Raw genomic sequence first — 72,089 nt, 5'->3', positions numbered from 1 at the left:
GAGGTGAGCTGTGAATCAATATTTTAACCAGGTGTAACAATAAGTGCTTTGAGATCTGTTGCCACAAACTCAGTAACTATTGCATTATAGTACTGCAGATTTTCTTTTCTTCTTTTTACATTTGTAAGAGTATAGATTTGTTCTTGTGCTATTTGAAGTAGCTTGTATGAAGATGAAGAAAACATTTTACGGGGAGCATTAGCAGCTGTTGAACAGCACCCCGAACATTTGCTTTGTAAAAGCTTCGTTGCCTATCAATTTCGGCTGGTAAGAAATAAGCCAACAAAGACTGTGATGTAAACCACAGCATTGTGAATAACCCTTTTCAGCGCTTTTCCTCGCCCTTGATTTCAGTAAGATTCTAACACGGCGCTTGCAGCCAAGTATTGTGAATGGCCAAGTCCTGTAATTGTGGATTGTTTTAGTCCCCCACATAAGACTGCTGACTTTCCCTTAAAAGTGTCTGAAACCATTTTAAGCAGGTCATGGTCTGTGCCTGCCTCCCGTACTTGTCAAAGCAGCTTGGATAACAGCCCTCTATAAAGAGCTCCCTGAACCTACATCTGCTGGTACTTCCAAAAAGTCGTTTGAAATTGTCTGGGGCTTTCAGTTGCTGTCCCCTCACTGGTGGAACAAAGCTCTTGCCAACTTTAGGAATGCCAACACAATTGGCTCTTTAATGTTTACACTCAAGACCTTGTACTTGTTTGAATTTGCTTTTATGTATTTTGACCTATATCACTGTGGAATGTGAAGGGCACTACAGTGTATACATAAAAACTGTATTTCATTCGATTTTTTTAACTTTGAAGTTGCAAAAGAAAGTGTCTGCCCCATTATCCCATAGGGCTTTTATTTAGTTTGTTTTTCTTTTGTAATGACATTTAGCAGAAAGTAGGGCTTTCGGGTTTGTGGTGTGATATATACCAATACCTGCCTACGGGGTCAGGTTTGCATCTCAATCTAGGCTTCACAAACTAAAATGTGTAGCTATAGTCTGCAAAGCTTTAATATGTGTCCGATAAGGGGCTTTCAAACATATTACATAAAAAATGTTTACTATTAAAATCAAAGTCCAACAGCGCTATTCTTTGAAGTCAAAAGTCGGAAATATTTCAAACTACAGAATGGACTAATCATGGCTTGCCATGGAAAACTATAGGTCCTGAGTCCATGCTGTAAGCAGTGAATCAAATGTCTCATGACCTGATGATGTGAGGTCCAAGTTCAGTCAGGCCAGTACCAGAATAGACATAACCTGGGTTTGGAGTTCTGAAGGTTTTATGGGATGCTAAAACTGGGCTAATAAATCATTGAGTCAGGACAACTCGTACAACAAAACCTTCAAGTATTCAGATTGTGAAGCTATCTGATCTTGTGCTATGGCCTGATTTAGGGTCTTTCAAGAGACACGTTATTAAAACTAAGTAGCAGCCCAGGAGCTGCTTGTGCCTTTAATATTTTGCTATCAAAGAAAAAAAAAATCAGATTAGAAAGCTTTGTAAAAGAAGGTGATGTGCTGACATATATCTATGGCCAATCAATGGAAAAGTGATCGACGAGAGAGACAGCTGTGGTCACAAGCAGTTAGTGATGGACAGAGGGAAAATATGGGTAGAGAAGCTTATTAAGTCTGAATGCCTGAATGGATGAACATCCCTCGAGACACCATCCAGCACCATGTGTACTGCATACCATGTTGTGTCAAGGCTGTGATTAGGGCAAACAGTGGCCCAACCAGATATCAGGTAAAGATCCTAATATAGTGAAAAGGACAAAGATTTTTTTTTTTTTAATAATGCACAGCTATTATTTACCATGGAAACATGCACTAACACACAGACTAAGTTTGCATCACAGTTACGCACATTCATGACTGTAAAGGCAGGGCCTTCAGATCATGTGCCACACCGGATCAAGCGTTCTCTCCTTGCCACAGCTCCTGACAGAACCGACCACCTTATCACCTCCTTCTGAATTGAAGCATTGACTACACACTTGACCTTGTCATTGTTCAGTACCTGGGGTTTTTTTTCCCAACATGCTGTTTTAACAGAGATAAGCTTGACTTCTTTCCAACAACATGCAGTTTCTGTATCTGGGTTTGTTTTCTGTTTTAATAATAAGGTTCATTGTGCTTCGTATCATGGGCCCTTGGGTAGTTAATGACTTCTTGGTCTGTTTAAGTTCTTCAGGAAATCAAACAGTCCTCAACTGTTAAGCTCTGTATAAGTTTACTGTTCGACAGATAATGACCAAGTAAGTATTTAGTAAGATTAAAGTGCAGCAATTTCTTTTTTATGATTCCATTTAAAAGGATCTACTACAAATAGAAAGCACACAAGGTCGAGCCAACATCTCTTTTGGATATACAGGGTTTATTTAAGTGTATGGTGACCAGCAATGGCAGCTCTGATTACTGAAGAGTCTGCTGGAGGATTTAATCACCCTGGAGGGATACAGTTATGCAGTGTTGGATACTAAAAGACACAGTGCATGTTGGTGGCGTCATTATTTTAAGCATTTCTGCAACATAAAATGATATTTCTGACAGGTGCATTTAAAAAGTGATTAAAGTTGTTAAACAGGAAAATGTATTCTTTGACGTTCAGTTTTATTTGCTTCAACAGGTGTCCATTGTTCAAACGAATGCAAACACAATGCAAATAACTGGTATTCTAGCTGTCTCCCCTTAAACAGTCAGTCAGTGTTACCTGAGATACAAAACTTCACTCAGTAAGCCTGCTTTCTGTTTGCTGTGAAACGCCCTGGCTTCCAGTAACACTATTTCCCTTTCAGTCACTTGCCAGAATTTCAGACGCTAGTTTCTGATATCTGGCTTACTAACAGCTTTTGTCTAAATTTCTTTCTAGAAACAGGCTTTAGTTGAAAGAACCATTTGAGATTTTTCGGGTCCTCATTCAAAAAATCTGTCCGTCCATCCGTCTGTCTGTCTACCTGCTTTTTATCATTCACTCCAAGCCTCTTACTGACATTTCGGATTGCATTAGGCTGTATTCCGATAAACTCTCGATTTATATAAAGATGTTTTTATCCTTTCTGGTACTGTGCAGTTATTACATTAGGAGGGCCCTCTGTACAGTATGTGCTTGCACCATGACCAGTTTGGTGATTCTTTTACAAATATATATATTTTTTTTTTTGCAGTGAATTAAATGCTTAGACAGTCCAGCCTGTGAATTAAATCATTATGCAGATAAGCATACAAAAGGATAATTAGGCCACACTTCAGCCCAGTATTCTATATAACAAATCTCTAATGCAAGCCTTTTTCTCTTCAAAGACAGAAAATAACATCTTTCTAATTGATTATTTTCACTTTGATGCAATCCTTTAGAAAGTAAAAAGCATAACTTCAAGGGAAAAAGTAATACCTGCTACTAACTTCAAAATCTCAATTTGACTAGTATTGACTTTGACATTATGCGTATTTACATTACGACCTTTTTCACGAACGTAACATGACTGATAGAAATTTGTGAGATGCTATTTGAGCTCTTTACTTTACTTAGTTTTACCTTATATTTTCCTAATCAGAATATGAGACTGTCGTAAAATAAGATTTTTAAAAAATCATATGACCAGCATGGAAACGAAATCTAACAAAGATCTTTTGTGACTTGCTGATCATTGAGTGCAATCTTCACCACACTAGACGTGCACGGTCTAGTCATTTCCCAGCTTTAAGTGAATCAGAAAGTCAGCAATAAATATGTTATAAATATAACTTGTGTGCAGTAGTGCAGCTCACCACTTCCAGTTTAAATTGGGTGTTTAAATTCAGTTTCTACATCTTCTGCCAGCATGCAGTTTGTTATCATAGTGTGGTTCGGACTATAGATGACTTTGCACTACTGCTCAATAGAAGCATCGTTAAAATTTGAAGCCTCCTTCTAAATTCGCTCAAAAATAAAACCTGAATAAAATTATTTTAAACTTTTTTTTTTTTTACCCGCAGAATATGGCAAATGAAAACACTTATTTCATCCTTCTTGGTATGGGAGAGTGACATAAGCTGTTATTTTAGACCAGATGAACAAGGGCTCCCTGCAGACCTTGGTGTGGTTTAAGAAGTTGATGATTGTTTAGGTGAACAAGCTATAAATTATCTCCTTGAATGGGGGGAGGGTCTGGAAAATGCCAGTGGCAGAAGCCATGCATTACCAGACAGAGGCTGTCAAAGTAGAGTCTGCACTCCTGGTGTGTGGGTCTTTGGGCACCCGCCACAGGGGAGAGAGCTTTAGTAAATCAATACAATGTGTGTCATAAAACAGCAGCAAGGTCTGCTGGCCAGCTGGTGCAGTCGCCTCAACTGACTGTTGCCAAGACGACATTTTTCTGTCCCAGCATTTGCCATAGATGCCATGTTTTTTTTGTTTTGTTTTGTTTTGTTTTTTTACCGTACTTGCTTACCGTATAGAGCAGTGGTACTCACTTGTTGCTCTTTCATTCTTATTCTCATCCAGGACTTTGTTCCAGCCCACGTCCTTGATTATTGAATTGAGAAGTTCAGCGCCTTGCTCCCACCAGTTCTCAGGTTGTTTAATCAAAGCTCATGGTTTGGAGTGGACTGACTGCACTAATCCTATTGTTTAGTTAAAACGCAGTTAATTTTCGCTCAATACCATTAGAACTGGTTTCACTGCTCTCCATAACTGGAATCGATCTTTAATGTCATTTATTCAGGTCAAGCCATTTGCTAAAGCCTTAATTTCTGTGGGGAAACTCCCCAGCACAATGGAAACTTCAACCCACACTGATCAGGGAGTAGTAAAGGTACAAAAAAAAGTATTTAAATAAATATAAAGTCAACTCTAGCACAGATAATCATCCTCTAGACATCTAGCAAAACCTACATATTGCAAAACCACTACCTAACCCGTTTCTTACCAATTTATAGGGACGCTGTTCAAAAAAAGAAGTGTGTCCCTGTGAAAATTCAACATGTTGTTTCCTGTTACCTTGATGCTGGAACCCCTGTTCGACTCATAATAATTTTCGACTCAATAGTCCACTTAGAACTGGTTTCACTGCTCTCCATAACTGGAATCGATCTTTAATGTCATTTATTCAGGTCAAGCCATTTGCTAAAGCCTTAATTTCTGTGGGGAAACTCCCCAGCACAATGGAAACTTCAACCCACACTGATCAGGGAGTAGTAAAGGTACAAAAAAAAGTATTTAAATAAATATAAAGTCAACTCTAGCACAGATAATCATCCTCTAGACATCTAGCAAAACCTACATATTGCAAAACCACTACCTAACCCGTTTCTTACCAATTTATAGGGACGCTGTTCAAAAAAAGAAGTGTGTCCCTGTGAAAATTCAACATGTTGTTTCCTGTTACCTTGATGCTGGAACCCCTGTTCGAGACAAATGGACTCATAATAGTCAACTAACACCTGAACATTTAAAGCATCAGCTACATGGCCCTATGTAACCTGTAATCCTTGTTTACCAACACAGTGAGCTTCTGCCAGCCACCTTGTACTGTTCTATAAGCGGGCTGCTTTATAGTATATAGTTTAAAGTCACTTGTGAAAGAAATAAACAGAGACAAGCCTATATTCAGAAACATTTCTTTAACCCACATTTGCTTGTATTAGGTTCCCAGGCATGCAAATATGTATTTGTATATTGGTGAGCATTTTTTTAGTTTAAGTTTAAGCGTTATTGTCTGCTAATACTACTGGGTGCTACAGTAAACTTTATATACAGAGCAGTTCCTAGTTGGAAGAACTTTCTCTATTAAGTCAATCTCTCTATTAAGTAATTTTATTCATTCCCTGATTGGTCATGACTGTGGGAGTCTACAGTGCTGTGCACTGTTTTACTTACCTAGGTATTCTGTCTTTTATAGAGGGTGTCTATGCAGCTCAATGTCTTAGGCTTGAGCCCCCTCTAGTGGTTTTCCTTTTACACTGCAGTGAGATAAAACAAAAAAGTCCTACTAGTCCTTACTGGTTTTGTAATTATTTTCAGCATTTTTAATGGAGCAAAAGCAGAGTAAACTTGCCCCAGCCCTTTTATCGGCTGGTTTCACAGGCCTGCTGATCTTGGTCTACCTCGCCTTTCCTTTGGTAGGATAGTTTTATGATTAGTGCTGGGGGGGGGGGGGGGGGGGGGGGGGGGGTGGGGACCCAGACACCTTGGTCGGCACCTGTGTGATGCCTGTTGTCTTGGTTAGGTTATTTAATCCCTTCACCTTTTCGATGCTTACATTGTGGTGATGTCATCCACCAGCACCCAACTTCTATTGTTGATCAGGCTGTGCACTGGCAGTGGTACCCCAGGGGCAACATTGCTCACTGCAGTGTTCTTAAGAATTAGACAAAGTAAAGCATCCTTTCCATGTCCAATCATATTTTTTTCAAAGAATAAACAAATATTGTGTTAAACACAATATCATTATACAAGAGGTATATTATTATTATTATTATTATTATTATTATTATTATTATTATTATTATTATTATTATTATTATTATTATTATTATTATTATTAATAAACATTGCATCAAGATTTAGATCAATGCTGCCTACATCTGATGCTAAAACATACAGAATTTGGAACAAGAGGGAATTTTCAACTGGTCTAAATGGTGGCGAATCTAAAAACTGCTTACTTTTATTACAAACAGATACAATCTGCAATATTTCTTACTTTTTAAAACATAAATGCATACATAAGGTTGTGTTTCGTAGCCAGAAAACAGTTTTGCTAAAGAGGGGGTATCTTTTTTCTTTTCATGGTTCAAGTACCATCTATTTGGTGTAGTGATTTGGATGTGCTGTTCATAGGGGTGCCCAGTAGCTCACCCTGTAAAAAGCACTACTGCATGGAGTGCAAGGTGATCAACGAGGGCATGGTTCGAATCCTTGTTTGGGATGTGTTCCAGATCTTGGCTGGGTGCCCACGCCTGCATTGGCATTCAGTCTTTGGGTTTGGGTTATTGTGCTACAGACCTCTGCAGCCATCATCTTCCCTGTCAATACACTACTTTCTTCTGTCAGGCTGATTAGTACTAGTTTAAAGACGCATCGCTGTCCTGTCCCTTTTCAGACTCTAACTAACTGCTTATATACTGCACAGTACTAAAGTTACATTGAAATACCTGTCTATTTCCATCACAACTGCAATGGTGACAGACACACCTAACATGTGAGAACAGCAGTACTCTTCAAGGGGGGGGGGGGGTTTGCAATTGAGTGCTCAATGCACACCATACTGGTTGCCTTTTCTAACAGGATCTTACTTGATCAAATGGTCTTCAATCCCTTTGTACTTTGGTTCTGTAGGGACAATGGTAGGTCAAGACCAGCTACAACAGTATGTACCATTGGTAGTAACCATATAAATTTTTAGACATACCTATGGTACCCAAATGGTATTAACCAATTAGTTGTCTGGGCTAAGAACTGGTGATCTTGCGCACCACATGCAACCACAATGCACAAGAGCTGAGTTTGTGTATTCGTGGTTATAGATCTTCTAACCTTATCTCATTGCCAGGGGTCAGACCTGTAATTGCAGTGCAGTAAACCTGTCCATTACACTAGGTCTGAAGGAACCCTAATACAGAAGTATAATGGTGCCCCAGTTACCTCTTTTATCACAGATTTGGATTAAGTGCGTAGACAGTTTCAAACCAGCAACAATTATTCAGAGTCAGGGTTATGTTCTGCAGCTACCTGCCCTCCAATTAATACACAGCATAAGCGGAACAAAGCAAACAGATACTACACCACTAACTCATTTCCCTCTTCCATGGAAAGGAAAATGAAGGGTGTGTTATGGCAGTGATGGAATGAGCTTGGCGCATACTTAATCACTAAAGAAAAGCACCATTAATCAGTGGAGGGGCTTTGCAAGAAAACTGATCTGTTGTTAAAAGTTCTGGAGAGATTCTAAAGAAATGGACAGGAACGATAACTACTTAGCCCCACAGCTCCTTTCAATGAGAGAAAGTGTCTTTCCTGTACGGTACGTTCTGTGCCCTCACGGCTCACTGTTTCCTAAGAAATGTAAGCCGCATGCACAAACCTTCATTTTAATTAATACTGAATGTTTCTTAATTTCCATGTTTCAAACACAGTACCTTCTCTGATACAGATCAGCTAGGGGTCTACAGATGCAGTTATTGCCTCTTAAGGGCTGGTCCCATAAGCACTTTCACGGCTCCCCTTATCATTGTGGAGTTTTACTTTCTGATATATTTTATATTCACTTCTGAAAGGTAGAAACCACTGCAGTAGCCCTGTTCTTCCAGCCCGTGCTTTCTTCTCTAGAGAAAAGCAAGGTTTTGTGAGGTAAAACTGCAGTAAGTTTTGAATCTTCATTAGTGTTAGGCGTTCCTTTCCAAATACAGAGCGTAACACATGCTGTGTAACCATGTTTAGTGTAACTGTGGGACAGGGTAACAGCTAATTAGGATCATTAAACACTAGTGTAAACCTTAGTTACCACATACCAAACCAAAGACTAATTTACACTACTGCCAGACTTGTTAAATGCTGATTGAACTAGAAAGCATCTAGTGTCTGTCTGTTGAGTTTTTTTTCTCATAACAAAACGTTTAAACGTCTGTCTGCTTCGAAGCTGATAGTCAGCTACGTTATATAAACTTAATTCAGGTACTGTATAAGATATATTTTAAAAATTGATCTGTCTGCATTCTCGATTCATATTCACATCACCGATTTAAAGCTGTAAGACATCATTGCATTTAAGGAAAGATGAACTCAGCATCTCATAATCTCCACTGCCTCTTGGTCTTCGTTTGTTTTGGTTAACAAGAAAAATTGATGCAGGAAGCAGACCAGTAAAAGGACATGCTGCATGATTAATTTTCCTTCAATTAAACTACCATTGTAAATGCAAGTCTGGCTGAAAACAAACCAACAAAAAAAACAACACATTATTCTGTGTGATGGCCTGTGCAGTCTTCATAACTCAGTGCAATGACCCATGCCACTGTGCCAACTGTTCGTTCGACTTTTCAAGCATCTTTTTTGCATTGTGTCTGCAAGGGATATTAATGGACGCATTCAAAGACAGTCGTTTGCTATGTAGAGGCCAGTCACTCTCTGTGACGTAGTGGGGGGCAAAGTCACAAGAAGATGAAATAAATACTGAGCTCAGTCGCTGTTTGTAATCCCATATGAATGTGCATGAGGACAAATTCACTAACCTTCAAACCCTTGTGTTTCTATTGTTATCCACCGATGAGCCTGACACAAAAACTGATCACTGCAGCTGCAACTTGCAGGAACCACTGGCTGACATCATCAAGCCAAATGGCTCCCTCTAGTGGAAACATGGTAAACAGATATTATTTTTGAACTGTATTAAACCCTGTATTAATTAAGAGTTTGTGTTCTCTTCATTATACCCAAGCATACAACGATTTTAACACAACGTTTTTGCCCCTGCCAAATAAACTATTGTTGGAGGTTTCCTATCCAGTAACAGTCAAGCATCAAAAGGAGAGGTTCTAGTTACTCTAGCTTGTAAGCTCACTTAAAATGTAAATTTAAAAAATAAATCTGTAGGCTACTTACAAGCCTGTTAATTAAATGTCTGAGTAGTTGATTTCTAGTTTTGTATTTTTATTGAAAAAACATGCTGAAGATTATCTGCAGTAAAGTGCTTTGAGAAACTAGCCCATTGATTTTATTGGTATTAGTCATCCACTTTATATACTGGTTCTGTTAATAATACATGTTTATGTTACAGTCAAACTGTCAAGCCAGGCATTTCATTAAACAGCTATAAATTGTTCAGTATATAGTCATTTGGCCAACTGCCTAAAAGTTGTCTGCATTTGGTCAAATGCCTGGCCCTATAGTAAAACACACATACAGACATATATAAAGTAAATATTATGTATTAACAGCAGTTGGAATTGAGCAATACAACAATGTCATCCATATTTTATCCAGGCCTAACATTATGTCACCTCTCCCAGCTGACTGACATCCTTTTTACAAATCTGAAGAGTGCGCCCAATTGTTACCCCACTTTGCCGTGACACGTTTCGTATGTCATGATTAGTGCACAAAGCCCTGCCCATTTCATCTCACTGAATTACAGTGCATCCGATTGTCATGGCGACATGCTATCTGATAAAGGCTGTATATTTCTCACAAGGTGAGCACAGTCATGACAGCTGATGGGGGCCGACTGGAGCACTGCTTTGCATCCTCTGCCCTTTCCTCTCCGGGAGAGAAGTGACCATGAACACACTGCAAAGGTTAAAGGTGTCTCTCCTACTGGTGGTGGGGTGGGCTCTATCACTCATGTTATTTCCCTATTCAGTGGCGCTATTCAATCCAAACATCCAGACCACATCGTTTGCTAAAATGGAAAAAAAAAAAATTCCATAAGACCTTAACTTAAATCACATATATGTGATGCGCTGCAGTTCTTATAAATAACAAACAGAGCAGTTGCTGCTTCTTTTAGTTCAATCCATTGGGTATATTCAATCATTAAAAGCATCAGCGCAAAACAACCCATGTTATTGCTCTGTTCTATAGCGCTATACAATCAGACAGAAGGACAGTGCATGAACACACCACTGTGGTAGAAAAAGAGTCAAAAACGTACTATTCTATAAAGCCAAGACTATATACTGGGCCTCGGGGAAGTTTGAATAGAGGTCGTTATAGAACAGACACTATTGTTTTTTTTGTATCCTATCCTGATGATTTTTGCAGTACAGTATGTTGATTGTTTAATAAGTGCTTCTAATACAGAATCATGGGAAAACGTGCTACTCATCCCCTGCTCAAAATCAACACGGGAAACCAGTCTTACTGAACATTCTGTAACAATGATGGTCTCACGGTCTAAGAGCAGGAAGGAGTTAGCAAAGCAATTTCAGTGCATGGAGGGTCTGAACACAGAGCCTAAAAGAGGAAAGAACGTCACAGCATCAACTATTGCTTTGCAGGATTCAGATTTAAAAGTAATAAAAAGAAAAACGAAAAGCTTCTCATTCCAGGTTTGCTACTGGTAGAGGCACCTACAGTAGATACTTCAGCTCTGTTCATGTAATGCAGTTATTACAAGTTTTAAAAAGTAGCTTGTTTAGTCTTTTTTTGTTTACTAAATTCAGTACATTAGTGTTTAATTGGGTTATTTTATATTTTAAAGCTTCTCAGTTTATTGCCTATTAGATGTGTTGAGATCTGCAGCTCCTGCCATCTACAGCACTGCTACTGGTGCAGTGTCCATTGGTTAATTACTGTCTGATCACATCTCCCGCTCCGCGCAATTAACTGGAGGGGAAGACAGCCATAATTGCATATTGAACCAGGAGAAAGGGCTTTATGAGACACATCAGTCCAGATGGAAAAGGCCAAAAAGACAGTCGGTTTTATTTTTTCTGAATTAATGAGGCCATGCCTTACATCTTAATGTTGATTAATAATTCTTACTTGCTTTATTTCGAAGCAGAGTTCTGCCTATTAGTTCAACACCCTATTGTTTGCTGTGACAACTGCTGGAATTGACAGGTCTTTCATTTCGCGCCTTAATCAGAGCTCTTCCCTCTGGATAAATATTCCCTCCACTTCCATTGTAGTCTGATGGAGATGAGTAGTGTTCCTGTGTTCTTCCACAGAATGCAGCTGCATTTTAAAGAGCAAATGTTTTTTTGTTGTATTTTCGCTTCTCATTTCATGACGACTGCAATCAATCTGAGTCATTCTGGGTTCTGTTGTTACAATATTAAGTTAATATCATTTTTCTCTGTAACTGCAGTGACATGATTTTAAATTTGCCTTCACCTTGTCTGGAGAACCCTATGCGCTGGGACTAAACAAACATTTCATTGTTTATTTAGAATAGGTGGGGCTGGCCGGGTTGAAAGGTCGCATGGCTGGAGAGGAATGGGGTTTAATAAGTGGGGATTCTCAATTACCAGCACAATTAGTAACACAAGGTATCATACAAAAATATGGGTTTTAAATCTTTCTGATTTAATTTAATTTTTTCTGGGCAATTACAGGGCAGAGTCTTCAGAACATGCAATTCCAGCTGCCAATACTTTATTATTACATTTTAGGATAAATATAAATACTGTGTTATGAATGTCTATAGCCACAAGGGGGCAATAGTGGGTTGGATCAAGATTTATGTTTTCTTTGCATTCATGTAATTTATGAAATTCACATTGCCTAGTGCTAAGAGAGAGTACTCGCAATTACAAACATATAGTATGCTGAAAATTGAATAGAGATGTATTCTTGAACATAAAATGAATTATTAACAGAATACCTGGAACACTGGTTTGAAAGCTTTTAATCAGTTTATTTCTTCTTTCTGCAATTGCCTTTACACTGCTTTCTGATTCCTACAATCAGCTTAATGTAGGTTAATTTCTCATTGTCCATATGATTGGCCCATACTCTTTTTGAAAATGGCAAAAAACACAACAGCATCTTATCGTAGTGTTTGTGTGTGATCCAGCTTCTTTCACTATGGCATGTGCCTAGCGTTGCTGAAGGGATTGCCGATGTACCTGGAGTGCAGAGTAGCTGGCATCTCTATAGCCAGATTGAAAGAAAACTCGGGCAGCTTGGGTTATAACAGGGCCTGTGTGCTTTGACATCTTTGTGAGGGTCCCAGGAAACTTGCATATAAAGTTTATAGCTTTTAAAACAGGATTGAAAGTGTTAAGATTCAAAGTCAATTTTTACCTTGTATTCAGAGCTACAAAAAAAAAAAAAAAAAAAAGCTTTTTAAACTATATGTAAATGTTGTTTATAAATAACACCACGGGATTGAGTATACTGGTGAAACTGTGCTAGTTTGTAAATTCCATTATTAGCATATTTCCTTTTTGTGATAATGTACATATGTTACCTTTAAGTTTACACACGGCAAAGGTATACTAATATTGTACTTTGTATCTGCTGTATGTTTGCAAAACATAAAGAATCCACCTCCTTAATAAAATGCAACAGTGCTAACCAATAGACCATGGTTTTGATTGAACTCAGGCCTCCGTGTCTTGGTATCAGATGACTCTAATTCACGGGCATTGCCCTGACTGCAGAGGTTCGGCACATCAATATATTTTAGGTGAGTGCAATTTAGTCATAGCCATTGTTTCCAATCTATTTCACAACAAACTGCCACAAAAAGTCTGTTAACACATCGCTTGTGTAAAGATTACACCATAGGTCACAGTCTTTAAATCATACAATCGATCCAGGAAAAAAAACTGAGCAGAATGTAATCTGTCTTAAGCTTTTTTACAGTTCAAAACATTTTCTATTGATTTTCTTTTTTTTTTTTTTTTTCTTTTTTTTTTGCATTGAAGTCCTATTCTGTAAACACTCTGATTATTTAAGAAAGAAAAGCTTGTGTAACTTAATTGGGCTGAACACTGCTATTGTCCAACAAGCACAGGAACCGTTCCCCAAATACTGGATTATATAAAATTGCATTCGGTAATGCCTTAAAAGTATTTCATTGATATGCAGTCGTTCATTTATTATTGCATGCTAATAAATAGTTGGTAGAAATGCAATGGGGAAAGCCAATTTGAAAAGGGCAACATACAGTGCCTATAGAAAGTCTACACCCCCTTTCAAAATTTTCACCTTTTGTTGCCTTATAGCCTGGAATTAAAATGCATTATTTTTTATGTTACCTCACAACTTCCAAGTGAAAAAAAAAAATTCTAGAAATTTGTAGAAAATGAATTAAAAATAAAAACTGAAATAGCTTGGTTGGATAAGTGTCGTCTCCCCCCTCCCCTTGGAATAGCAATCCTAAATTAGCTGAGGTGTAACCAATCGCCTTCAAAATCACACATCAAGTTAAGTGGCCTCCACCTGTGTTAAATTGTAATGATTCACATGATTTCAAGATAAATTCAACAGTTACTCTGCTGGGTAGTGCATTTCAAAGCAAAGACTCAACCATGAGCACCAAGTAGCTTTCAAAAGAACTCTGGGACAAAGTTGTTGAAAGGTACAGATCAGGGGACGGGTATAAAAAAATATCAAAGGCCTTGAATATCCCTTGGAGCATGGTCAAGACAATTATTAAGAAGTGCAAGGTGTGTGGTACCACCAAGACCCTGCCTAGATCAGGCCGTCCCTCCAAACTGGATGACTGAGCAAGAAGGAGACTGATCAGAGGCTACCAAGAGGCCAATGGCAACTTTACAAGAGCTACAGGCTTTTATGGCCAAGACTGGTCAAAGTGTGTAGGTGGCAACAATATCCCAAGCACTCCACAAATATGGCCTGTATGATAAAGTGGCAAGAAGGAAGTTATTACTCAAGAAAGCCCACCTTGAATCCCATTTGAAGTATGCAAAAAAACACTCAGGACAATCTGTAGCCATGTGGCAAAAAGTTTTGTGGTCTGACGAAACTAAAATGAAACTTTTTGACCTAAATGCTGCCAAAGGTGCTTCCACCAAATATTAACTCAGGGGGGTGGAGACTTATCCAGTTCTGATCTTTCAGTTTTGTATTTTTTAATATATAATTTTTTTCTCAATAAAAACTTTTTTCCTGTGCGGAGTATGGTGCGTAGAGAAGTGGAAAAAAATCCTCATTTAAATGCATGAAACTCTGAGGCACTGACAGAAATAAATGTGAAGAAAATTCAAGGGGGTGTAAACTTTTCTATAGGCACTGTATAGATGGAAACTCCCCCGTTGCATATATATATAGACTATAAATATAGTATGGGGCAAGTTGTCAGGTCGTCTAAATAGCATATCTGGAATAAAGTTATGCTGAAATAAAAAAAAACATCAATTTGTATGTGAAGAGTTAGCTCGCAGCATGTCACCAGATTGAGGAAAATAATACAGACTAAAAAGTGTGACAACCAACCCCTGTCTCCCCTACTGTATACAGATCCTTTAAAGATTAGACCATTTAAAGTATGGAAGGTATTGTTTTAACGGCGCTTGTTACAGAACTACCAGGACACACCTGTCGCCGCCCCCATCTGTATATCGATATAAACTAGAATTATACTACTATTAACTATATACTGTGATCGGTATCTGTAGTCGTCAGGCGCACATCCCTTTCTTTAAGCAACGCTTGTGACGTTCGCATGTATTTTGACACTCGCTCCTCTGCCTGCCAAACACAAGAATAATACGCATCGGAAAACACACTCCCACAGTAGGGCATCTCCATTTATCATCCCGTTTGGGATAGGAATGGGATTGCAAAAAGCTGTATTCCGGTTTTTTTTAACATCTATCAACGTCATCATTATTTTAACCTATAACGATATAACCTCCTCAAGAACAGAGTGGTAACATTATTTCCAGTGGTTATTAGTTACTGAGAAAGTAGCAGCCACAGCACAGACACGTAGAAAACTAGTATGCTGCTCAAAACCTAATGTAATTATGTCCAATACGTTGCCTTATATGAACACGAGGGGGGCCAAGGAGAAGGGATGTAGATCCCACATCGCTTGAAGAATAAATAATGCCTTTAATGTTCAGCAACATTTAGCACACCTGTATCCAAGGCAGATACTCATGAACACATTGGCCCAACAATAGCCATACCGAGCAATCTCTGATCAGCCATTTAGGTAATTTTACATTGTTTCAGGGATAATATTAGAGAATCAAAATTCTCCAGTAATGTTTATTATTATTATTATTATTATTATTATTATTATTATTAATAATAATATAATATATAATTATAATTAAATTAGTATGGTGACCACCGACTTAAGGGTACCACTGCATAAAAATACCATGACGTACTTTTTATGTTATGTCATGAAAAGTTAATGACCAGATCGTTTTCTGCAAAGCAAAAGTGTTTCCTACTGCTCACCCCCCCCCCCCCCCCCCCCCCCACCCCCCCCCCCCCCCCAAAAAAAAAAAAAAAAAAAAGAGTCACTCCTGGATTGATTTGCTAGACAGCAGCTAAGAGAAACATGTAGGTGACATAATATAAAACCCCTTTTAATTCTTCACTACACACAGTCCACATGGGGCTCCGCTGACTGTCAGACGATGATGGTAATTCTTCATTTGAATGCAAAAACATCTTTACAAATTGGACTAGAAAACTGTGCGCATCATTTGTGACATTTTCCTCAATTATCTAAACTAAAAAGTAAGGAGCCAAGCATAAAGAAATGGGCAGGAATTCACTCACTAGGATGAAGGAATGGTCTGATGGGGTTGCTCTAGGAATGTTGCTGTTAACTTTATCAATATGTATATACACACAAACCGTGGTATGAACCAACAAACACTGCAGCACCACGGTAACACATCACTGCCAGTGTGGTACCGTATCAGAACACTGTCCTGCTTTCAAATGCATAAAGTGCAGAAATGCTGGAATTTCCATAAAACATGTCATATATATATATATATATATATATATATATATATATATATATATATATATATATATATATATATAATATATAATTGGGATCAACATTTGGTATTATATTATAACCCTAGTTGTAAACCATAATGTTTGCAGTCAGATTTATTTTATACAAACATCCTTGGAAAAGAATTGTGCTCATGGACTGGAACAATAAATAAAAATGTAACAGCAGTATTGGAAATAGATGAATTATGAGCGTTTGGCTGAGTCCACACAAACCTGCTCCCCACCTCATTATTCATTAGACAGGTCTCGTGCAAGGCCAAACATACAATTAGCCCAACAGGAGGCAACTGATTTGCACTTGGCTGTTAATCACAGCTAAGTGTAGAACAAAGCCCATCCAATAGCATCTATATTTAATTGCACTTCAATTACCTTCTGGCATTGGAGAAGCTGGGGATGCTTGCAAAGCAGGAATCTTGGCATAAAATTAAATTAAATGAAAATAGTTTGAGAGCTATAAATAATGAATCAGCTCTAGCTGAAGCCAACTAAAGTCTATTTGAAGGAATATGGTGGACTAAATTATATTAGAATAGCTGCTAATGCCTAAGCTTTAGTGAAGGACAGTAGAACCTCAAACTTACAGTTCAAACTCAATAAATCCTGTAAAGCGTTGAAGACATTTGTTTTCAGGAGGGCACTGGGCATAAATGAGCTATTTATTACAATGTAATAAACATACTGTAAACATACACCATACAATTAAACCAAGGACCTGACAGTATACAGATGTTTTGATGAGTTCTGTACTGACGAGGTAAAAACAAGTTTAAACCAATTTCTGTATTATAAGCTCTGATCTAAGCAGAACCTCTAGCCATTACTGAAACAAGGGCATCAACTTATAAGTTGGTTGCTGTAAAATTGTCACAAACATGCAGTGGTTGTCCAATGTAAGGCTGCTCGAAGCTGGCATAAACAATCAGTAATTCACTGAGCCTAAAGCCACAGCTCGCTCGCTTCTTTTACCCTTATCACAAGGCTGCAGCATTTAGGTATTCCCAAACTTAGCTTATAGCCACCTTGCCCCAATCATTTTATTTTCCAAAAAAGGAAATAGATCTGAATACATAAAACATTTTGGAAACCCTCAGAAAAAAAGAGATAATGAATGTACTAGATATAAATAAACATGATTCTTTGCTGCTGGAAATAATAAACATTAAAGCTCATGCTTTAGAATGTAATGGTTGAATGCTACATTCCATTTTGGAATATTGACACATGAGCAATCTTCAATATTTCATTCAGTGGAATGTAACTGGCAACAGATGGCTGGTAATATGCAATGAGGGGAGCTTCAGTCCTTGTATTTATTAACAGGGCTGTTCAGATTTTCATTATTAAATCATATACTGTAGTTTGTTGGTGCTGGGAGATTAGAATAAGTTGCGGCATCAGGCATTTTTGTATACAGTAATACACATGACTGTTTGTGATAAGATCTTTTCATGTTTATGATTTATTGCCAATGAGATAACTATTATAAGATAAGTCATACTGGATTGCTATCTATAGTGCTTTATTTTTAATCTAGAAATATGTTATTAAATTGCATTTTATTAATAATCGATTTTTACAGAGTTATTTCTAACAAAACCCCAAGTGTAACAGTATTATTTCATTATCATCTTAGACCAAAACAAAACAAAACAAAAAAAGCTGGCATTCACAAGTTGTCCTATTATTTCTTATGTTACTGGATTTGTATTTTTACTTGAAAACTGTACTTCTGACACAAATTGCTTTCTATCCAAGCACTATTGGAAACAGACCTTCCATATTCAATCTGTTTCTTTCTCATGCAACTCTTTGTGTCGCTGCAAGCGCCTAGCAGTAACTTGTTATTGATTGTTTTTTTAAATGTATTTTCCCATGTGCTGAACCAGTAAGCCATCATAATTAAATTATCGTCAGCCATTGTAAACAGGGTTTCTGATGTGTGTGAAATGAGAAGCCCTCTGAATCTACAGGACAGTCCACATGCACAGGCTCAGTACAGTGCACACAGCGCATCTGGTCAATACCAGGACTGTCCATACCTAGCCTTAGGGGGGCCCCCAACTCAAATGCATGCACACTGTTCAGTGGAATGGATGTGAAAGGCACAGCTTACTTCTGCAAAGCACACTCAATGCAATGTGTTTGTTTGTTGGGAGGGATCATAAATCAGATCCATTCTTGCAAGCGTTCTTTTTGTAGTCATCACTGAATGATTATAGGTTTCACTTCAGGGGTCTATGATGCAACTCTTGCCCTTGAGGTCTGTTGCAGTCCAGCAATGCGCTTTAATCAACTCCTAAATTAGTTATGTGACCCCTGGCCATTTCAACTTATTTAGGACCTGATTGGATCTTGAGGTACAGAGTTGGGAACCACTGGCCTATGCAATTGATGTTAACGGCAGCAGATCAAAATACTGCCACTGTTTGAATCATAAGGCCTTTTGCCTGCCTAGGCATGAAAAGTGAAACTAAACAAGAGAGGAGCATGTGTTTTAAAACACGTTCCTGCACATTTCATATTGCAACCCTTTAAAGGAGTACAAACCCAGGTTTAAAGTCAATGTTTATAAATAAAATAAATGTATGCTGTTTCCTGGTAACTAATCACTTCTTAACTGTAATTAGACCATGTGACCTACAGCAAACCAGGATGCAGCTGATATACAGTGTTGTATTTGAAATAGTTTCCCTGCATTAAGGTAATAATAATAAACAATAATGGTTTCTATTACAATGAAAGGTGGATTACTAAGGTAAGACACGTACTGTAAAAAAAACGTTGTTTGGCACTATTTATTTGTAGTGCTTTGTTGTACCAGTTTATATAGCCAAGGGGATAAGCCTATAGAGAAAATATACAGAAGACATAAAGGATGGGCAATAGTGCCAAAAAACAAGGAGGGAGGGGTACATTCAACTTATCTTCTTGGATAATACTTGTTTTAAGTTTAGAAACTCCTGTAGTATAAAGCTGATAATCTTACATTATAGGGAATTTACTATTAACGTGTGGTAATCCGGAGATGGGGCTATTGCTTCACTCCAGTCTTTAGGGCCATGTGTACAAACCTCGTTCGTTTATAACCGATGAATTTCCATGTCAGGCATCAGCAGTTGAGTTGAGCTTAACTTGCAGTCATCCTCATCCGTTGTGTGCGCTGTGTAGAGCGGGACTCGCTAGCTTGGCAGTAGTCGATACTGCTGTATGTAGACTAGTAGTTTGAGAGACAAGAGGCGCGCTGTATGCAATGTAGTGAAAGATTATTATTTGTTATTGAGAAAAAAACATATAAATAATACACACGGTACTGTAAGATTTCTGGCATGGATTCTTGTTAAATTCCTTTTATTTGTTGAATTCCAAAGCTTTATTTTCGCTTTTTATAAATGAATTGAGGAGACCACATAAAAAGAATTTATTTGGGACAAAGCTACTGCGACGCTATCTCTGCAAAATGAAACTGTAAAAGTACTCCAAAAACTACATCTACATATGCAGCATATAACTTTGCATTTGTAAGATGCGTTACAGTAGACACGTTTAAATGAAGAACTCTTTCAAGATTTTTGAAACACTGAATCATCCATGGATTCTTTTTTTGCTCTGACTTATGGAAAACGCATTCTATTCTGTGCTACAGCGAATAAATAAATGATGCATTCGCAATTAAACCCGTAAGGAGATTGCACACTACTTTCCTTGGCTACAGAGAGCCTGAAACTCAAGAAATGTTTTTGATCTAGTTTGCCAAAGTTGCTGTACTGAAGAAAGGTGCATGGTTGCGAAGTGTCCAGAACTCAGCGCTGTAATACAGTACCGATATCCCTAGTGGATCATGCTCGTTTGAACTAAGACACTACCGCAATGAAGGACGCCGTTACATTTGTATCAAAACATGCAAGTTTAAAGTTATTCTATTAAAAAAATATATACATACACTGTTACTATTGCAATAGATGTGAATGGAGTAAGTGGGATCACCATGATGTGCTGTAACAGACGGGGCTGGAGGATGCTGCAGTTGTATTCAGCTATAATACTGTCGGCTGTTAGAGTCTCTCAAGGTAAGTTCTTACCGATCATGTTATTTTGAAACTGGTATTTCTTGCCATGAGACAATACATTAGACTAGTAAAGACTGAACACAGACGTATGATTTGCTACACACAGACATTGTGTTGAATCTTAATTTTGGCAACACAATAATGTTAACATTACGCAATTTGTGTTGATTTGTACAATATGTATTTTACTGAGTAATTGCTTTAATTAATGCACATTAAAAATAACAGCAACCATACCTCCACTGCTATTTATACTACTATTACTAAAGACAAATGTACACAAATTAAAATAGTTGGTTATATTGTTCCAAATGTGTTGTACCAATATATTAAGCAAATTATTATTATTATTATTATTATTATTATTATTATTATTATTATTATTATTATTATTATTATTATTATTATTTTGATTGTAAAATAACAACAAAAAGCACATGCTTTATTAAATAAAAGTTAGGGCATGTCAACCCCATTGCTCCAAGATTTAGCCTATAGGTATCTCTGCAGAACTGCGTCAGATTTCCTGCAGGTAGCATTGGACAAAAAAAAAGAACATTATTTCTTGCAAGCTAAAGGGTTCCAAGTTCTATTGTGATCCGACCGAAATCCTTAAAGGCGATGGATCCCTAACACCGAAGCAGCTTCATCCATAAAGTTGAAACACTTTTTAACTTTACGCATTTTAATAGCTTGGCATTCACACTGTGCTGTGAAACAGTGGTACGGGACTCAATAATAACAGTCGTGCTTTAAGAAAAAGCAAAACAGCAGGAGGAGGAAGAATATGTTGAAAGTCAGAGATCCTTACTGTGCTTTAACAGTATTCATAAAGTGGCATTGAAATTATGCAACCATCACAAAGTGCTTTCCAAGATAGGAGATTAGGGTGTGTGAACTATGCATCAGCTGCAGAGTCACTTATAAGATTGTATCGCCTGAAAGATAGAGCACAATGAGGTTAAGTGGCTTGCTTAGGGTCACACAATGAGTAAGTGGCTGAGTTGGGCTTTGAACTGGGTACCTCCTAGTTACAAGGCCATTACTTTAACCATTGGACCACACAGCCTCCTAACTAAACAAATAAAAGTTCAACCAAGTGTGCATGTAGTTATTTTCTCTGGCAACAGAGTAGCGATTGGCGCAAGACCTGTACTTCAAAACCCTGTGGGTTTAAAATATTTCATTGTACACAAATAAAGCATCATAAATCATATAAATAAAATAAATCAGAAGAAAATATGCTAAATGCACTGAAAATCGAACCCCACCCTGGTTGACTTTGGATGTATAAAGCCAGTGGAAAGAGGTTGTGTATTCATCCCTGTCAACACGACTTCTGTTACGACAGTCTTACAATTCTGCATAAGACAGATATGACCAGTGTTGAACTATCACAAGCAATCTCTAGAAACATATCCTTAAATACACTTGCAGTATGCCCAGACTGAACCCTGCAGCAATGCAAAATAGATGTAATTTTTATGGTTCCTTGGGGAGTTAAGAAGACATTACAGTGGCATATAATAAAATTTCTTCCCAAGCTTTCCTTCCAGCTGCTTCTGGGTTTAAAATCCCAGTTGAATATGTAGTTATAAAAACAGTACTGTTATTGAACTAAAAACCTGTCAGATACTATAAGCCACATGGGATGAGACTGCAGTAAGCTGATAAAGTGACGGCCTCCTGCTTTTGGAAGGATTAGCATTGGGAACGCTGTTGGAAGCGTTTTTAAAGGATAAGGGCGGGCTTGCTATATTTGTTTAGGATGGTTGAAAAATATATTTAAATGATGTCAACATAACTTTTGAACACGTTTTGAAGATTAGAGCAGTCCTCCATGAAAAGCTAGGAGCTTGAAAATGTCATTGTAATGTTTTTTTTTTTTTTTTTTTTTTTTTTGTTCCTTCATGTTCAATGTTTACAAGAACCTCGTAAAAAGTATATATTTCCCTATATATATATATATATATATATATATATATATATATATATATATATATATATATATATATACACACACATATATACACACAGCTCTGGAAAAAATTAAGAGACCACTGCAAAATTATCAGTTTCTCTGGTTTTACTATTTATAGGTATGTGTTTGGGTAAAATGAACATTTTTGTTTTATTCTATAAACTACTGACAATATTTCTTCCAAATTCCAAATAACAATATTGTCATTTAGAGCATTTATTTGCAGAAAATGACAACTGGTCAAAATAACAAAAAAGATGCAGTGTTGTCAGACCTCGAATAATGCAAAGAAAATAAGTTCATGTTCATTTTTAAACAACACAATACTAATGTTTTAACTCCACCAGTCTTTCACATTGATGTTGGGTGACTTTATGCCACTCCTGGCACAAAAATTCAAGCAGCTTGGCTTTGTTTGATGGCTTTTGACCATCCATCTTCCTCTTGATCACATTCTAAAGGTTTTCAGTGGGGTTCAGGTCTGGAGATTGGGCTGGCCATGACAGGGTCTTGATCTGGTGATCCTCCATCCACACCTTGATTGACCTGGCTGTGCGGCATGGAGCATTGTCCTGCTGGAAAAACCAATGATCGGAATTGGGGAACATTGTCAGAGCAGAAGGAAGCAAGTTTTCTTCCAGGACAACCTTGTACTTGGCTTGATTCATGCACCCTTCACAAAGACAAATCTGCCTGATTCCAGCCTTGCTGAAGCACCCCCAGATGAGTCCAGTTTTCAGCTTTGTCCAACACGTGGTCATCTAATGGTTAGACGGAGACCCGGAGAGGCCTACAAGCCACAGTGTCTCGCACCCACTGTGAAATGTGGTGGAGGATCGGTGATGATCTGGGGGTGCTTCAGCAAGGCCCCAAATATAGCAAATATAGCAAATATAGCCTGACTAAGCATGGATACATGTAAAATGACTGGATGTCATGCCAATCTTGGCAGTCATTTGTATCAAACATATAATGTGTGTGCTGCCATTGCAGTTGATACAGGTACAGTATCTATTCTGGGATACCAAGATATTTAGTGAGGAAGTAGTCTGAGTGAGGAAAATAAATAAATAAATAAAAAGTGACCAATGTTCCACGCCCCAGTAGTTTAATATGCATGTAATATCTTTTGCTGGGGATGTCAAAACAAAAGCTTTTTTAATAACGCTATTAAAAGCAAGTTGATATCTTGACAAGGAGCCTAAAATAGTCCTCATGTAGTGAACATTTGGTTATTCATGGTACGGTAGTTGACCATTAATTTTGAATGGTCACTATGTTGATAACATGTTCCAAAACTCCAGTCACATTTTGAACAGGATTTAATGTCCGGTGATGATTAACCAAGGTAAATCATGGTCAAATAATTTAAACATGCAACAATATGGAATACCATTTGTAGTTTTATGGCCCATCTTAAATCTCTGCTTTGTATAAAAGTCCCTGTGGGTATGGCTCTGCCTTGACTATGCCACTAATGCTAACACAAATGCATAGCCATTATATGGCCTGATATGTGAACTACAACAGCATGTTAATGTTAAACAATGTCTCTGTGTCTCCTAGTCTCTGTGCTCAGCGTATTCTCAGCTGTTGTGTAGAAGTTAAAACAACTGTCGGCTGGACCTCTTGCTCCAGGGAATGCCTGATGGAAACTGTACAGCTACTTGTATATTTAATTAACTCAAAGTTCATATATGGCAGTCTAAGGGCACCGTCAGTCAAGGTCAAAGTTGCTCGCCTGGGAGGAGGGAGAGGTTAATTTCTTTTCAGGCTCCATATTGAGTGAGCATATTGCTTGCTTCTATCTGAAACCTTGTTCTTACCAGGATCGGATTTAGGGGCTGCACTAGGAGAGGAGTAAGCTGTCACCAGCTGTTGCAGCCCTCCTTGTGTTTAGCCTGGGATAAGCTGTAAAGAGAACAGAGCACAGAGGTTTACATTAATCCACATCCTATGGTACTGCAATGGAATCCACTTCTTTGTGTATTGCTTTTTTTTTTTTTTACTTTGTTTCTATAGATTAAGGGCTCAACTAAATTAATGTTTAGCTGGTAAAAGACATACCAGATTCCTTCAGCAATCTCAGTATCTATGAAAGCCTGTGAGGCGTATAACCTCTGGTGGGATTGATCCTAAAATGTGTACACAGCTTCATAATGTGATGGTTAACAAAACAGGCACAGTTACAGGTGTCTTTAATAAACTACGTTCCTGCACTAGTTGTAAAATTAAACTTACAGTGATAAAAATAACTGCTCATAGAAGAAGCAGCAATTTAAAAAGTCAGTGTACTAGAATGCTCGAGGACTGCAAACAATACCTGCAGTCTACGTGTCATCCAAAAGCCATCGATTCGGTTTGTATTGCATCCTTTTGCAACTGTCCCAAAAATGCAGAGTACAGGTTTCTCGGAAATGGGTGATTCCTTTGTTTTCCTGAAGCATGTCTGAGCATTTTACAAAATCGACTTTGAGAAGTTTTAGGAGTGCAATACACTACAATGCATTGAACAAAAGCAGAATGAAACGGATGCATTTATTCTGTGAGGCTAATCAGCAGCAGACAGGTGGGTTAAAACCATGACTAAACCTGATGATCCATCTTGTTAATGAGAGTGCCTGGCTGCCTGTCCAGTCTGAGTCAGTACTACTGGACTCTCAGCTGTTCAAAGGACATCCCTGGGACTGTATTGATGCTGTTGATATGGATAACAGTGCTTTGCACACAGGAAGGGAAGTTTGACTGAAAGATATTTATTCGTCCCATTACAGGTCCTTTCATGAGCGTACAAAGCAGTGAAGGTGAATTTGTAGCTGTTTGTTTTGTGAATGTGAGGGTGTAGAATACTGTATGCATGCTTGCAGCCTAATTGAGACCCCACCCAGCCCAAACTTCAGTAGAGTCACTTCATTCTGCAGTGTTTGGTTGAACTCAGTAAATGAATACAAATCTAAAGGAACAACATATATCTTTCATTCTGAGAAGAAAAGTAAAGGAAGTTATTGATCCTCACAAGGGAACTGCAAGGGTAGTGTGGACCAGTGGTGGCGGGAGTTAAGAAAATGGGGAGGCAAGATACTAGTGTGCTGACTGAGACCCTGCTCGGCTCCGAGCCAGATTCAGATGTATTGTGAGGCTTTCACAGTTTGGTTTTCACTCGGCTTGATAAATCGAGAAAATGGAAAACTAAGGTACTAAGGCCAGGACCTGCATTACATGTAAAGGACTAGGCTGTGTCTTGATAGACATCTGGAATAAAAATACAGTGGCCATGACTTTTAAAATCGATCTATGTTTTTGTAAATTATTGCTGTGGTGCAAAATTCTGATATACAGTGGTTAAGTCTAAAATAACTAATAATGCATTTATTTTGAAGAATGTAATTTAAATTTAAATATTGGACCAGTGTAAACATTTAATAAATCACTGCCTGGCAGCTGTCAATATTTTAATATGAAATTCTGTAATGAAGAACTAGATAAGAGTACAACTGCATTGATCTGCATAACAATATTAAACAGCATATCACATGCAGTGGCTAAGTAGTGTATTCAGTGCAGTACTGTTTCATGAATGATACACAAATGTACATTCTTGTCATAGCCAAATTTGTCCATGAAAATTTTAAAGCGTGAAGCTGGTACGTAAACAATTAAAAAAAAACAATAATCCATTTTCTTTTTAAATGTCATTTGCACAATTGGGTCTGCTGTTACATTTAAAAATGTTCAGCTGAAGTGAGTCAGGAAAATAAAGCTGCCTTATTTTGCATTCTCTCTATATATGGAGGTTCTGTGGCTGAGCTAGTCCCCAACTGTCAGCACTGGTTTCCACCTGAACAGTCTGCTAAGCATAGTCAGGGAAACCACTGTGGTTCCCTGTGTGCAGCTATATCTGTGGACTGGGTTTGCACTCATGTTTCAGCTCAGTGACTCGCAGCTTGTTATATATGTGCGGTTGGCCTCAGATGTGGGCATCTTGTTTTTTGGGTGAAAAAAGTTACATTTTGACAGAAAACAAAGAATAATTAATTTATGTAGAACAAGAGGAAGAGATAAGTAAAGCTCACTAAGGGATAAATATGTATTGTGTTTAGTAACATGGTAGATGGTCTAAAATACACACATTAAGTGCAGTTGTTCCCAAATTGTAGACAGTTTAATAATTCCTGTATCTGCAGCTATCAAGTTTCGAACAAGCATCAAAAAAAAACTAGAATGACCAACAGAAAACAAGTCTATGAGATGAATTGCAGGCTAAAGTCAAGATTGCATTAAATACTATTGAAATCATTTCAAGTTATGCTGCTGTCAAATAAACAAATCCAATCCTTGGATTGTGGTAGTTGTTTTTGTTTGTTTTTTCTGGGGTTAAGCTTTAAAATAAGTGCTAAACAAGGGTTTTAAAAAAAAAAAACTTCAATATTATCACTACCCCCCTACCCCCCCCCCCACTTGATCCCCCCACTACCCCCCCCCCCCCCCCCCTTGTTTTCTTATGTTGAATATATTTGATTCATCTTGAAATTTCAATTTAAAAGATGTAAGTTTTTGCTGCTTCCTGATTCTGCATTCAGTCACCTCGTGGTTTCTCCGTCTACAGTTTTGTATCACCCTTTACAATTAACTGAGTTTGATTAATAATAGGAAGTTGTGTGAGCAGTGGTTAAAGGAAAAGGGCTTGTAACCAAAACGTCCCTGGTTCAAATCCCAGCTCACTCATTGTGTGACCCTGACCAAGTCACTTAACCGTCTTACAGGTGACATGTTATTGTAAGTGACTCTTCAGCTGATGCATAGTTCACACACCCTACTCTCTGTAAGTCACCTTGGATAAAGGCATCTGCTAAATAAACAAATAATAATAAAGTTGAATGCAACCTACTGAATATTGTTACATCAACATACTGCATTTCATCCCACTTTGTAGTTGTCCATATACTTTATGAAAAACTGACACAAATTGAAAAATGTGACATTTTGAAATCTAACATAAAATACTGTACTACTATTATGGCTTCTAGTAGACTTTTGCGACATCATTTGGCAGTTTCTTTGATTACATGATCTTAAAAAAAAAATTCTAGGTGATGCAAAAATTTTGGCCATCGCTGTTCAGACAATGACCTCTACTTAACCCTGCCCTCCTATCACACGAAGATGTAATGGAAGCCACAGAGGCCTTCTGATATCCTTTAGGTGATCTGTTTGAAATAATTTAGTGGTGTATGATGTTCATTTACTTATTTGTTAGCTGCTAGAAAATTATATTTTGAGGTAAAACTTTCAGCAGATGCCTTCTTCAGTGTTGTGGTGAACCCACACTTCTCAACACAAACCAAACTGTGTTGGGATTGCTCGCCCTATAGGGTAATAACCAAGGGTTTAAAATGCACTTACTACCCTCACCGAAGTAGTTTTCTACAAGCAATCTACAGGAAAACCATAAGGGATTTGCGAGAAAGTAGCTAATGATATTGGCAGTTGTTTTGTCTTGGTCATTGAAGCTCTCATTGCTATGTCACACATGGGGAAAGTAGGAGATGCTGCCTGGAAGGCTTCATTATTTCCTTAGAGTTACTATTACTATCTTACTAAAGTAAACCCTTATAGTATAGGTCAAGGACAACAGCGTGATTATATAAAAGATAGCTGATGCCCATTTACTTTAATGAGAAGCATGGTTTGATGCCTGCTTTTAAAAACTAATTTCAAGATGCTGAAGGTATATTAAGTATGCCAGCAAATTGTGTTCACTTGAGCTACTGTATGTGGTCTATGGTTTTGCAATCAATAATCCTGGGAGGAAATGATGTACGTAAGAGCTATTGAGAAATGAAAGTACCTTCCCATATGCTGGATTAATAGCGTCAGATAGGATCAAATGGGTGTCAGTAGGAGGATTATAGTCACATCATTAGTATCAGTTCTAATATCATTTACTAAAATATCAGGAAGTAGTATGCATTAAAGTTATGTAGAATGACTTCTAAATGCCATTTATTAATCTATCAGTTAAGAACCGACATCAGTGACATTCACTATTCAGTTTTAAGGATTTCACGTGTCTTTGAAAACATTTAAGTGCACGATATATATATATATATATATATATATATATATATATATACATATACACACACACACACACACACACACACACACACACACACACACCAGTATTTTGATACATCCCAAAACCATACATCTGTCTTGACCAGTATGTTAATTATTGATCACATTTGTCATTCAATAAACTGATCAGGAAACAAACAGAACAAAGTACTGTACACATAAAAGCTGTGTTAGGTATTTTATAAATTCATAGCTATTACATTGGAAACTAGGGGTGCAGATACTCTTACTTGTAATTGCCTTTAAAGCATGGTAAAGCATAGGCAAGCATGGTAAATGATAGCATGATCATACAAAAATACTCTAATACGCTCATATAAGCACCCTGCAAGAGAGGAACGCTTCCAATTGGCTTTTAAAACACTCAATCGGAAGTTAATTGCCATTGGTTGGTACTCCATTGTAAAGGTAAGGGAAGGACAGCTTTTCTTGTTTTGAAATCAACACATTAATGACTATTTCTTTAATACCTGCCGATATATACTTCATAAAGGCAATTACGAGTATGAACATGAGTACGAGGACCAGCACACTCCTACTGGAAACCTGATGGAGTAAGAAGTCCAAGAACTCCCTGAAGCCAGGTTTTGGTTTAAAAAAAAGTGGGAAATACTACCTCATAGGAATTATAAGATGCTGATGAATAAAGCTGCAATTCATGAACGTTTTTATTTGTATTACAGAGATTGAGAGCCGAGAACTTTCTGACAGCATCAAAAGACCTACATCATTCCCCATGTACCTGCCTGTGACGTACAAGGTCCTCAACGCCAACTCATCCTTTTTTCTCAAGGAAGCCAATCAGGATGTCATGAGGAACTCCAGCATGCAGACTCACACAGAGCCCTTCCTAATACTACAGGCTAGCCAAGCCAAAGCCCCTGTGGTCAATGTCAGCTACGGCCCCTTATCTGTGGAGCAGACCGTTCCCCTGGACATGATCCAGATGGCAGACCTTTTCTACACAACCAACAAGTTCAGCTTTAACTGGAAAATCCAGTCTTACATCCTGAACAGGAGAGTCTCCTCCTCCCAGCCCAAAGTACGGGTCTTGTTTTACATTTCAGGGAACAACTGGGATTACCAAAGCCCTGAGGGCACAATGGACAAGTTACCTTGTATAATGGTGTTTGCATTCTGGCAGACCCAGGAGGTCAGAGGTTCTTGCAGACTCCAAAGAAATCTAGCACTCTGTGTGGCAGAACTTGAACCCCTTTCTAATTGGTTCAGTCCAACAGGTGAGACTTTCAGGCAGGAAAAACCTGCTGACCCTGCAGATGGCACCTCCGTGGAGCTCTACTACATGGTTCGATCCACCCTGAATGGAGGATGTGTCAACGAAGAGGCTACAAAGAGGGGTAGAACAGAGCAATATGAGTTTGGTGAGACCCCCGTTACCCCAATGCAAAGGATCGGAAGTGTCCGTCTCCACCAAAGCCCCCCGAGTGAGGGGCAGCAGGCAGAGCTTAGGTTGGGGGATGACGTTGTCATACAGGTGTCCTCAAAGCCCATTCAAAAGAGAGATGTTGTCACTTTTTATGTGTCTGTGTCTCCTGGCTCCACTGTGGATGCTTTCACATTAAGGTAGGACATTTACGGTCTGTTAGGTTAAAGTTTTGCCCTGGACCAGTGGTTTTTCAAACCGGGGCTAGTTGGAGAGTTTCTGTGGGATGCAAATCTCAAACACACCTATTGTATGTAATAGCATTAGGGCATTGCAGAAGGTTTATTCAAAGTAACATTTTTAAACTCTGACAAGTTAAGAATATGACAATTGTTTGCTTCATTCTTCAGAAGTTTTTATAATCTTATATGGGTCATTTTGATCCATCCCCAGCAGAATAATTTAAATTCCATCCCATGGGTCTATTTAGTTTAGACTCCAATGTAGCATACTGACTGACTTAGATTATAAATCTACCTATAATGCTGCCCGTAGCTGGTTAGTATGCAAAGTAAACATTTTCAGATGCCTAAAAAGCATATTTTCCAGTTTATTGGAAATCCTCTTATCACATTTGAAAGTGAACCTCCTCTACACACTTTTAAAAGACAGGTCAGGGCTCTTGATCTTCTTACAGTACAAAAAAATTAAAGTAAGAGGAATATCCCTTAATCTGCTGTTCGAACCCTGTAATCTGCTCTAAAAGCTCATTGTCTTAAATTTAAAAAAGGTTAAGTCAACCTGTCCTCTTGTCTTAGTGTATTGAGCAACACTCATATTAGTTTTAGATGTCTTTCTTGTATAAGAACTTTGAATAAAAAAAGTGTCCTGAATAAATAATTAATATAATTTGTGAATTTGGATATTTAATTAGATATTTTGGAACTTAATTTAAAAAAAAATGTATCTAGACATTCATGCATGTATTTAAAATTACTTTGGAAATTAATTATTATTTGAAGAAATCATACTATGCTACAAGCTTGTCTGTCCATTGAAAGCAGGGCTGAAATTGTGTACTATCTGTCATCCTGCAGATTGCATGTTTTTAAGTGGGATTATGTCACAGCCAAAACCTAAAATTGTACATTTGACTATGTGAGTAATCACACACGCTGTATGACAATGCTTACTGTAGATTAGATGTTTCTGTCAGTCCATTAGATTTTTTTTTTCAGATGTGCGACGTGAGTGTCACACAGATAAATCTTGTTATTACACATATGAGAAAATAGGGTTTAGCCAGAAGTTTATCTGGACACTTTGTGACTCCAACGCTTTGTCTCTCCCTCTTTCTATCTCTGAATATAAATCAACAGATAAACACATCAGTGAATTGCATTCCTTCTTGTAATTAGATTGTGCTTACACTTCCTGTGTGCTTATGCATTGGTACTGCATTGCACTTTGTCGCTTTGTCTTGAGGACAATGTTTCAGGAACATTCACTCCCCCACAGGCATCTACACATAAAATAAATTTATTTCAATTTGAAACTCTGTAATTATCGAATCCACATTGCTGATGGCAGTGTTTTGTTATCAGAAAAACAAAGCTACCTCACCCGAAATTACAATTCAATCAGATTTAATAAACCTTGTTTTGGGTGTCAGAAAGGTTAAGGAAATTAAACATATTTCCAAAGAGTTTTTTATACAGTAGATGTTGGTTTTTTACCCTCAAGGGACTCCACTAAAACCAAATCAACTCAACTAAATCTTCAAATGCAAAATTACTTTCCTTGGTGGCATTACCAGCAGGCTTTATAAATAAGAATACATGTTTTACTCTTGCCTAATACGTCTATACAGGGATGCCCTTTTGCTGAATTCTTTGCATTCCCACTTCTACAGTAGATGGTATGTCATATACCTGCCGTGTAGTTACAGTAAGCATATGTCATAGTGTTACCGTTTTTGCCTGATTTCCCAATATAATTCTCATGAAGGGAACCAGTAGCGCCATATAATTGTATTTTGCATGGATTCTGCTCTCAGCATGTTTGTGCTTATGAAGACTTGCCTAAATTTGAACCTTGTATATTGTAAATGAAGGACCTATCTTTTCACAGTACTAACACCAGAATAGCACTGGAATGTTGAATCATCCTATTTTCCTAATTTAGTAACATATTATTAAAATTCATAAACGTCATGTCCCAAGCTGTGAAAAGGACAAGTTGCTCGCCATTTCTGGATCTACAGTTCAACGGTCGTTACCTACCGTCTGGCTAAGATAAGCAGTGGACGGGATGACCAGAATATTTTGCCTTTCATCTTAAAGGAAATCTAATGCAGCTCAGCTCTGTCTGGATGCCAAGGAAGACAAGCTGCAAACTTCTGCTAGATTGCTTTTGCTCAGTGTGCAGGGTCAGGGTAAAAGGGGATAAGCTGGACTGCCAGTGTTGACTGAAATTACCAAAAGGACAAGCCATTAATTAGGAGGAGAGAGGCTTGGTGGCACAGCAGGTAAAATACTATCCTTCTCATCTCCTTGCGGGCCTGGTTTAAATTCTGGCTTAGGTCACATGTGAAAGGAGGAGAAGGATTTGCTGATTGATTTGCATGATTTCCAGAGGTTTGGGAAGTCCTGTTAAAAGTACCTTCTGATTTCTTATTCTTCAGTATACTTGTCAGTCACCACATAAATATACTTCTAATAGTTAAACAATTGCATTATCCTCCTGAAATCATGTCTTGTGAACCCACCAAGTCAGTAGAAAATGTGCATAATCAATCATATTTAAAGCAACCGCACGCTAACATAATCCAGTCAAATTGCTTTATTTTAACCAGGTTATATAAGAAATATGTTTTGACCAAATGTCTTTGTCAAAGGAACGTGCAAATACTCAGACAGCATCCATTGTGTAGCATCCCCCCTTTCCTCTAATCTATTTATCATTTCTAAGTATTTCTCAGTGTCACTGTGACAGACCCTTCTCCATCTGATGAACTGGTAATTCTTTTTTTAAGGGGGCTGGACGGAAACGTTGGAGGGACAAAACCTAATTACTGTCAGTTTCCTTCACTGAAAATGGCAGTACGAATGTGTACTGTGTACTATGCAAAAGTGCATTTAGAATTCTTATTGACTTGGGCAGTTTAAACAGCCTGGACCCTTTCTGAGCATTTCCCATTGTGCATGTTCTGTCAGGAAAGATCAATGGTGCAATGTAATGACACCAACGGTAAAACCTACTGCAGACTGTAACAAGAACTGACTGCTTACTGGAGCAGCCAGTATGTTTGATAATCTGTTTAGCTTTCACTCCACAGACTGGTACACCATTCCTTCTTTGTAATTGTGCTATTAGTTAAGCTAGTGTTGAGCTTCAACAGGTCCCGATACATTGTGCTATGTTGCTATTAGCACAGATTGAAGAGACTCAGAGCTTGTGATCAGTGAGTGTGGAGTGGCTTCTTTATGTTTTAATTGTAATCCAGCCTTCTGTATTATATGGAATTACAAGAGTAAAGACATGAAAACAGGATGGAAAATGTAATCTACTGTAAATAAGCACCCTGGGCCACCGATTTTCCACCCACTGGCTAACTTAAAGTGTAAGTAACTTCAGATGGGATTTGAATGGCTTTGTTATATTTCTCTTAATGTTTTAGGGTGTTGGCATTTATTCTAAGTGGCTCTGAGTTATATTGCTCCAACAGAGTTAACTCCTGATTTCTCTAAATCTGCCTGTACTTGACTTTGAGCTTGTCGGAGAATCCTAAGTGAAGGGTCTCGCAGAGATGTAAAGTCACACTGTCACATGGTTTGAATGGCTTCAGCCCATGCACTGAGAACACTTAGGACACTTCATAGAAGCTCAAAGTAAACTCAAAGCCACACAAAGGCAGAAAAAGAATAATAACTCAGTATGGGACCACAGAACCCCAAACCATTCAGATTGTAAATCTGATGATTACCTATGCTTTTTATATAGTTATTCAAGCTTTGTTATTAGGGTTTACAGAGTATCACCTGTTATTTTAGACTAACACTTAGCTTATTCACTCTCATCTTATGGATCATTCTTAAAATTGAACTTCATTGCTTTAAACTCTCATAAAGGACCATCGTGTTTTAATGAAACTCAACAAGAAGAATGAGTAAGGCTCTGCAAAACGTATGCTTGGGGAAGCTTACCTGCGATCTTGGCTCAGGTTAATGTTTTATTTGGCAGGCAGCCAAAGGCATAAATTTTCATGACCCTGTTAAGGAAAATTAAACATGGCATTACTGAAATCTTAGACGTCCAAAAATAGTATAGAATAGTATTTATTTAGTCTGAGATTCACATTGATGGACTATATATTCCATTTGGGAATTCAATAATCTGGGTCCAGGATTATTTAAAGCATTTGTGTAGGAACTACAAGGTGGTCTGTGCAGAAGGTATATGGGGGATATCATACTTGATATACTTTTGGTATTGCATGTTTTGTAAATCTAGTCAGTGCTTTTTAGTTCGTGACAGATATTATATCTTTTTCTAGAAGCCTTTTTTCTTAACATTGTTTCCAAGCTCCAGTGTGCTCCTCTCATCTCCAAACGCCCTCAAATTTCTACAGCTTGAGATGTTAATTTACATCTTATTTAGAGAACACACACCTGCACTAAAGGGATCTGCATCTACATTTTTTAAACATTTAATTTCTCGCCTGTTTAAAATAATATTGTGTGTGTTTTGCACAGTGCTGGATTGCTGTTTCTACCAAGATCATTATTAACCAGACTTGTCCCTTTTTTAACTTCTGTGTCTGAATCCCAGTTGCATGAATGACTGTTGTGCTCCGCCAGTGGGCATTTCTAAAACCACGCACGTCAAAGATTTTCAGTAACATGTGAATTTCTTAAGTGTTTTTGTGAAACACATATCTGTCTGTGGGGCAAGCTAAAAGCAACACTCATATGAAGCTGCTGCTTACAGATATAACTTTAAAAAATCTTGACCTTTCCTGTGAAGCATGGTTCTTTAAATCATTTGAGCATCCAGAAAGATTGACTAAATTAAATTCATCAGCTTTATGACCTTTAGAGAAAGATTCCAATGTAACACAAAAGCTGGCATTTGTAGTGAAAGGTTTGGACTGGCTCTGTAAGATTAATCAAGATTACTTTTCTTTACAGCAGAAACAGTAGGATAGGAGGGGGAAAGTGAAAAAGGATGTGTTGCCTTGATAAGGCTTAGAGAATACAATCCATTAAAACCTAAAATACAATTTATAAGAAAAATGAGTTACAAATGAAATGCTTTTAGGATTTGCTTGGATTAAATATATTGTTTTGACAGATGAAAAATGAACTGGCAAAGTGAAGCATATCCCAATGTTGTTTGATGCAATGTCTGCAGCCCTATCATCTGTTTTGTCTTTTCAAACCACTCCTAACTGTCCTATTAAACTTGAAGTTTGCCCTTCATAGTTTTGCAAGGTATCTATTTCTACATTCCCCTCAGCCGTACCATTGCACGTGAAGTAATTAACAATTGTGAAGTCTACCATGCTAATTAACCAATTTGACAAAGCATGAGTGGGTTGCATTTCAATAATGTTTGTGTCTGAGACCTCTAAGTATTTCATTCATGTATTTACACTTGCTGTTGAGAAAATACAATTAAAAATCTTTTGGTTTTTTGGTTTTTTTTTTTTGCTTTTTTGAGGTTATTGGCATGAATTATCTTTTTAAAGGACATACATTTAAGGAGTTAATTGTGTAACTCTTACCTGGAATACAGTACTTTTATTCATTATTATCTTGGTTATGAGTTTTGAGTCGTGTCATTTAGCAGCTAATGCATAAAAGGAAATTGCTCCTGCTTCCCTGAAAACGCATGCATAAACTGAACATAGACTGAGGTCTTCTCAATTGATCTAAGCATTGGCAGATTCAAATAACACCACCTTCTACATGACTAATTTGGACCTTCCTTGGTGTTTTACATATTTTACAGTCAGAAATGTACCAAAAAGACTCTTACAACCCTCAAAAATTGTTACACACACCTTGATTATCACAGTGGCTGTATTTAAATCTAGCATGGCATTAGTGTTAAAGGATAATGCCAGAGATTTGCCACACAGTGTGCATTTTCCCTAAACCTCCATAGAAAAGACTAAAAAAAGACCTACACTTGAAATGTTTGTCATTGAATTTAAGTTTCTATTGCAAAGGCAAATTTCAGAGAGAAAAAAAACAGTGCTACATTCAAGGTCAGATTTACCCAACTCGTTTGTTAGCTTTATGTCCTTTTAAATAAATTCCGATTGAATAATGACACATCGCTTCCCTTATGTACGTACATAGAAGAAAACAAGGATCCCTAATGAGGCTTGCCCTTTTTAACTGGCTGTTTATTAAGTGTTTGGCTTGTTTAATTCAGTGCAATGTTGACATTAGCGGCCAGATAGATTAGTCTTGTCATCAGCTCTTCTCCATAATTCAAAGATTCAATATTGACACCAGTAAAATTATTCTTAAAAAAAACATATTGGATTTCTTAAAAGGGCATGAAGATATGTTAATTGAGGTTGTTGGCTTGATGACAACTCATTCTCTACTCCAGTCTTTTTACCAGGGCGTACAAATCTGGTCCCCAAGATCCTAAGTCCTTTAGGTTATATCAGGTATCATTAAATACTTAACCGATTAATCCTGTATGGTATAGGTGGATTTTTTAGATAAAACACTAACAGGTTGGTTTTATCTACCTATCCCCCATGGGAATAAGCCACAGCTGGATTCACCCTGGATTGCATCACCTGTGGCTATCTCAGGATTACCCTTAAAATGAAGAGGTTGATGCAATCAACCGGTAGGGTAAAATGCTTTTACAAAATCCATCTGTGGCTTTTCCTGGCAGGGTAAATGATGACCCCTTAATCAAGCAGTCCAATGTTTTGGCTAGTGCCTTCATAATCTAAAGCTGAAGTGGATTGTCCCACCAAGGAGCACATTCTCTATGATACTTTTCGACTGTCATTTCAACTAATATTGGCAAGTGTCCCAGCATCCCTTGAAAGTGCATTGCTCTTGAATGAGCGCAGTTCTTTAAAGCAGTTTTAAAACTAGCGGTCTGTTCAATGTTTGGTATTGCTACAGTACAAACGAAAGTGGATCTTGACGTATTTATTTACTGAACAATTACTGATCTCAAATGCAACCCAAGCCCAACCCAAGCCCATTAGCTATTTGCTTTTCTTTTGTACTGGCTGACTTTCAGATCAAACGTTATTTTTGTTTTGTAAACTTGTCCTTCTGTTGACATCAGGGCAGGCCAGGCCTCAATTTCCTGTGATCCAGGTTATTGGCTGCTTGGCGGATAAAACTCTGTTGGATTGTTATCCCTGCCAAGCAAAAAAAAAGTGTGATGGATGACAGGTGCAGCACCTATAAAATAAGGCTCTTCACAAGCTGTCGGCTTTGCTCAAAGTGTCCATCCATCTTCCATTTACCCCTGCGCCATGCGTGGAGGCCTGATTTTTAAATTATTTCATTTTCTTGTCGTCAACACATTCTTTACCTTTTTCTGGCGGGAGGTGGAAATATCCAGTTTCTTTTGGAAATAACAGAAAGAGGTTGTACACAGGAATATGAGAAGAAACAACTTTTCCATAAGTGTAAATGCACTCCATGCAAAGCTGTGGTGCTGTGATGGGAGGCTGTTGAGGTTTGCTCTGAAATCCCTCTCTACAGTAAAGTACATTTGATTTATGTCTCCTTTATGGTCTACCATCTGTTAAGCACCCTCAGGCAATTTCATGACAGAGCGAATGTTTATTAATGTGCCAGCCAAAAAAAAAATAGCATTTTTATTTGATTGAAAATACTGTAACATTCATCACATTGTGATAGTTTCATAATGATGGTAAAATGAGATTTTTTTATAAAGTGGCAGGAACATGTGTTGCGTTATCTAATTGTTTTATATATATATATATATATATATATATATATATATATATATATATATATATATATATATATAATCTGAGAAAGACATTCTGAGGTTTATCCAATGGTTACAGTCTTGTTGTTTGTACAAGAAACACATTACTTTTCCTTCACAGTATCCCATTTTGTACATATTGCTGCAATATATTTTCCAAAATATTAGCTAGGAAATAAAGCCGAAAACATTTTTCAACTTTGACTTGGCAGTATACAACATGAGAAAGAAGATTTGTCTTGTGACTTGACTTGTCATTAGTTTATCCAGAGAGATGCTTGAAAATATACCTTTACATTTTAATATATTGATTATTGCTTCCATTATTCGGAAAATACAACTCAGTGATCAGTTGATAATGTTGATGTTTATTTACTTATTTAATTAATTATTGGTGTGTGTACCTTCTTTACTACTCCAGAATAATGACAATAAAAACAGCACCATTTTCAATATACTTGTAAAGTTCATGATACCTCTGTTGTGGAAGGAGAGTGCAGCAATTAATATTACAGAATACATGAACATGCACAGTAACAGAGCATGTGACATATACACACATATAAATGTTTGTTTTAGTTTTTTTTTTTTTTTTTTTACCAACCCTGATGCTTGTTTTTGTATACACTGTTCTCTATTTTTCTTGATCAAGCTGATCAAGCTGTGATTAGGCTGAGAGAGGTTAATGATAAAATGGAACAGTGGTGAGCATTGGGTCACCTTGATTGGAAGGTGATTATTAGCTTTCCAAAAAGACTTGTTCATGCCTTTCCCTTCTGTAGCTTTAGCTTTGAAGTTATCATTCATCGCTGTAAAATAATCTGCTTGGGCCATCTTCCAGAAAACACTTCCAGTGAAACTTTGACATTTCAACAACAACAACAAAAAAATTAAGCTACACACGTTTTAAGCTTTTACTCTTGTGTTTATTTATTATTTATTATGCTGCTACCGCTCAGACTTCCTTTAGCACCAGATTAGTAGTACTGTAAAGCCGGACAATCTTAAAATAAGTGATTTACTGCCCTAGTGACAGGATACAGATACAGCAGCTCTTATTCAATGATACGTTTTACTAAACAGCATGACTTATCTACTGGGAAGCACACTGCCAAAACAAACGTTGCTGAACAATCGTAAACAACTCTAAACTCTACAGAACGGTGGCTTGAACCAAGCTTTCGGCTTTATCTGACACACACCATAATACTATAGATGAACAATGCCTCCTGTTGTAGCACAGGGGAATTGGAGATGAATTGACTTGAATGGAAACTGTTTATTGGCCCATTTTTGTTAGCCTTGGCTTAGTCTATTGGCAGTCTATTGGCCCATCTAGTGCCAGAATCTTGAATACATTTTTAAATATACAGTATAAACCTTTTTACCTTTTTAATTTCAACGCAAATGACTGTTCTGTTAAATTAGAGTAATTCGATACAACATTTGATTGGCCTTTTTAGTTTTATTAACAGAAATGTATTTACAATAAATCTTCTGCACACATTTATTCCAGCAAACTAGATGTAGATGCCTAAACATCAAGGTCACATTAACCAAGAAGCTGTAGACTGGACTAATCTCAAAGTCCTGTCCTTGCCTCTGGACCTAACTCCTGTTTTCAAAAAGGTGATAAAAAGAACAAAGCTCAACTCTTGCTGTCATGACGAAACAGTGATGCTGTAATCTATATAATTTCAGAAGGAGGAAAGTGAAAGATCAGAAGACAAATCTCAGAGGTCTTGAATGATCAGGACCCACTTTGTATCTTCAGATAAACTGAAATTATTTTTTAGATGTCAGGGAGACAGACAAACATTGTGTTGGTCAAATTAAAGCAAATAGTGAATAAATATGTTTTTGTCTATTGGCAGTGCAAGGAATCTGCTTGGGGATCATCAGTGTCCTAAACAAAGTGAAGTGGTCGTGTGGTTTGGCATCAGGATGGTACTGATTGCAAATAATACCACATTGTGCATCAACTTTTCTGAGTTTTCCAAAGATCTCCTTTAGAAATAAGTACATCATTCTTATACCAACACCCCTGTATGTGTAATTAGTTTATACATTTTTGTAGACTGTATTAGCCTCCCCCCCCCCCCCCCCCCCCCCCCCCCCCCCCCCCCACAAACCAGCTCAACCAAGCCTTGTCTTGAAGGCAACACACTATAAAATAAATCTCAGTTGGAGCGTGTAATTCTGAGTCAGAGTATGCATGTTTTATCTTTTATTCCAATCGAGCGTTTAACATTAACGCTCCAGTTCCCTGCCAAATGTTCTCAGTATCTGCGCAGTGTTTGTATTCAGCTCCATTAGATAATGCTTATCCTTTACAAATTAGGAGCCAGGGGGGCGAGAAACCATTAGTACAAATACATAGTCTGCGTGATAGGAACAAAGAGGGCCAGGAGCTCTAATGAATATCAAATACTGTCACCGGAGTGGGCATTTCTGATTGAGATTAGAGACAGGTCCTGTCAGAGCTTCTAATGTAAACGCCATGCATGCTGCTTAAAAAACTGAAATTCTTGTCCATTTCTTTTATAAGATACCAGATAGCACACAACAAACTAGGGTCAAACTAGGGTGTATACAGTCTTTCATGCAATGTTGGTGTTTTGGATTGAACGACTAAAATAAAGCTTAGCAACTTTTTTTCAACCTTTGCACAGGAACATGTGTCTTAAAGTCATATCCTACTAGGATTATGACAGTTAACAGTTGGATATTTCATGTTTTAATGTTACAAAAAATTATGTAAAAAGGTTGAACTGCTAACACTCCTCTAATAAGGTATCTGGGTACTACAATTCCCATAGGCTGCAACACTGGGTCATTCAATATTGTAGTGCAGCAATAATTAATTGAGCACAGTTTAGGGATTAAAGTAATTCTTGCATACAGTGAGACACACAAGGATACATAAAGACACACACATGCAACAGTTATTCGTTTTAGCCTGTTTATTAAAGGCAACCGGTAACTCTTTAGACTGAAATCTTTTATATGGCATTTCCTGCTGTTCTTTCAATTGTGGTATATCTTGCAACTGCAAATGTAACATTAGTTTCATTGTTATAACAAATACAATCTATCAAAACTGCAAATACAATACAAGGATTTATTTTATATACAGTTTCTGGTGACATTGATACTCTGACACCAGACCCCCTTGGTGGAATTGTAGCCTTATATTATTTATGAACAGTTGGTTGTACCACTATACCAAAACATTTGATCTAGTGGATAGTCACAGTACTGTGAAATCTTCCACGGTGCATGGTGATCTTCTGATTGGACGAGGAAGTCGCATGCTGCCATTATTACTGTATATTTAATTAGAACCCTCCACCCTCTTAAAGGGGTAAATCATGTGCTAAGAAGGCACGAGCAAACTGCCTCTTCTCGTTGCCAAACTTTTCTTATGTAATTATGCATGAGCCGTGTTTAAACACTTTGTAGACATGATATTACATAAACAACCCTAAACCTAACCCTGGTCTCTGAGCAGTTTCTACAAGTCAGTTCTGATAAAGAAAATAGAAATGAACTGTACTTTATTTTTTACAGAGTGAAGGTAAAGAAAGGTTTCTCCTTCCGCAACGTGAGGATCAGCAACTCCCTGGCCTGGGAGATTAACCTGGAGAGAGGAAAGGATGGGGAGTATGGGACCACTGCTGTCCAGTGCAAGAGGAAGTCAAGCCTCGTAGCAAACAGGTAAGGATGGCAGCTTACCTTCAGTACAGTTTTGATATGTAAATAGAATAATATTAAACACAGTTTAACACAGCTCACCCTGAGCTGTCCATAGCTATGCCCCATTCTTTCCATTGCTGTTTGTTAGCTAAATATAGTTTTCGGTACATCTTTATTAGTTACATCTTCAGAGACAGTAACATTACACACAGAAACCTGGGCTGACATTTTTGCTGCTGTACGAAGCAACAAATAACAAGACAGGAAAAAGCAAAACAAGCTTTTTCGTAAGGGAATGCAATTCTAGTACCCTCTTGAGCAACTTGGGACATCAGAGTTGTCTTAGCTGATGTTGGAGCGTGACAGATTGATTGTACCAGATAGACTTAGAGGTTGACAAACCAGTGTTAAAAATGCTTACCACCATTAACCTGCACAAAACACGGTGTTGATGTTTAATTGTGGACATTGTAAAACAAAGCTGGATGTTCAGCAGTTACATTACTTAGCTTTCGCTTGTTGTCATTTTTACATTCAAACCAGTTCTTCATGGATGACTATTAAAAATAGATGCAAGGTCACCAAGACAGGTTTAATTTCCTGGAATACCACACTGGCAAAACCCCTCTCTTTTAATCTCAGCTACTTAAAACCTAATAATGGTTTTTATTGAAAATGGACACTTCTGCAGTTGTTTGTGTTACTAGATTTGTGTTTGAGGAGTATTTCTCGGGTGTCTTGTTAGGAGTTCAATTGAACATGGCAAGTGAACAGTGCCAGTGTAATCGCATGCAGCTTGCCGTTCAAGCTGACATCAGTTGACAATCCTGTAGTACTAATTTAATCTCTGAAGATGATTTTAATAAGGTTTTTACCTGCTATTACTGTGTTTTAGATTGCCATTCAATTTTATATTCCTCAGCTTGCTGAAGCTAGTGCCTGCACAGCGTTGTTGATTATTGAGAAAGCCTTTTTGTATCGGCTAAAACACAACGTGTATTCCCATATACTTAACCAAGTATTTTACATCAGTTAATATCTAAAGAGGTGAGCAGCCCAACTATTTTTTTTGCTGAAGTTTCGTGATTAAATCAAATATATTTTGAAAACATTTACTCCAGTGTTTAAAGACACCTGTTAAACTACTGAACCAAACTACAAAGTCATTTAAAATGAGAAAACTTGATATTCAAGACTTGTTTTTCCTACTAAGGTAAGACACTGTATGAACACAAATATTATAATACCGAGTCAGACAGACACAGTGCTGGGACACAGCTGTGGATCGCACAGGTTTCTGCTTATCGGGGCTAGTGTAACTCGAGATCTTAACAACTGCATGAAAATATCTCCAAGGCAAGTGTCCTAGCATTACTATGTCACTCATGTGGATCAGCAGCATCCACAACATCCAAATTGAGCCTTCAGATTCCAAATGCATTATAAAAGTGAAGCTGGTTAGTAATGATTTCTCTAGGGAAGTACCTTGGCAAAGCAAACGGTATGTTGCTGAAACATATGTTTACAGAAGGATCTCTGCTGGCCGTGCAGCTCCACAGCACTCTGCCATCTGAAAACAAAGGCCCTCGAATGAGTGGTCAAGTAGAACAGCATGCTTCACAGTGACTCAGTTCTAAAACACCAGTGGGGATTGCTGTAAGAGTCAGCAGCTACTTTAGAAAAATACATATTTGCAGAGCCAGGGCATTGAATGCACCTGATTTGTATTTGTATCTGTGTCTCTGAGAAACTATCCTGATAAAACCTGTATGTAAACATAGTTGAAATTTGGGATTTCTGATGCCACTAATTTGTTTAGCAGTATTAAATTGCTGCCCTCATTTTTTCTTTACTGGTTCTTTATAGGACCTGAGGAGGGTGACACCCTTATTAAGTCATTCATTAAGTACAAAATAATCCAGCCAGGTATAATTAAGATGCAGGTACTTCATGGGCAGTCATCATGCTGAGAGGGTGGGAGAAATCCAGGCTGCATTAGGAATTAAAACCCACACCAGGGTTAGCTGCTTGGAACAGCTGTACTGCTGGTGAGAAGAGAGGTACTGCTAGCATGGCATACAACTGCAGGCCAGGCTAAAGTTTATCTGAAAAAGACCTTTGGAAATATGAATACACATATACGTCAAACACATGCAGATTTGTCTCCTTTACTTGGCTGTTACATAATCGTTTACAAATCCATCGCTGAAGACAAATTACAACTGTGAGAAGATTTTACATCAGTTGACAGCTGACAATTATGCCCAATATGCATGCTCTACAGGTCTTCTTTTCTATATCATTTCAGTTTGGTTAGGCATCCTGATTTGGTTCCATGAGGAAAACCCTGTGATTTGAAGATTTCCTCCATGGATAGCACATGCTTGTTTTTTTGTAAACTTGTCCTGTTCTAACAGAGGACAAGTCTGTAACAAGTTGAGTTACAGTGTTACATTGTTAGCTGAGGCTCTAACAAGCCTCAGCTAACAATATGTAGTTTCTGTCAAGAGAGCAATTTACATAATTTTATTTTTGAAACCAGCAGTGACACCCAAATCAGGTGGATCAAAGTTTTTTTTGTTTTTTTTTATTCTGAGAGCGTACAGTTTCCTGGAAAAACAATACTACACTGTTCCTTTGTGAATTTTAAACTATGCATTATTATTTTCAAATGTAAGAAGCAGAAAATAAAGACTGGCCCTTTCAGAAACACTAAAGAATCTGAAACAAACAAAAAAAAAATGCAACTGCATTTGCCTATTGAAATTAACTGTTTTCTAATGGTAAACACTACAGGGAATATTAATAACACTAATAATGTTTTCTATATGGAACTTAAGTGTGTGCATTCAAATTGCACTAAATAGATAATTTTCACATTGCAATCCATCATTCTCATTCAACTGTGGAGCAATAACCAAAACAACCACTAAGGGATCTTATATATTAGGATGACGATAACACGTCTTAAACAGATTATTTACATGATGAAAATTGTCATAATGTTTGATTTATAACTATGTAATATCCCCTTGAGTTCTCTATAATTTACTATCAGTGTTAACAATCCTGTTTTTATTTATATTTGGCACAGTAGAAATAAGCAACACACAATTCTAATACAGCAGCATAGTGAAACAGAACACAAGAGCATTTCTTGATTTGATAATCAAGGCTTTAGAATTGATTCGCTTTTTTATTTTTATTATTCATTGTGGATATGCAGATGACAAAATACCTTCAGCCCAAGAATAAGAAACAATGCTGCTAATACTAATAAGAAGTTAAATATAGATTTTAAAGCGTTTCAATTTTGTATATTTAGAATCAGAGCCAGTTTAGGTTTAGGGACTGTAGAGATTTATCTGAGACCTAAACTAATCGCTACAACTCTCTGAAATTGAAATGTCTTTTTGTTTTTAATCATTTAGGAGACTCTCGCTAATCTTCTGTTAGATAAATTCTGCATCTCTAGAAGTGGTCTTTGTCATCCTTCTTTTACACTCGTTGTATTTTTTATTTTTTTTCTGACCCGCAGCAAAAAAACCAAACATTTTCGCAATGTGTTAGCTGAAAAATAGGCCAGATGAATTGTTTGTCTGCGTCATTCATCTCTAGGCTTTTGTGTACAATCTCAGAGGAAATGATCTGTGTGAATTGTCTGCCAGGGTTGTGATACACCACTTCATCTTGTAACGCTAGCACTGGGTGAAAATTATCCTTTTACGCTAATAAGGTATCAGGGTGAGCTATACATTTTTTCTATTAACCATTATAGGAAATGACAAATTGCATTTTCTGGTTTTATTTTCTTCTTCTTCTTCTTCTTCTTCTTCTTCTTCTTCTTCTTCTTCTTCTTCTTCTTCTTCTTCTTCTTCTTCTTCTTCTTCTTCTTCTTCTTCTTCTTCTTCTTCTTATTATTATTATTATTATTTTAAAAAGTACTTTAAGCAGGTAAACCAAACCAGAATATAGTGAATCACCCTCTGAACTAGTTGATATCAGTCACAGCTGAATCCCCATTGAGGCGTTGCGTTGGGGGTGAATTAACTAATGAAGCATTGTTCTAGGCCCACTTTGTAACTCTCCATTTCTAACCTTCAGTGCATGTGTTTTCCTTCTATACATTACTGACTGCTTTCACAGACCCTGATTAGCACTAATCTTCATCTACCTAATGTTAATGCAGGTAAGGCAATCCATTAGGGCTATGTGGGGTCTGTGAAATCAGTCTTACATCCTTGCTGGCTGTTTGTGGTTTATACAGAAAAAAAACTACACTGCAGTTATTAAAAAAAATAAAATAAATGTCATTCCTCTCTGAAAATGATTTTGCCTTTGTGCACTTGCTTCAAAACAGGACCCTTGATATTTCCCAGTGCCAGAATTGTGCTGTCTGAGAGTGATGGTATGGGGGAAAGATGGATTTTTGTACTTGGATTTGCTTGTTGCTTTTTTCTAAATCAACTGAGTTCAGTTTTTCTAAATTTCCCCGACGGCCCAGCCACAGAGTGTGCTTTGAGATGAAACGGCAGCTGCTTACTGCTTACCTTACTCCTCTGAGGACAAAACCCGTTCCAATCACCTTGCTTTATATTCATGCACTTTTCAGAGCCAGCTAGCAGGGCTCCATCTCCTTCAAGAGCGATGAAGATGGACTCTGATGGCCTGGAAGGAAGTAAAGAATTGAATACGGCCCTAACCCTGCTCTGTGTGTCAGTGTGTGTTGATGTCAATATTACATACTGTAAAACAAGGCAGTTTCCAGATAGAAGAGGTGCATTTGCAATCCATCAACATATAAATGACTTTTTAGAAAATGTATTAAATATTTATAAAAATAAATAAATAAATCATCCAAGCACTTTTTAAACAGTTATGAAGTATGCCCACAAAAAAGCGCCAGACATTTTCCAATATCTGATTTAAAAAAAATATTAAAAAAATTAAAGTAGTCTATTTTTACCTCAACGACTCTGTCAAACAGTCTATTAAATAACAAAGTAGCTAATTTTCAATGGCCATCTCGAGAGTTGGAGGTGGCCTGAACAGCCCCTAGTATTCATCCCTGGGTCTCACCCTAGCACACATGACCAGACTCGTTTCTCTGCTGGATTCTAACTGGCCAGAGGTGGAAGGCTAGTGCATAAAGTGCCTCTTTGCTTTGATTTTCTTCTCCCTTTTTGCAGCACTTGTACAGTATTTGGCAGGGGGGCCAAGAGGAGTACCCCTGTCTCCCTTACCACTTTTTAAGGAAAAATTTCATGACCGCTTTTATTGCTCCCTGTTTGGCCTGACCTACTTATTAAATCATACCAAGAAAATGTGCGCTTTTCTTTCTTTCTGCTTGTCTGCTGAGCTCTCCCCTCAGCAGTTTCCTGGAAAAATACCCAGACACAGATGTTAACTATGTGTCTTCATTCAGGGATTTCAGCATCTCTCAAGGATTAACCAAGGCATTAGACAGCAAGGCTTGAAGATTAAGGGATTTGGCATTTACTTAGAGATCACTGACATACAAACATGACCATATTGCACATTATAGTTTCTTCTGATGGATAAAACACAAAACGTGGCCTTAAAAAGAGACCACTGAAGGAACGTAGCATTTTCTTTTAGTATGACATTTAATATCAAAGAGTTTGGAAAGTTATTGGTTTAGACCAGTGTTCTTCATTGTAAGTGGCACTGGTGGCCCTTGGCGGACTTTAGTGTGGCCCCCTCGACAATACACAAATGTGAAAAAGGCGGTGTGGTGGCCCTCACACTGATGTCTTGTCTGCCAAAGTGCCCCCCCCCCCCTGGAAAATTAGTGAAGAACACTGGTTTAGACCATTTATTTTTGGTTAACACTACTGAACAGATGTAGTTTATTTTTGATTTCTTTGATGAAAACTGTTTGTATTCAAATTAGTTTTTATATATGCAGTGCAGTTTACAGCATGTTGGTCTTGTCAGAGAGTTCATTAAACAGCTTTGATACAGTGCAGGTGGTTATTTTAAACCCCGCAAATATTATGAGGAGGACTGGAGGATCCATAACATTTAATTGATGACCATAGGGTTGATGAGTGTACAGGGCAAGAACAGGATTCCTGAATAGATGACCTCTGTGGAAATTCACCAAGGGAGTTTTTATTACAGTCGTCTCTGGCTAAGAGAACACATTTCAGGAAGGAAGCGAAGTGTTCTTATTGCTGAAGTGTTCTCTTAGACAAGAGTTAGCCACCTGACAAAATATGAATCCATACATAAATAAATACATATGTATTACTTGTCATGACGCATGTACAAATGTTTGATAATAAACTATAATAAATTATAATAAACTGTCGAACTAAATTAACACAGCACCCCTACAAAATGCAGCAGCAATATACAAGACATGCAGAGTACGTAACAATTGCCTGGTGACTTGTGTCTGATTCAGGTTTTTTTAAAGAGCACAAACAATTTCCAACTTTACGCATTTTGCCGTTTGTTTACATGCCATTTTGTAGCGATGAGGTGCACTCGTGGAAATCAGAATACAAAACAATTCGATGATATGATGGCAGTTCTGGAAAGATTTAATAAACCAATCAGTGTCCCTCAAGACACTTGCGAGGACATATTACTTTTTTACAAAAGAGTACTGTATCCATGATGAACGAATCGCTATCAGTGCCAAGAAGGTGTTTCTGTTCCTTTAGCCGGATCTTTTACAATGGGAAAAATTTGTTTCACCACAAGGGTGTTCTCTTAGGCAAAGTGTTCTCTTAGGAGGTGTTCCTATATGTGGAGTCTACTGTAAGGGACAGAAGCGGTTGTGGACTGTATCAGGCTTGTTTCAAAGTGCATATTACCCCATTAGGTTTTGCTTTAATGAATGAGACCCATCTTGTACAGTAGTACAATGTTGACAGTAGATAGAGGCCGTTTTCTGGAGGCAAGATTTCTTATGCCATACCTTGTAAGGTACTTGTATCTGGTATAAATATAATGACCTTTAATTCAAGTTTTGAGGATTCCTATTGCACTTTTCTATCCAGTAATTTGTGCTGATGTAGTACACATAGAGATACATTGTGCTCTGCTCTGCTTCCAGCTCACCTTTGTGGACCTTTCTGCCTGAAGCTGCTTGTTATCTGGTAATACTTCCACTCATAAGTATGTGAGGTGCACAGGGACACGGTTTCAACACACAAAGCCTGCAGTAATGTAGCCCGCCTCTCCTGTTCTGTTGATGCTCTTCTGTTTTAAAGGCCATCGAATAGCTTGTGTCAGAAGATACATGTTTTAGATATACACATTTCAAATGCCAAAGATGAGTTGTGAGAACTTCACTTCCCACATGTCACCAATCCGCTTCTCTTATCAGCACAATACAAGGCAGTCTGAATAAAGTGTTAGTTAACTAGCCCAGAGCACTACCTTGGGCCCATCTTTCTGAAACAATCAAATTAATTTCCACTAAAATGTCCCAACAGTCAAATGTCAACCGTTATTACTGCATTAGGTACAAAAACGTAACAAAAACTTCATGACCGCTGCTCATTGTCTTATGTTTGTATGTCTGTATTCGTCCATTTTTTTTATTCTGTAATCCCAGTGCTTTCTCTTTATCTTTAGGTCCGAGAGCAGCCTATTGGAAATCATGCAGCTGGACTTTGAAGCCAATGAGCTGAGCAGCCAGTCAGACAGCCTGGGCATCACGTGGCAAGTGGAAGTCCCTGGCACAGGACAGGCAGCGGAGGAGGGGGAGACCAAGCTCTATGTCACACAAAAGGAGATCATAGGGATCGCTCCCCTGGCCATGGTGAGCTAGCATAAGCGTGCAGTTACCATGTGGCGTCACAGAGAGGGTATATATAAATACATATAAGTGATAGAGCTTTCAGAAGGTGTGCCATTCACAGAGAAACAACAGTCGAATGAGTGCAGAGCATATGTCACAATAAAGTCTTTGGCCTGCTGTAGATATAAAAAGTTGCTGTATCACAAATGCAACAATGCAGTGAATTCCACAGCCTGGGTGCATAGCCGCTGGAAGATTTACCACCACAGGATTCCACAGGCCAGTATCGGGACAGCTGGTAGACTCATGGGTGACCATGTACTATGGGGTCATCAAACAGCAAATATATATAGGACGACTAGGCTTATTTAGGACTTAAAAACCTACGCTCAACAGGTAACCAACAAAGAGACTTTAAAATTAGGGCAACATGTTTATTTCCAATTTCAAGTTCTGGCTGGACAACACAGGTCTAAATCTAAGGCTACTATTCAATGTCTCCAAGACAGTGTGATTGTGACTAGCTAGCGGTGTTAGGCAGACTGTGGTGGAGATACTATAGTACGTGATCTATTACTGGAATCTATTTGTACTACAACTTTAAATCTTGTAGAAATTGTATCAATCATAGATAGGGGAATGCATGCTATGCAAATACAGTAGCACACTGATACTGCATTTAATAATGCTTTTCTGACACGGACTGTGGATTTGTTGCAAAGCAATTTCCACTCTCCCCCAGCAATACATCCTGAGGGTGCTAATTACTTATGTGAGGAGTCTTGCTGTGCTTGTGGAGTTCTGAAAAATCTATCTAATGTAATGATTTGCTTTTCCTTCTGAGTCTCTGGTAGATCTCATTTTGAGGATGTACTAATGCTCCACTCTGCTGCACTCAGGTATTCTGTGTTTGATACAGATTTTGATAGAATCTTCACTGCATGTCTCCTCATGCCTCAGAAACAGAAGAACTGCTGCAGTTTGCTAACATCCCACACTTGCTAATGTTTTACCTAGATTCGTAGCACTCCCTCAAAGTGGCTGCAAATATTTTTAGCATGATTCTATAAATACCTCTGCAATTAATTGAATTTCTGTAAATACAACACCGCTGAGAAGGACTTTTCAAGTGAACCTGTGATTTGGAAAGGAGTCTCTTTTTATTAGGATTAGAATTGATTAATCCCTAAAGAACCCTGCTTTTGCATAGCAGGGCTGTCAATATGCAGTCAGGCCTCGAGACTGCATCTATTCTCATTTTGTAGAACCAGCTGGTCACATTAAAAAAAAATGCTTACAGTGTGGGAGGAAAATTCCAAATGTACCATACGTGTTTCTCTAATATTTTATTGTGTTTCTGTTTCCTATTATGTGTTCATTTTCCATTGTTGTTTCTGCTTAGATGAGGGGTGTCCAATCACGGTCCTGGAGTGCCATTCCACTCCAGGCTTAAAAATGATACAATTAACTACCTCAGGATATGGATGAAAGTTTAATTGGTTCAGTTAAACCATTTAGAACAGGGTTGGAACAAAGACCAGGAGTGGAAGAGACAACTTTGGACACCCCTGGTTTAGGTCATTATTTGCCACGCCTGCTAATGCAGCAAAGAACTGCATCTGAATCAAGGCGAACTGTAAGGGTGGGAAGCATATTAGCATTGCGCAGGCGTCACTGCAATGCTTCTTTGCCTGTGGAATTGCACAGCACAACATTAACAAGCATCTCAATTCCTCACTGTTAATAGTCTTTTCAGAAGCAATTTTGAATAGTTAGTAAGCATGGCATCTAACGATCTAAGCAGGTATAAAAAATCATACAGCACACAGGCAATGTTTATCCCCTTAATCTATACGTAACTGGCCATACCCTTTTACATGAGATGTGTTGCTGTCACTTTTTTTTGGTCCCTGCACATGAAATAAGTGTTTCACTAGACTACACTTCAAACTATTTTTAATTAATCCAGTAAAATAAAGTATTGAGCAACATTTTAAAATACAGAAAAATATAAAAAGCAGTAGTTTTTTTGGTATATGTTCATATTCAGCAACGCCAAGCTTATAACAACTGCCTCCAACTCAGCACTAAAAATGTTAGCCGTGATTCTGCGTGATAAGGAAATTGACAGAGCAGTATGAATATTAAAATGATTAACTGATAATAGCCCAGCAAATTGTAGCGCATTTACAGTAAGTAGAGGTTTACGGTGCTGTTAAATCAGATGTAATCTCTCCTTGCCATTTTAATTTTATCTGCTCTGCACATCATTATAATGCCACAGATTAATAAGAGCATGCTGCGGCTGTGTTTTCTCCACCTTTAGGGGAGCCGGGAGGATTTTTTCTTTTTCTTCTGTTGTGATAATGAGAGACTCTAATTATTTGCACGCTAATGGATGAAGTGTAATTAAAAGTGCCTCTGGCTAATTCCCGTCATTATCGGCTGCCTGATACTGCGTTCTATTCTCCACACTGTGTCAATGTATCATTTTTATTGGCCCGCCTTCCACTCCTAATGATTGGACAATTAACTAATTCATTCATACATTGCATTGAGGATGTCAAGTAGGATTACATCAGAATCAGACAGCAATGTGAATTCATCTTTACTGTGTGGGGTGTTATGCAATGACGTTTGGAAATCGTAATCATTAGCAGCGAGTGCTACCCTGGGCAGTTGATTTAGAACAAGTATAGGCATTTCTCACACAAACGTTGTGCTCATTTGTGTTGAATCGCTGTCCAAAGCTATATACTAGAGGTGTTCCTGGAGGGCCATTCTACTCCAGGTTTAACAGGTAAAATGATAGAATTAATTACTTTGGGGTCTGCATGGAGGTTCCGTTGGTTTAAGTAAACCATTTAGAACATGGTTGGAACAAAGACCAGGAATTGAAGGGCCAACTTTGAACCCTGTTTTATTGGCGGCGTATATACTGTATGTCTAGTCAGTGGATCATATGACATGTCCAGGGGATCCCATGTTAACCAGGGGATTTGCAAATACGGCAGGTATGTATTTCTTTAGGAGTTTCTTTTGCACATTGAAAACTGGTCAGGAAAAGGTTTACTGCCCCCACCCCCACCTTTTTTCAGCATTAGATATTGGCTGATGAAAGTTTGAGCAATGCTTTTTTTCATTTAATGGAAGAAGTAGCTGGGAATACCAGAAGACTTGAATTCAGTGTCATTTTCACTAGTTATTCAGTAGATGACTTGGAGGCTAATGCTTTTTTATATGCACTTGTATCAAGGACAGTACAACTGCAAACAGGATAAAACATTCCAGATTGACTCTTGCATTGAAACAAAACTAATGAACATTCAGATGTTCCAAACTTCTGAGGTTTCTAACTTCTAACCCTCTATCAAAGCATTAGCAATAATCTGCATAACCATCACAAACCCCTGCTTCTCAATTAAAGCTTGTACGCTGTAATGTGTGAAGCCTGATCAATTGACAACATTAAGCATAAAAGCAGAGAGCAAAGGCGTACTTCATTAGGCAGAGTATTTCAAATGTATTAAAAGGTTTTTGATCTTAAGTTAATTAACATTTCAGTGTAGTTATGCCACATTGCTATCATCACTGTCTACAGCCTGGTTTTGTAGCCAGTACCCAGAATTTGAAGGTCAGCAAGCCTCTAGTTTTTTTTTTCTTTTTTTAATACAACACGCAAAACTTTTCAGAGTTTAAAATACAGCACGCTGTGGTGTAATATTGTCAGTGTTCTGATTTAGCATGAAAAAATCAGTGAGCAAAAAAGTGAGTCCGCTGGGCTTCTGTCTGATCCCAATGCCTCATAAGAGGTGAACTTTAAATCATGTGCAGAACTGTATGTTATCCAAACCTTCCAGTCTAAATCTGCTCTGGTCAGACACCAGTTTGCTTGGGGTCCACAGCCAGGTTGCAGACAGAAAAGTCAGGAGTTTCCCTAGCTTAAATGAACCCAAACTCTTCAAAGTCAAAGTTGGGGCAACTCTTACGAGTGTCTGAGCCTTTGGGACTTATCTTGGATGTCACATTTGTAGTCATTAAGTGCTATTGTCCTCATTTGACGACGGGTTGCTTTGTAATTTTTTGGAGCATTTTTAACTGGTATCTACCTGTTATTTTTATTTTCTCTAACTATAGTGTTATGCTAAATTACTCTAATTTTGTTTTGTTAACTGTAAAAGTTAATATTAAATGTATCAGATTATTTAAATACAGCTTGTATTCTGATTTCTTCAAAGAAAACATGATTTGGTACTTAATGGGCTAATTAAGCAATAGAAGCCTGGTAGTTGACCATATCAGGAAGGTAAGAGTAATGTCCAATAACCAGGGTTTTATCACCATTAGAAACTGATACACTGTGCCTTTATTGTTATTGTAAACATTTTATTTTACATTGATTTATTTACATTCTTCAATGCTTGGCTTTGCTTCCGTTTCCCTATTTTCAAGCCAGACATTTTCTGCGGTCATCTATCATGTGACAGTGCCCTGCAATCGAGCATCCTGATTGGTGGATAGAAGTTCTGAGGTTTCTAATCTGTTTTATCCCGGTGCTGTCTTGCCTCAAGGACACTGAGATCCTGAACATGGCCCTGCTGACTGGAAAGAGGGTTGTGGTGCCAGTAAAGGTGGTGGCGTTGAACCGGGACGGCACTATGACAGATGTGTCTGACTTCACTGACTGCCACTCCACTGATAACGAGGTGCTGAAGGTAAGCCACTGGCGCTTCTGGGGAAGGTGACGGCTGTGCAGAAAAAAAAGAGGCTGTACCTGAGCACAGCAATAAACATCTCAAAGATTTAATGGTTATGAAGCTATTCATGCCACAATAAAAGCTGCTTAATGAAGTAATTCAGTAAAGCAATTTTAAAACATTGTAGCTTTACTCTTGCATTGGGATTTACTTAATAAAAAAGAATGTTATTAACTCTACGAAGAAAATTATAAATTTTTCTGCCAAGTTGTTACATTGTACTTGCTGTGCTAACAGTAAAGATTGTACCATTTGAAACGCCTTGCTAAATCGACTTTAATTAACTACTGAATAGCATACCTGTATTTACCAGTAGTTCCCTCTGATGTATCTCACCAGGTATACTGAGGAGTTACTTTAGTCATAGTGTTAGCCATTGATGTGATAAAGTTGAATGCTGTTAGAAACAGTTGACAGTTTTTTAATGCAATAATTATTCTTCTGTCGCTCCATAGCAGGACTTTTAGAGAAGATATTGTACAGTAACACCAGTGTTTCTTAAAGGGTACATAAGGACCTTTTTGTTTTATTGTGTTACGTGTTTCCATGTGTTGCTACAACTATTTATGTAAGATGTGTGTATTGTTATTTATTTTATTTTTTTAACATTTTGACCACTTTTTTATAACTTTTATTCCCTGCCTCAAGATGGCTTCCCAAGTACCCGCATGGACCTCTCAGAATTACATTTCTCATCATCCTTCTGCTTACATATGTATTTTAAATGGATGTGTCAGTGAGCAGGATGATGATGGGAAATGTAGTTCTGAGAGGTCCATGTAGGTACATGGGAAGACATGCGGTTATGTATTTACAATGATATTACTTTGTAACTGTGTGTGTAATTATTAGATATGCTTCATGTACATGTATTACTGTAGCTAATCCAGCTCATAGCAAAACTGGAATGGCTCTGGCTGCTGTACAGAGGGGTTTGTTTCATCCTTACAGTAAACATAACGGGTGGAGATCTATTTACCAATGGAGACACAATGACACAATGAAATGCAGATTCCAAGCACATCCAGTTTGGATCTTTCTATGGCTAATGCCGGCAGACGTTGTTGTCTGTGATGGTTATTATGGTCTGTTCACTTGGAACTAGGACCTGTGATCGACAGAACTCATTTTAAACAAGCCACCCCCCCCCCCCCCCCCCCCCCCACAAACAGAGGTTGAAAGCAACAATCTGTCACGCCTGACCTTGGCTGGAATTGAATCGGTGTCCTGGAGCTGAGAGGCTTCATTGTCAATCCGCTGAGCCCCCCCCCCATCCCTGTGGGGAGATAGTGGCTTTGATTACCTGCCAGAGCTGGCCCAGTTTAAAGGCAGGACTCGGATGAGAACTCTGGGACAGGCTCGCTACATGCAGCTGGAGGGCTAATGGAATACCGAGGTTGTTCCAGAACACGATAAGAGAATGTTGACAGGTTAGCCTGGAGGACCTGGCATCAGTGAATGTAATGTACATTGTCCAGCAGGTTATAGTATCAAAGCAGCCTGGGTTGTTATTCACTACCAATTGACAGCGCAAGGGCATTGTAGAGACCCGGACACAACCTAGTGTGTATTTTCCTTTCATATTCACGAAATCAGGGCTTTGTAGAACCTTAACTGTTTAAAATGATTATTCATTTCCAGAGCAGCACAGGTCTGCATGGTCCAGGATGAATGTCACCAGGTGAATGGTAGTATAACAAGGGTTGCTGTTTCAATCAAATTTAGGGGAATAATGCTTAATCAGATTTTTACAAAGGCCAAATATTTCCAATTGACCCCATTTGATAAATACTATTGTGTATAGTGATATAACAGACATTCTGTTCATGGGAGACCTTCAGCATTTTTTTAATACAGCACTTTAATATTTTTTTTCCATAACAGAAACATACTATGGAAATGTAAATCATGTAAAAATAAAAATATAAAGGCAGTGTGCTCATCATCCACTGCTTCATTTATTTCAAAATGTTTTTAGTTTTTTTTTCCCACCACTCCATAGATTTACAAAACGATGAAACATAAACAACAATGCTGGCTTATCTAAAGCTGTAATAAAACTACTGTATTTAGAGGTCATGGTTATAAAAAAAGAAGTTGCTATGTACCAAAACATTTTATAGAGCATTTGATTTTTTAGGTACAAAAGGCTGTGGGTGTACAGGTACACTTCAATATTACAAGGCCATAAAGTTAACTGAATTCAGCTTCTGAGTCAAATATTATTTTAATATTTTAAGTGTTTTTTTTATTTTTTCTTCTTGAAATAGGCCTATAAATAAACAAAAGCTTATTCCTATTGGATTGGAACATCAAGACTGATCAGATCAGATCAGGAATACTAATAATATTAATAGCCTTGCTTTTCCATTGCACTGTTCATGCACTGAATCATTAAGTGTTATGCGTGACTATTCGTCTTGATGTTTCAAGGACCATTCATCTTCCTAGTTAGCTCTTTGTACTGTACATTAAACCTTGTCAAAAATGCCGCAGTCAACAGGCCTCCAGCTGAAAGTGCAGCATCAAATAAAATGAAACGTTTTGAGGAATTGTTCCTCACCTGTGACTCTTTCAGTCCGTGGCAATCCAGGACCTTGAACAAGCTAGGTCCTTACATACTTCATTGAACATGTTGGTTTAATGGAGCCATTAAAGACCTGGTTCCAACCAGGCTTTGAGCTGGAATTCACTGACTGTGCCACAAGTTAGAACCAGTGGCTTAAAGGATGATCTCACAGGGGTAGTCTTCCAATGGGGAGCATCCAAAAAAAGGCCTGTTACAGTGAAGCACACAGTTCAACCCAATCAATTCAGAAATATGCACTGGGACCTACTCTTCAGTAGTATTGACACTTGATTGGTAGGAGCAAGGCTGTCTTTTTTTGATATATAGGAAGTGTTTGAATATATTCCCTTCCCAATGCAGCACTCTTTTACTAATGGGCAAATCTGCATTCTCTAGTACGCACTTGATGCATAAGCAGCATCACAAGTGCCAGTGGTGGATGTTGCTTCCCTTTGTTAGCTGCATATAGCGTGATTGACCACAGGCAGCTGTCAAGGCCATCCTTTACAGCCACTCCAGCCCTTCAGCCTGTTTAATCTTGAACTGAGAAGTGGATAAATCACACATCTCATCAACCCCCAATCCGTATGCAGGAAACTCAATCTCAGTGCAATGATAAAAGTTTACTTTGCAATATGACTTGTTTGACAATGTCAGAACGTATCCAATAGTATCTATCGTGTGCTGCTTCCCCTACAATACTAGAGGCGGTGATCGCTTTTACAGCAACGTTTTGCAAGTCAAATGGAAACCTTCCCTTCCTAAGACTTTTGCCATGTGTTTTTGGCTTCTATTTTGAAACAATGTGATAAAAAAGAGAAATGTATCAGCTTTGTCAAAAGGGGTTTCCTGAAAAAGAGATGCATCATCTCGACAAGGTTATGCTCGTAAAACATTACAAAAAAGGATTATTATAATACTCTAAATATACTTATCACTAACAAGGTGATCACAAGGGGAATACAATTGTACTTGAAGTATACTCACAGCAAGGTACCAGTGGTTCTGTAGATGTTAACCTAAATGGCTGGTGTCACAGAACCCAATTAGCACTATTCTTATCAATACTTTACCTGAAGTAAAATCACTGATTGGTGCTAATCATGGTCTGTGAAACCAGTTGTTAGTCGGATAAGCACTTTTCAAAGTGCAAATTAATTCTTAAGAAATTGTACTATAATAAGATTTGACTAAGTTCTTCCTAAAGAAAAAAAAAAAAACTAAATACCTTTGAGAGCTCTGGACACCATATGTTAGAGCTTTGAGGTGAGCAGATATTAATCACTCCTGGGCATAGCAGAACGACTGCTATATGAAGAGAGAATGAGGATGCCTGTTTATCCCGAATCATTCATTATGGGAAAATGAGTTGTATAAAATACCAGACACAGAAGAAATGTGCAGTCCTGTTTGCTTAGAGTTAACGAGCTTTTAAAAATATACTGCAGTACAAAAAAATAAACGCTCAATGAAGCATTGCTAAACTTTTATTGGATTCTATTCATCTTTCTGCCACGATGTGCTGCAGAAAGCCCTTCAATTAATTAATTAAGCCACTGAAAATGCAACATGTGGTTCTGGAGGCAGTGGGGAATAACTGTTAATACATTCTCCAGTTTCGAACAAATGACCTGTGCTGATGACAGAAGTTGTGGGGTCTGCAAGGGGTACTTAAGCTTGTTTTTAAATATATATATATATATATATATATATATATATATATATATATATATATATATATATATATATATATATATATATTTGAGTTTAGTATGCTATGTTAAACTTTTTCTGCAGTGTTATTGCAATTTTTTTCATAAATGTCAATTTTACTGCTCAAGTAAGAAACTCCCTATCCGCACGCAATAAAACCTTTACAAATGGGAGGCAGAAACAGCGTACTGTGATACTACACTAAATATGCTTTTATATTCAAGCTTATTATGGTTAATGTGATGAGTTTAAGGTACCTCATAAATTCAGAAGCAATTTGGTGTAAAAATTAATGAAGCAGACTTGGGAATTGGAACCTAGTGTTGAGCAGCGTTGTTTAACTTGTAGTTGTAATTCTCAGCATCAAACCCATCCATACTGGTTCATTTCACATGGTGAGATTTGGCAGGATTCCGTTGGAACCTCTCTAGATTTCAGTTGTTCAAGCAACAGATGAGCAGAAAAAGAACAAACAGAAATGGTATAACAAGATAATCAGAATGAGTTGATTACTTCTTTCACTTTCAATGTAGTAGCCGCATTCCTAAAACTTTTAAGATCTTATTTCATTTTTCAACAACTGTCTACATTTTACAGCAAGCATCTAATATATTGCCTCAATCATCTGCAGTGTTTACATGTTTTTATGTACAATTTTGAAAACAAAGAATACGATGGATAAAAATCTCTGGTACCTTCCAAAGACTGCATCACCAGAAACTGGATCTAATGTATCCAGTAATGTAAAATATTACCTTTTGACAACTCACAAACAGGTAAGAATATAATTAGGATTTTCTTATGCCCATTAAACAGTTACCAACACAGTCTCAATTATTAATACTCACTGTATGTACAGTATGTACCTTGAGCAGTTTCAGACATGCTGAATAGGCTGATTGACCCAGCAGTCTCTCCACTGGTGTGAGTGGTTCAGCAAGCTGCTGAAACTGGAGAACAGCCCAGAATAGTTCTCAGCAGTCTATAATAGTTCTCTTCAGGTTGTTAAAATGACATCGTAAAGATGGGGCAGTCACTGTGACTTAGTTATGAATCTGCAACAGAGAAGAATAAAGTGTAAAGTGTAGTCATTTGGAGGCCCAGTTTCAATTCTGTCTCATTTCATAAGCCACACTGATGAGGTTGTCTCAAAAGAACAGAAATGGAAACTTTGTAACTGTATAATTATCAGTAGGTTGATGAGTTAATATTACTGACATCAGCATAAGACACATACTTGCCTCTGGACTACAGAGCTTGCTCTTTTTATTAAATTCAATGGGCTGAAAGACAGAGATTAATATGAATGGAAAAAAGTTATTTTTGCAATACCTTTTTCAGCAACAGTGGTTTTTTTTTTGTTTGTTTTTTATGAAGTGCAAGTGCTGACCAAATAAAACCAAATACAACTGGCAATCTGACATTTCTTTAGGTAGAAAAGTGTACTAATATATTCATGCAGTTGTATCCAAGTCCTGTATTCCCAGTTGGGATCCAATGACCCATTCTTTTGTGTCTCAAACTGTACTTATAAAAATCTAAAGTGGTTTGCATCATAAAATGTTTTTATAACTTTATAAATAAAGTATGAATGTGGAATGCTGCCAGCAATATTTCTTATTCATTTATGTATTGTAATGGATATACACAGGAAATATATTCAAGGGTAATGGGGAAAAATCTGGTCAAAGAGCCAGGATATACACAACGCATTACCTTTACGCTTACAAAGGTTTTATCATCTTTTTTAGATCAATAATAAAAAAAGCATTTTTTTTTCAAGAACATTTAAAGCTGTAGTAACCTTAATATGCATGAGTTATTTTTCTAACATGAATAGCTAAGCTATGACAAAACTACAGACTTGTTAATAGTCATTAACCATTTTTTTTCACAACCATTTCTGTTTTGTCTGCCGGATCAATACAATATCATTTTCACAGCTCCATGGAGCTAGTAACACACTGTTTTTCAGTATGGGTCCAAGGCCCACCCATATCAACAATGTAAAGCTGTGCAAAGTTTCAGGCAGGAAACGTGAAATACACCTGCAAAAATTATTAGATTAACAGGAAAATATTTGCATCCATCACCAAAAGTCAAACAGACATTATAGATAAATCCTACGTTGCCATAAGCATTTAAGCCTAATATGAACCTGTCTTTGCAGTCTATTGCATTTACCTACCCCACCACTGTCATTTCATGCAGGGGGGTTGACAGTCAGTTACCTCCCTGTCAATCAAAAGTTGAAGGCAACATCAGCACCAAGTGGACTTGCACCAAAACCAAGCAAGACAACAATGTCATGATATATGCTTCTGTCAGGCTGTTTTAAACAACTGTTTCAAACTGTCCTTTTCTCTTACATGCACCATCCCATTGGAGATCACCAATGATAACTTACCACACAATGAGTGTTGTAGGAGCTACTTGTGCTCAGCCCACAGCTGACTCCTAAGATCCCTGATCCCTTTATTATCTGATCATTCTTCAGAGCTTTTTGTTCTATCTGTCTGCGGCACAGATAATCTTCCAAGCCAGATCTGCAGGCGTATTGGGTTTTATTGCAGATTAAGTTAAGTAATTGTTACTCCTGTTCGCTGCTTAATGTACTTGATTAATGTGATGTAAGATATTTATGATGCCACTGTCTGTAACAGATATGACAAAGGGGTTTTATAATGTGCAAAGCTGCTAAGGAAGTGCAGTTCAACTGTTTAAATTTCTCCTTGAGCCTGTTGTCAAAGTCAGAGCAGTTTTATTTGCTCAGCCTAGCACTTAGGGAGGCAATACCACCAGATGTTAATGGTCTGTAAATTACACTATTGATTAAACTAAGAATATTGATAGAGTGGATACGCATAACTAGATAATGTCTTCTAGGAATTCAAAAACACATAGTTTTCTGTCTCAAATATGGAAAGGTTACATTCAAAATTCAAATAAATTGCCTGGGGGGATCACAGGAAAAGATGAATGTTTAATACATTATTCAATGAACACAAAAGCCATAATTCTATTTAAAGGTTTACCTACATTTTTATATTGGCGCTTTTTTCTGTATTATTATTATTACAGGATTATGGTGTCGGCTCTTTCATGGGTATAAAGTACAGTTGCAGCAGTACACTGGTTTTACTTGGTTAAGATGTCTCTCAGTCTGCAATTCCTCTGCATGTTACTGAGTGTGTTCTCTTCTCCCTGCCCCAGGTGTCAGAAAGGTGTGACTACGTCTATGTGAACGGGAAGGAGATGAAGGGGAAGGTGAAGACGGCAGTGAATTTCACCTATGAGTACCTGAGCGCCCAGCTGGAAATGACTGTGTGGATCCCTCGACTCCCCCTGCAGATAGAGGTGTCTGACACTGAGCTCAGCCAGATCAAAGGCTGGAGGGTCCCTGTGGCCAACAAAAGGTAGGGTTATAACTAACAGGGCTGTACACCCTGCCTTGCAAGGAGGTAGGTAAAATAAAGCTACTGTAGGGTAACTCATAGTTGCACATCTGTATTTCCACCTATAATAAGAAGTCCAGGGTACAGCAGAGGGAGACTCTTATGTACTGTACTTTACTGGAATCATTCTTTCTCTAGCAGAAGGAGGCTTTCATCGTTGCACATGACTTGTTTTGCTGGGATTCAATCACACAGCACTAAAGCAAGTACTCATCTTTGTTTTGTGTGTTTGTTAAGGCCAAGCTGGGATAGTGATGACGAGGATGAAGATGACAGGAAGGGGAGGGGATGCACGCTGCAGTACCAGCATGCAATGGTGCGAGTCCTCACACATTTCGTGGCCGAGCAGTCTGACCCACGTGAGCAGCTGACCTACTTCCTGGGCCCTGATTGGCAGCTTGATATCACAGAGCTAGTCAGATACTTTCTGAAAGTGGAGGACCCGAAGATAGCCAGACTGCAAGATGGGAAGATTCTAGTTGGCTGTGACATAGGGGTGACCACAATTCAGGTAAACCTAAATAAAAAATGCACAGGACACTAAATCTATGACATTTTTTTTGGATTGTTCACACAGTAATAAACTATTTGGCCACTTAGCCGCTATGCTGGTCACCTCTTTACTAAACTATTCTGGAAATGTATTGTCTAATCTTCTGAGGCTTCAAAGAGTTCCTACATATTAATTAGGAAAATGCATATACCTCCTACTGCAAGATTGAGCAACACAATTAAATTGTTTCCTAATAAACTGCATGCATGGAAAATAGACTGCAATCCTAATATGTTAAAAATGTACTTGCTATGGACAAGCATTTAAATAACAATATGTGTGAAGTCAAACTTTGCTTAAGAGCATTGGGCTTCACTGTTCTTTTAACCTGGTCAGCTCTGTAATAAAGTGTAGGCATTGTAATAGTACTGAATAACTCTGTTTGAGCCTGTCTTCAGGTGCTGTCCCCTCTATCAGACACAATCCTGGCTGAGAAGACAGTGACAGTGCTGGATGACAAGGTGACCATCACTGACCTCGGGGTGCAGCTGGTCACTGGGCTCTCACTGTCCCTTCAGCGCAGCACAGGAAGCAACAGGGCCATCGTCGCCACGACAACCACGCAGGAGCTGCTTCACAGCCCTAAACAGGTAACTAGGTAGTTTAGTAAATAGATTTTGGATTAATTGATCTACAGTTTATTTTGTATTTATTCAGGAATAAACAGAATAAATCTGTCAGCAATAAGTGTTTTTGCATTAACTTGGTAATTGCTTATTTTTGGTTCCTATTGTACTATGTTTCATTGCTTTGCAGTGAATGGTTCCCCGCAGCATCATCAGGGGCTGCCATGTGCCTTTATTACAACCCTGTAGCACACAGCTGTATTACCTTGGTTATTCTGAATGGCACCCTCTTGTGGAGTTTTAAAACTACTGAAAAAGGCTGTTCAAATATCAAGAATATAACAGTATTCTTTTTTGGTTTTGGTTTTTTGCTCTTCTCTGTATGGAAATTAGTTACCCCAATTTAAGAGACCAGTTTGTCCTCTCAGTGTAGCACAATTTAAAATGTGATTTACATGTATGCTGATTACGAAAGACAGGCTCTGTCTGCCTGTCTCCACACTCCTGAAAAAGAAGCATGCTGCTGGAAGATACATCTTCATCTTTTCATGGAATTAAGAGAACCTTCTCATGAACTGTAGGGGATTAAGAGAAAAAAAAGTAATAAGCTAATTAAAGGGCGAATTCAACAAATCAATATAGGTTTATTTTATTAAAGGAGATTCATGATTTTAAAAGCCCCATTTTGCATTAAACCTGAATAAGTTAACACACACGATTGCCTGGCGTATCATATTGAATTTGTTGAATTTTTAACAACATTAACTGCACTCATTTTGTCTTGTTCTTCAGGAGGCAGTGATCAGTGCGTGGATTCAGTTTAGTGACGGCTCCATGACTCCACTTGATATCTACAACCCCAGCTACTTCACCCTGGCTGTGACCTCGCTGGACAAAGAGGTGGTCTCTGTTCGGAAGGACCCTCAAATGAATACTGCAGTTGTGGTTGCTGAGGGAGAGGGGCAGGGAGATCTCGTCAAGGTGGAGATGATGATTAGTGAGGTCTGTCAGAAGTCCAAGAGGAAGAGCACTCTGTCGGTTGGGAATGGGAGCCTCAAGGTCAAATTCGCTCCGATCGACAACCAAGCTAAGGTTGGCAGCAGCAGCGATTATAGTAATGACGGCAAAGAGGTAGAAAATAACAAGAATGTGCGCCAGCAGAAGACTGGAACGGATGGGCGGTACTATGGGAGCTCCATCTCGGACCGCAAGGAAAGCGCCATGAGGAAACTCACCACAACGGCAAAGTCTGTCAACCACGATCTTGACGAAGGCAGCATTTCCAGCAACTTTGGTCGAGACCACGGTAATCTCATTGACTACACCAACTTCCCTTCACAGGTGGATATATTGAACGGGGGGGCCGTGAAAGAGAACGAGCTGGCTCAATCTCCCCGAGTGCTGACTGATCTAGAGATTGGCATGTATGTTCTGTTGGGCGTCTTCTGCTTTGCAATCCTGGTGTTTCTTGTGAACTGCGTGTCTCACATGCTGAAATTCAGACACAAGCAAGCTTCAGTGCAAGGTCAAGAGAACATGAACCACATGCATGAATGGGTGTGGCTGGGGACTGACGCTGAGCTAGTGATGATCATGGCAGATGCCCCAACCCAGCATTATAAACACAGCACCACAGTCATAGACAACGCGTTGGGCTTGGAGAATGGTGCTAACCTGGTTAGCGGGACACTGCAGAAAACTGAACAGGGAGACATACTTGGCTCTGGGAGCTCCCTCAGATGCAAACACAAAAGTGAATCAATAAACTTGCCCACCAAAAGAAGAAAGAGGGTCAAATTTACCACTTTTACTTCAGTTTCCGTAGACAGTGGCAAACCATCCACCAACGCCATGTTAATGGACCACGAGGATATTAAATGGGTTGGCAAAGAGTTAGAAGGCATGAACTCCAAAGATCAAGAACACGTAGAAAAAGAACAACTACACCACTTGTAATGTCATTTGAATCTGTTGGGTTTTGGTTGTATTTTTTTTCACCTTTATGCCTTCAGTTTTAGGGAAGAGATGGGGATTAATTTAATCTGGAAAGACTAACCTACACACCCTGTAATCCTCTCCGTGGTGCTGCATTTGTTAAGGACACAAACATCAAGTGCTTGCTGGGAATAGCTGTGCAGACATACATACACTTACAAACATGGTGTTATGTGCATACAAACCAAACATCCTCCCACCTGCATGCAATTCTTAAAGGAAATCTTAGAAACACAGTGTTAAGACAATAAGTACCAAAAGGGAGTTTTTTTTTTATTGTTCACATTTTTACATTTCACTGTTTTTTTTTATGTATTTGTGCACTGTTTACAATTGTTTTTTAAAGGTACTGATCAGACAAGCTGTAAAAAAAGAATCATGGGTTTTAAAGATCTATCAAACTTATCGTTGAATATTTTAATATTTGTTACTGTATATTGTAAAAATGTAAGATATATTTATAAAAAAAAAAAAAAACAGGATCACTAAGAATAAAATTTGCTTGAAATGACACTGTTGTATATGTTTCTTTTGTTACCAATTAAAAGTTGTGTTCACTATCCTCTATTCACATAGCAGTATAGCAGTAAGAGAACAATGGGATTGATCAGTATTTGTTTTTTCTTGATTATACCCTCACAAGCTAAAAGTTTCGGGTATCTGAAATCCTCCACTGGGAAAAAGATTTTCCCAGATACACTAATGAAATCCTCCCTCCTTCTTCCTAATCTTCTTTAGATACACATCTGCATTGGAATTTGATAGTGACTTTGGGAAGTTTTCTAGACATGTATTTCTCATGATGGCTTTAATAGCCTCCAGAGCTGTTTTCTTTCAAAGTTAAAAATAAAACTTTTATATCTCCATTTACCGTCCTTTTAAAATCCATTACACAGCGTTTCCAGAATGCTAGCTTTTCCTTATGCATTAATAAAGGAGTATAGCTAGCTGACATCATTCTTAATTCTTAGTGCTTTCCCCTGATCGACAAGTTGCCTTGTTTGACTTTTTACCCCACCTGCATGCATTATCAATGTCTGGTATATCTTGTACTGCTTTTTGAAGTTAGAAATGAACTTGCTATGTCCTGACCTTGACTAGTGTTGGCATGTTACAGTAAATTGACTCAGGCTGACATACAGCGAATAGATCGAAGGGGAAACACATACACCATGCTCAAAAGCTTGACAGCCTGAGGATTTGCTTTGTGCAGCTAAAAAAAATCCTTATGAATAAGGAAAGACTTGAACTCCTTCACAAATGGAGACAGTACAAATACATTTCTCCAGGTTTGACACAACAAACTTATATGTCAGCACTATCTGCGGTTTGACATGGAAATGACTTTGAATGAATTGTTTTAGTCAAGCATGTGTGGTGGTGGCTATGACAGAGGACGCGCAAAACTATGTTGCAGAGTTTACAATAGACTGTTCAATATTTACTATTTACCACACAGCTCAGATTAACGGCTACTGACATGGAGATGCAACAGCTGCATATTCTGATGAAAAGACTCTGCTTAAATCTAATACAAATCTCCCACACCTTCTATCGGAGGATCAAGGGGACATTCCTAATTAACATGCATGATCAGGGTATGAGTTTGGTTCAATCCCTACAGGCCCAACTCAAAAGATGAAGAGGAGCATATACACTATATGTTAGATTGAAGGGGGAGGGGGCTGAATATCAGCCAGACATTCTGCTCCAAAGTGCCCTGGCTTCAGTCTCTTTATTATTTGCTGATTGTATTTAAAAGCAAACCTCCCCACTGTGCTTTCAGTGGTGATTTACTCATTTTGAAGTCAGCTCATAGAACAGTGCCAACAACAAAATGCCCAGGTTTAAAGTCAAACCTTCCAATTATGACTGCAAATAGAATTACTGCAGCATTTTCTGATAACCTTTATCTACTAAATGTACTCTGTCTGAAAGTTAGAACTAAGAAGGTGTTACATTATTGCCTGCAAACATGTGGTTGCCTGGTGTAATGTCAGATACACTTGAGCTGCGTTTGGCAGTGAAAGCTTGGCTTAGTTCTTCTTGGTAGTTTGTAAATGGGACTATGTCGATTCACGGCTTTGCTGAGTCTTGGAACGCCATTGTTCTTATCTAGTGTATTTATTTGCAGAATGGAAAACGGAAGTGTGATACAATGTAAAAGCATAGACTTTGCACAAGTGATTGCAGCAGCCTGTCTTACAATTTACTATTAATGGGAGATGCAATGCCAAGGGGTTCTTGTGGGCTTTCAAAGTCATTTATCTGTGTAGATTAAATGTCCACAATGAAAAGTCTGCTTTTCAATTCTTGCCTTTTTTAACCTGATTAATCTTTGAAATGAAAACTTGTAGGGACCAGGAAAAATGCAAAAATAGATCAGCTGATAACCCAACCATATAAATCACCTGGTGCTTTGCTAAGTAAACGTACCTCTGTGACATTGTGAGTCCCCATTTAAAGGTCAATGGTGATCATTTTGGAGGTTTACTATTTATATTTGATACCCCAAACCTGGGCTAAATCACAGCTGGATTTTTGTTGAGCATTTCACATCGCCAGGGAATCCGGCTGGATTGCAGCAGCCTATTTTGGGGGGGCAATCACAGATAGATGGATGGTGCAATCAAGGGTACTGTCTGGTGTTGTTAAAGGCTGTTGCTTGTCACAGCCTGGTATACGTTCAGAGGTATCAGAGCAACTCCATAGTAATTTATTGTTCTTAGAGACTTGTGAATAATAATACCTGGATCATTAAAATAAATGAATACACTAAAACTTGTACTTCTCTTCCATTACCATGTGTTAAATCCATATGGTCCTTCAATTGTTATTATTCTTAGAAATATATTACCTATTAAAATGCCTATAAGCCATTACAGCCTAATTATCTGTCTCCTAGTAATAAACTTACTGTAACTAAAGACCTTTTCTCAGATAAATGCAATGTAGTAAAGTCAATCCTTTGTTGCCAGTATTGGACTTTGGTGTTATCCACTGTACTGTGCTGCTTGGGCTAATTGATTTCGAAGGGCTTTTTTCCTCCCAATAAATGTATAATTTGTTCTGGCCTCTGAAAACAGCACAGAGTACCTTGACGTGTTTATCTTTAAAGAACAGAAGGAATTCTTACAGATTTTGCCTTTTGTATGAAACAGAAGTAGATGCCAAAAATCCCTGAACGGTCAACCAGAGCATTTCACAGGACTGAAAAATAACCCTTGATGCAATTCTAAAAATAAGGGGTAGGAACGATGCAGGTGGATGCCCTGGTACTGGAAAATGATCTAAAATACCCAGCTGAAGCTTATCCTGATGGGATATAAGCTGATCAAGTCTGTCAGACACTCTATTCTCCTTCCCATTTTCTGTTGCACTCCCCACTCCCCAACTTAAAAAAAAATAATAATAATTAACATCATCATTTCTCATACTGGTCAAATTAAAGTTCAAAACTGAAAATAAATGTCATAGTAAAATAATAATATAAAATGATATCCAGAAAATGACCAAACAGATATATGACAGAAAAAAATGGGGGGAATTACCAGCTAATGGCCAAATATTGATCTGAGGCATTATCACAGAAACTGCAGCAGTTTGTCTTTCATCTCAATGCTTGTTCTGTGGATTCATTTAATTATAGGACTCAGTTGATAAAATTGTTACAAGTGCGATGACTTGTCTTCAAGTGTGTGAACTATAGGAATGAAGCATTGAAAGGCTGCCATCACTGGTAAATAGCAAACACAGCATAATACTGTTATTATGTCCAACTTAATTGCAATAGTAATACCATTATATTGCAGTTTCCCCATGGTTCTGTTTATACTATGAGTTTACCATAGTCATGATTTACCATGTTATGCTAACATTATTTATCATACTTCTCTGATTTATTACACTTTGCTCTGCTTTTACAATGGTAGTGTCAATAATAATAATAATAATAATAATAATAATAATAATAACACCACATCTATCCCACCAGGTAGCAGCCCATAGTAATGACTTTTAGCAGCCTGCTCACCGGTAAGAATAACCTAATACCTGTGTCAAGGAACTCCGTTTCTCAAGAGGAACAGACAGCCACCATTACGAGGAGCCCTTCCCATCGCGGTTCACTATTTCTGTAATTGATCTTTAAAGTGTTGCAGGACTCCAACGGCACAGACCTGTCAAAAATACCAAGTGTAAAAAAAAAAATAATAATAATAATCCAAAAAACTTAATAATAAAATTTAAAAAAAGGTTTGGTGGCAATGAACCACTAAATAGTCAATTTCCACACTGCAGCTCCCAGACAGCATGTTCTCTGATGACGGTGGGCTGCAACAAGAACAGACCCCCAACCCCTCTGGCTCACCATTGGTTTAACAACGATAGGGCAAGGAAACTATTCAGTGGGGGGGATTTCCATTCTGCTAGAATCAGCACTGTTCTGGATGGAGCCTCTCGGTGTTAAGGAAGCCTGATTTGCCTTCAAAGAAGCATCAGCTGGTGCAGGATCTGACCTCACAGTATGAGTGAGTTTTTCAGTGTTGCAACAATGCAGACAGAACTTAATGGAAGACAATTCTGATAAATTACTGATATGTTATCTGCAGCATATATACATTAGTGAAACCCACATGTTTGCGCTTTTAGATAACTAGAGCTAGAAGCAACAACGGCACAATCTTTTGAAGACTAGTTTGTTAAACTGCATTTAAAAGTCTCACTGCCACAGACAGGTGTATCTGAAAGACACTCTGCAAGATAAGCATTTACTGCATGCCAGGGGGCTTATTAGGCTCTGCTATATACATGTGTCATGAACTATGGTTTCCCATTACACTCTTTCTTAAGATTTTTTTGAATGTGTATTACCTTAATGTTAACACCACACTGTGGCAGATTCATGCAGCGTGTATGTCTTTTCATTTGTTGAACCTGTAACTGAATCTATAACTACGGCTGGTTTAAAGCTGCTAGCTTGCAACCATACCAATTTGGGTTGCATGCAGTCAAAAACACAGTAGACTGGATTCTGAAATCAAGAGACATTGGAATCACTCTAACCATGACTAGCCCTGGTCAAGTGAATTGATTGGAAACCTCCCAGGGGCACTCAGATGTCAGTAGTGTATGAAGTGGTGTTGGTAGCTTTGTACTATACACCGTTTTCTTCATATGACTGGACCACTACTCAACAAATACCTCAGCTTAGTGGTGGACTTTTTGATTGTTAGAATACAGGGATCTTTGGCTAACATGTGTGTCAAGAAAGACAATACAACTGAGTATGACATTTGTAGAAAAACTGAACCAAAATGACATGTGGACAGTATTTAGATCAGCCCCTGTTGTACTCTGGGATAATTAGGGCCAGATTCTTAAAGCTTGTTTTAGCAGTTTATTTTTTTTCTTAAAGGAATGCAATTCTTTTTTTTTTTTTTTTAAAGAAGACTACTTGCAATCTCTGTGTTATTTCTTGTTTGAAACAGTGGTTCATATTCATTTATATATGGTGATCGAGAACATGGTCATTGACACTGTAATGTTATCCCTGAACCAATGAGGGTAAACTGGCCAGATTTAATGTGTTCCAAATGCAATGTGTTAAACATTTAAAATGAAAAATTACAAGTGTGTCACTGCTATCTTTATACAAATATGTCAAAATAATCTCTCTGTACCACTGTACTCCAAAACCTAGCAAATCAACCTGTCTTTAGCACTGGCTCTATGGGAAAGCAGGGTAACTATGAGCTCAAATCTGAAGGTGTCCTCAGTGCAAAACAAGACTATATTCTGTTCAGATTTATTGAACTAAAATAGACTCAATTCAATAGATGATATGAATGTGTAAATCTGAGATTAACATGGTCCTGATTTACCACAATATACCATTGCCAGACCATGCTCTGTACATGGCACCACAGTCAATCCTGTTCGACTCACACACATCTTCACCCTGGAGTTTCAGAACATGGTTGTTCATCACAACCACTTACTGCTACACCACGAGTCACCACCGAACAATCTTTATCATAATTCGGCAATCAAAGGGTTAAACTATATTGACATTGAACTGTTTGTGAAAGCTGGGGCATTTGTTGTGTGATGAATTTCAAAAGCGTGTTGTATGCGAGATCACTGCATTTTGTGAAAAAACTGTTTTAACTGGGTTAAATGCAAAAGAAAAGTTAAAACATTAACTTTTGTCACTACATGCTATTTCAAAATGAAATGTTGTAAATAGATGAAATCTGTTTTGTATGCGGCATTTTCTGTCGTTTTGCTTGTGAAATTAAATGGGATACAGAACTAAATGTCCGAGTCGTGCACTTTAGAAGAATCAATCGCAATCGATCAGCTATTTCCTTCAAGGTCCCATGGGTCAAGTCCTGGACTAGCAAATTGGCTTTTGCTGCCTGTACTTCAAATCTGGAGAATGTCATCTCCTTAGAACTGAGGGGACTGAATTCCTTGCAGACCGTTAAGAATACATAAACACCAGCAAACTATGTTTGTGTCAGTTATTACTTGTCCCACCAGACACTGATCCTATGTACCAACCCCTTCAGCTCGCAAACAAATACCAGATCTTTATCATATATAAATAGATACCAAAGTCCCAGTGATTGCTATGATTAAGTGCCATGTGGTGCTAAACGCAGATCGTTTAACAATCTGGACTTAGACATTTTTGCGTTACAAACTTGTAATCCCGCAAACATTTTAAATATCTTTTTAATATATTTATTGCAAACAGTTTTACAGCTCCTGTTTTTTCAGGCGCTGATAATTTCGACACAGGTAAAGGTCTTTGTTTGCCACACATGTTAATGCTGCTGCATTGACCCCATAGCTATGACAAGACACACTTATGTCAACAGAAAAAAGGAGTATTGCCAAGGAACCTTTTAAACATTTATTAATAAGAAAAGGAATACAGAAAAACAAGCCTGCACAACTTCTCTTGGCAGAATGGAGAA

At 38.0% G+C, this 72,089-nt stretch overlaps 1 protein-coding gene across 1 annotated transcript; it reads left to right on the top strand.

Moving 5' to 3' along the window:
* Positions 1-20,433: 20,433 nt before the first annotated feature.
* Positions 20,434-65,067, top strand: LOC121300252 (transmembrane protein 132C-like). The gene is made up of 9 exons (XM_041228751.1): positions 20,434-20,515; positions 29,318-30,218; positions 41,596-41,742; positions 49,333-49,519; positions 54,070-54,213; positions 61,751-61,953; positions 62,230-62,503; positions 62,944-63,135; positions 63,904-65,067. The coding sequence occupies exons 1-9, from the start codon at positions 20,434-20,436 to the stop codon at positions 65,065-65,067; spliced, it is 3,294 nt and encodes a 1,097-aa protein (XP_041084685.1).
* The last annotated feature ends 7,022 nt before the right edge of the window (positions 65,068-72,089 follow it).

Source organism: Polyodon spathula, chromosome 25 (genome assembly GCF_017654505.1).
Source record: "Polyodon spathula isolate WHYD16114869_AA chromosome 25, ASM1765450v1, whole genome shotgun sequence".
Classification (NCBI taxonomy): Eukaryota; Metazoa; Chordata; class Actinopteri; order Acipenseriformes; family Polyodontidae; genus Polyodon; species Polyodon spathula.
Note: the sequence above shows the minus strand (reverse complement) of the source record. Positions and strands in the feature narration are given on the sequence as shown.

What these genes read in the sequence shown, in the direction of transcription:
- LOC121300252 (XM_041228751.1), top strand. Translation starts at nt 20,434, where the DNA reads ATGATGTGCTGTAACAGACGGGGCTGGAGGATGCTGCAGTTGTATTCA. An exon ending in GGATCGCTCCCCTGGCCATG is followed by an intron (nt 49,520 to 54,069) that starts GTGAGCTAGCAT and finishes TCTTGCCTCAAG; the next exon opens with GACACTGAGATCCTGAACAT. An exon ending in CTGATAACGAGGTGCTGAAG is followed by an intron (nt 54,214 to 61,750) that starts GTAAGCCACTGG and finishes TCCCTGCCCCAG; the next exon opens with GTGTCAGAAAGGTGTGACTA.